Below are 72,089 nucleotides of genomic sequence, written 5' to 3'. Positions count from 1 at the left end.
GATTATTTGTTTTTTTCCCTGTCTTTTCTCTCTGGCTCGGAGAGTCTGCTCCGCTGTCTTCTGATGAAATGTCTGACATTGCTGACACCCACCAGGCTGATCAGGGTTATAATAAAACCACAATGGCTGAAAAACACCACACCGTCATTCTTATAAGGTGGCGGCATATTTAAATTAGATAAATAGATGATAGATAGAAATATAATAGTAGCTTTTGTAGCTTACGGATGAATGAAAACACATAGTGTGTGTGACCACTGGTTGTAAACACATGGCCGTACACAACACTCTTACACTTTATTGACAATTTTAATCACCAATCAAACACTGGATTGATCTAATATATCACCCCATTATTTCTTTAAAGAGGGCTCATGGACTCTTGTGGGCTCTAAAAAGTTACCTTTTAAACCATTTGTGAATGAATGAAATGAATGGGTAACAGTAACTGAATCAAATGATTACATTAATGTTTCATTATATGGCCATATATTACTTAACCTGCCACTACTTCAAAGTACCCCATTATCTGCCCCCTGCTACAAAAAGGAGAGGAAGATTACCCTCTTGGACGATCAGGTCATCTACAGTGCCTCTGCTCAATTTAAAGTCCTATCTGGACCCCATTAATGAGGCCCATGTGTAGTAGCTTAACTCAGGAGTCTGGCCTAGACTTCCAAAATATACACAAAAAATGTATCTCCTGTATACTCTCTTTAGTGAATAGACACCTTTTGGATTTAATTGAAGTAGCAATCCGCAAAGTAAACAGGGTTTGATTAGTGATCCCTAGGAAACGTGTGACTTGCCGCCACGTTAAAAATCTCCATGCACAGCCCAGCTAGACAGTGTGTGAGTCTATACAATGATAAAAAGGTTTTGTACAGTGTTAGCCGTTGAGAAAACAGGAGAAAAGTATAGTTAAAATGATAGCATTTATTGGCTAACTGAGAGTTTAATTGCGAGCTTTCGAGACCAAGTTGTTAGGTCCCTTCCTCAGGCATTAATGAAGCTAACACTAAGACTTTTCTAAATACAAAAGCACAATTCACACATTAACAAAGACTTTAGATAAACACAGAGGTATTGGGGAACTGTCTATACAATGGACAGGGCTGTCACTTCGCCCTCTGCTGGTGTTTCAATAACTCAACGAGTCAAATATCACGTTCTTCGGTGATGACAGAAAGGCGTCAGAACACACAGAGCATCGCGGTTTGTTGCGTATGGAGCTGCGCAGTCACAGACCAGTCAGGGTGCCCATGCTGACCTCTGCCGAAAGTGGCTACAGATACCACAGTAAACTTTCAGAAGTCTAGTGGAGTCCATGGGTCAACAGATCAATGTTTTCGCGGAAAAAGCGAGACCTACACAATATTAGGCAGGAAATCATGTTATGGCTGATCGGTGTATATATATATATATATTAATGTATATATTCTATTTATTATTTATTAACTGATTGCGATATACCTTATCGCCCAATTTTTTTTCTTTCCTTACATTCTGTAAAGTTACTAGCCCGTTCTACCACCACGGGTTAGTTACTTAGGGCAGATCATTCTAGTGTGGTTTGAAAAGCTGCCTTATAACCTTATAATGATCTAGTTAGAAGGAACATTCAAATGGTTGCTATGGCAATCAGGCTTTTAAAACTTTGCTTCTTTTTATCCATAAGCACCATTACGGATGGGATCTTTACTTGATATAGAAAACGCTTGTTTTGTTTTATTATAACTAGTTCTTTATGTTCAGTACAATCTGTTCAAAACAATCTGTGGATGGGATTTATATAAAAAATATATCTAATTTATTGATTTATATAGTGCTATCATATTATATTGTACGGTACGTATTGATGCCTAGCAAGGAAAATACATTAGCATTATCAGGCTACACTCTCTATTGCCTTTGGCTGTAGCACTTGATGATGCATGAGCATATGTATAACGATGTCATAGTATGAGATTCCACTTAAGTAAAAGGCTTCTTATAAACGCATATAAAATCTGATATAAAAAAAATATTAAAATGTTGGAAAATTGCTGAGGGGATCAGCAGGCCAGGGGACATCTTACCAGTGGCGTCTCCAGCTTTCATATTTAGGGGGTGCACATGGGGGGCCAGGGACCAAAGTAGGGGGGCAAATTAAAAAACGGTACATATACACTATGTATATATACACACACGTTAGACGTGCATTTTTAACTACATAATATGCACTTATCTCTTTGAAGTAAAGACCGTGATTGAAATATGATTTCAAAATAACAGCTAAACTGGCAGTTATTTCTCATTCTTTAATATTAGCCTGCTGACAATATATATAAATATTAGAACCTGCTGCCAATAAATATTAATATTAGCCCCTGCTGACAATATATATAAATATTAGAACCTGCTGCCGATATATAGAAATATTACACCCTGCTTCTGATATATATTAATATTAACCCCTGCTGCGGATATATATTGAGATTAGCCCCTGCTGCGGATATATACTTATATTATACCCTGCTGCCGATATACATAAAAATTATACCCTGCTGCCGATATATATTAATATTTGACCCTGCTACCATTATATATTAATATTAGCCCCTACTGCCAATATATATTATTAGTCCCTACATCCAATATATATAAAATTAGCCCCTGCAGCCAATATATATTAATATTAGCCCCTGCTGCCGATATATATATAAATACTAGACCCTGCTGCCAATATGAATATAAATACTAGACCCTGCTGCCAATAAATATTAATATTAGCCCCTGCTGCCAATATATGTTAATATTAGCTCCTGCTGCCAATATATATTAGCCCCTGCTGTCGATATATATTAATATTAGCCCCTGCTGCTGATATATATTAATATTGGACCCTGCTGCCGATATATATAGTATTAGTCCCTGCTTCCTATATATATATTAATATTAGCCCCTGCAGGCAATATATATTAATATTAGACCCTGTTGCCAGTATATAAAGAAATATTAGCCCCTGCTGCCAAAACATATAAATATTTACCCCTGCTGCCAATATATATATATAAATATTAGACCCTGCTGCCAATATATTTTATAGTGAAAAAATTGGACCCTACCCAAGCATTTCCTTGGGCCCCGCTCAACGCTTCCTTGCATGCAATCACTCCCTCCGCTACCATACAAAAAAAAAATATTTCCCACACTGACTGCAGATCAGGGGAAGACCGCGAGAGTCAGTCCTGCACCGTTACATTGAGAGGTCCTCGCCCCTGTAATCATCCCCAGAGTCCCTTTGTCCCCTCATTCACTAAACCATACCGCTCTTTTACTTACACCCTGTAGTTCAGGTATAGATCAAATAAACAACACATGGAAACAGCACATGCAACTGAATGAGATTAAAAAAACCTTGTATTTGCAGGTATACATAAATAATGTATGGAAACATAGCATTGCAGGTATAAACCAACAGAACACACAAACCCAGCATTGCAGGTATATATCAACTGGAAATCACATGTACACTCAGCACTGAAGGTTTAGATCAAATAATCAACACATGGAAACAGCACTGCAGGTATTGATCAACTGAATAAGACATGCAAATCCTATATTTGCAGGTAAACATAAATAATGTATGGAAACATAGCAGATACAGATCAACAGAATAACACAAAACCCAGCTTTGCAGGTATAAATCAATTGGAAATTACATATAAACTCTGCATTAAAGGTATAGATAAAACCCCCTAAATTACAGGAATAGATCACTGGTCACACACCCCAAAGACAACCCTGGTGTCCACACTGCACACATAGAACCTGACCAGCACCCAAATTACACATTGTGTCAACTTTGTCCCCAAACAGCTGAACGTACGCCATGTTTGTCCCATAAACACCTCTCCCTCCTAATCTATCCTATCTACCCCCTCTCCCTCCCAATCTATCCTATCTACCCCCTCTCCCTCCCAATCTATCCTATCTACCCCCTCTCCCTCCCAATCTATCCTATCTACCCCCTCTCCCTCCCAATCTATCCTATCTCCCTGCATATGTATGAATAAGTAAAGAACACAGAGTGTACGAGGGGTCTGACATGGGTAAAAAAAACACGGGTAAAAAAAACCACGGGTATGACAGGGGTAAAAAAACCACGGGTAAAAAAACCACGGGTAAAAAAAACCACGGGTATGACACGGGTAAAAAAAACCATGGGTAAAAAACCGGGTATGACACGGGTAAAAAAACCACGGGTAAAAAACCACGGGTAAAAAAACCACGGGTAAAAAAAAACATGGGTAAAAAAACCTCGGGTAAAAAAAACCACGGGTATGACATGGGTAAAAAAAAACCACGGGTAAAAAACCACGGGTAAAAAAACCACGGGTAAAAAAACTACGGGCAAAAAAACCACGGGTAAAAAAACCACGGGTAAAAAACCACGGGTAAAAAACCACGGGTAAAGAAACCACGGGTAAAAAAACCACGGGCAAAAAAACCACGGGCAAAAAAACCACGGGTATGACACGGGTAAAAAAACCACGGGTAAAAACCACGGGTAAAAAAACCACGGGTAAAAAAACCACGGGTATGACACGGGTAAAAAAACCACGGGTAAAAAAACCACAGGTAAAAACCACGGGTAAAAAAACCACGGGTAAAAAACCACGGGTAAAAAAAACCACGGGTAAAAAAACCACGGGTAAAAAAAACCACGGGTATGACACGGGTAAAAAAAAAACCACGGGTAAAAAAACCACGGGTAAAAAAACCACGGGTAAAAAAACCATGGGTAAAAAAAAACACGGGTAAAACCACGGGTAAAAAAAACCACGGGTAAAAAAAACACGGGTAAAAAACCACGGGTAAAAAACCACGTGTATGTCACGGGTAAAAATCCACGGGTAAAAAAACCACGGGTAAAAAAAACCACGGGTAAAACACACGGGTAAAAAAAACACGGGTAAAAAAAACCGGGTAAAAAAACCACGGGTAAAAAAAACCACGGGTAAAAAAAACCACGTGTATGACACGGGTAAAAAAACACGGGTAAAAAAAACCACGGGTAAAAAAAACCCGGGTAAAAAACCACGGGTATGACACGGGTAAAAAACCACGGGTAAAAAAAAACACGGGTTTGACACGGGTAAAAAAACACGGGTAAAAAACCATGGGTAAAAAAAACACGGGTAAAAAAAACACACGGGTAAAAAAATCACGGGTACAAAAAAACACGGGTTAAAAAACCACGGGTTAAAAAAGCCACAGGTAAAACAAACCACGGGTAAAACAAGACCAGGAGAATGTTTTTTAAATATGTTCTAAGGGTGACTTTAAACATCTTAAGGAATCCATGTAGTTAAAACTGCGGACTCCTTGCTGACATATATACATATATACCATCTGTGCAGTGGCGTCTCCAGCTTTCATATTTAGGGGGGCACATGGGGGGCCAGGGTCCAAAGTAGGGGGGCAAATTAAAAAACGGTACATATACACTATGTATATATACACACACGTTAGACGTGCATTTTTAACTACATAATATGCACTTATCTCTTTGAAGTAAAGACCGTGATTGAAATATGATTTCAAAATAACAGCTAAACTGGCAGTTATTTCTCATTCTTTAATATTAGCCCCTGCTGACAATATATATAAATATTAGAACCTGCTGCCGATATATAGAAATATTACACCCTGCTTCTGATATATATTAATATTAACCCCTGCTGCGGATATATATTGATATTAGCCCCTGCTGCGGATATATACTTATATCATACCCTGCTGCCGATATACATAAAAATTATACCCTGCTGCCGATATATATTAATATTTGACCCTGCTAACATTATATATTAATATTAGCCCCTACTGCCAATATATATTATTAGTCCCTGCATCCAATATATATAAAATTAGCCCCTGCAGCCAATATATATTAATATTAGCCCCTGCTGCCGATATATATATAAATACTAGACCCTGCTGCCAATATGAATATAAATACTAGACCCTGCTGCCAATAAATATTAATATTAGCCCCTGCTGCCAATATATGTTAATATTAGCTCCTGCTGCCAATATATATTAGCCCCTGCTGTCGATATATATTAATATTAGCCCCTGCTGCTGATATATATTAATATTGGACCCTGCTTCCTATATATATTAATATTAGCCCCTGCAGCCAATATATATTAATATTAGACCCTGTTGCCAGTATATAAATAAATATTAGCCCCTGCTGCCAAAACATATAAATATTTGCCCCTGCTGCCAATATATATATAAATATTAGACCCTGCTGCCAATATATATATAAATATTAGACCCTGCTGCCAATATATTTTATAGTGAAAAAATTGGACCCTACCCAAGCATTTCCTTGGGCCCCGCTCAACGCTTCCTTGCATGCAATCACTCCCTCCGCTACCATACAAAAAAAAAATATTTCCCACACTGACTGCAGATCAGGGGAAGACCGCGAGAGTCAGTCCTGCACCGTTACATTGAGAGGTCCTCGCCCCTGTAATCATCCCCAGAGTCCCTTTGTCCCCTCATTCACTAAACCATACCGCTCTTTTACTTACACCCTGTAGTTCAGGTATAGATCAAATAAACAACACATGGAAACAGCACATGCAACTGAATGAGATTAAAAAAACCTTGTATTTGCAGGTATACATAAATAATGTATGGAAACATAGCATTGCAGGTATAAACCAACTGGAAATCACATGTACACTCAGCACTGAAGGTTTAGATCAAATAATCAACACATGGAAACAGCACTGCAGGTATTGATCAACTGAATAAGACATGCAAATCCTATATTTGCAGGTAAACATAAATAATGTATGGAAACATAGCAGATACAGATCAACAGAATAACACAAAACCCAGCTTTGCAGGTATAAATCAATTGGAAATTACATATAAACTCTGCATTAAAGGTATAGATAAAACCCCCTAAATTACAGGAATAGATCACTGGTCACACACCCCAAAGACAACCCTGGTGTCCACACTGCACACATAGAACCTGACCAGCACCCAAATTACACATTGTGTCAACTTTGTCCCCAAACAGCTGAACGTACGCCATGTTTGTCCCATAAACACCTCTCCCTCCTAATCTATCCTATCTACCCCCTCTCCCTCCCAATCTATCCTATCTACCCCCTCTCCCTCCCAATCTATCCTATCTACCCCCCTAAAAAAACCACGGGCAAAAAAACCACGGGTAAAAAAACCACGGGTATGACACGGGTAAAAAAACCACGGGTAAAAAAACCACGGGCAAAAAAACCACGGGCAAAAAAACCACGGGTAAAAAACCACGGGTAAAAAAACCACGGGCAAAAAAACCACGGGCAAAAAAACCACGGGTAAAAAAACCACGGGTATGACACGGGTAAAAAAACCACGGGTAAAAAAACCACGGGTAAAAAAACCACGGGTATGACACGGGTAAAAAAACCACGGGTAAAAAAACCACGGGTAAAAAAACCACGGGTAAAAAAACCACGGGTAAAAAAAACCACGGGCAAAAAAACCACGGGTAAAAAACCACGGGTAAAAAAACCACGGGCAAAAAAACCACGGGTAAAAAAACCACGGGCAAAAAAACCACGGGTAAAAAACCACGGGTAAAAAAACCACGGGCAAAAAAACCACGGGCAAAAAAACCACGGGTAAAAAACCACGGGTAAAAAAACCACGGGCAAAAAAACCACGGGCAAAAAAACCACGGGTAAAAAAACCACGGGTATGACACGGGTAAAAAAACCACGGGTAAAAAAACCACGGGTAAAAAAACCACGGGTATGACACGGGTAAAAAAACCACGGGTAAAAAAACCACGGGCAAAAAAACCACGGGTAAAAAACCACGGGTAAAAAAACCACGGGCAAAAAAACCACGGGCAAAAAAACCACGGGTAAAAAACCACGGGTAAAAAAACCACGGGCAAAAAAACCACGGGCAAAAAAACCACGGGTAAAAAAACCACGGGCAAAAAAACCACGGGTAAAAAACCACGGGTAAAAAAACCACGGGTAAAAAAACCACGGGCAAAAAAACCACGGGCAAAAAACCACGGGTATGACACGGGTAAAAAAAACACGGGTAAAAAACCACGGGTAAAAAAACCACGGGTAAAAAAACCACGGGTAAAAAAACCACGGGTAAAAAAAAACACGGGTAAAAAAACCACGGGTAAAAAAACCACGGGTAAAAAAAAACACGGGTAAAAACACGGGCAAAAAAACCACGGGTAAAAAAAACCACGGGTAAAAAAAACACGGGTAAAAAACCACGGGTAAAAAAACCACGGGTAAAAAAAACCACGGGTAAAAAAACCACGTGTATGTCACGGGTAAAAATCCACGGGTAAAAAAACCACGGGTAAAAAAAACCACAGGTAAAACACACGGGTAAAAAAAACACGGGAAAAAAAAAACGGGTAAAAAACCACGGGTAAAAAAAACCACGGGTAAAAAAAACCACGTGTATGACACGGGTAAAAAAAACACGGGTAAAAAAAACCACGGGTAAAAAAACCCGGGTAAAAAACCACGGGTATGACACGGGTAAAAAACCACGGGTAAAAAAACCACGGGTAAAAAAAACCACGGGTTTGACACGGGTAAAAAAAACACGGGTAAAAAACCATGGGTAAAAAAAACACGGGTAAAAAAAACACACGGGTAAAAAAATCACGGGTACAAAAAAACACGGGTTAAAAAACCACGGGTTAAAAAAGCCACAGGTAAAACAAACCACGGGTAAAACAAGACCAGGAGAATGTTTTTTAAATATGTTCTAAGGGTGACTTTAAACATCTTAAGGAATCCATGTAGTTAAAACTGCGGACTCCTTGCTGACATATATACATATATACCATCTGTGCAGTGGCGTCTCCAGCTTTCATATTTAGGGGGGCACATGGGGGGCCAGGGTCCAAAGTAGGGGGGCAAATTAAAAAACGGTACATATACACTATGTATATATACACACACGTTAGACGTGCATTTTTAACTACATAATATGCACTTATCTCTTTGAAGTAAAGACCGTGATTGAAATATGATTTCAAAATAACAGCTAAACTGGCAGTTATTTCTCATTCTTTAATATTAGCCCCTGCTGACAATATATATAAATATTAGAACCTGCTGCCGATATATAGAAATATTACACCCTGCTTCTGATATATATTAATATTAACCCCTGCTGCGGATATATATTGATATTAGCCCCTGCTGCGGATATATACTTATATCATACCCTGCTGCCGATATACATAAAAATTATACCCTGCTGCCGATATATATTAATATTTGACCCTGCTAACATTATATATTAATATTAGCCCCTACTGCCAATATATATTATTAGTCCCTGCATCCAATATATATAAAATTAGCCCCTGCAGCCAATATATATTAATATTAGCCCCTGCTGCCGATATATATATAAATACTAGACCCTGCTGCCAATATGAATATAAATACTAGACCCTGCTGCCAATAAATATTAATATTAGCCCCTGCTGCCAATATATGTTAATATTAGCTCCTGCTGCCAATATATATTAGCCCCTGCTGTCGATATATATTAATATTAGCCCCTGCTGCTGATATATATTAATATTGGACCCTGCTTCCTATATATATTAATATTAGCCCCTGCAGCCAATATATATTAATATTAGACCCTGTTGCCAGTATATAAATAAATATTAGCCCCTGCTGCCAAAACATATAAATATTTGCCCCTGCTGCCAATATATATATAAATATTAGACCCTGCTGCCAATATATATATAAATATTAGACCCTGCTGCCAATATATTTTATAGTGAAAAAATTGGACCCTACCCAAGCATTTCCTTGGGCCCCGCTCAACGCTTCCTTGCATGCAATCACTCCCTCCGCTACCATACAAAAAAAAAATATTTCCCACACTGACTGCAGATCAGGGGAAGACCGCGAGAGTCAGTCCTGCACCGTTACATTGAGAGGTCCTCGCCCCTGTAATCATCCCCAGAGTCCCTTTGTCCCCTCATTCACTAAACCATACCGCTCTTTTACTTACACCCTGTAGTTCAGGTATAGATCAAATAAACAACACATGGAAACAGCACATGCAACTGAATGAGATTAAAAAAACCTTGTATTTGCAGGTATACATAAATAATGTATGGAAACATAGCATTGCAGGTATAAACCAACTGGAAATCACATGTACACTCAGCACTGAAGGTTTAGATCAAATAATCAACACATGGAAACAGCACTGCAGGTATTGATCAACTGAATAAGACATGCAAATCCTATATTTGCAGGTAAACATAAATAATGTATGGAAACATAGCAGATACAGATCAACAGAATAACACAAAACCCAGCTTTGCAGGTATAAATCAATTGGAAATTACATATAAACTCTGCATTAAAGGTATAGATAAAACCCCCTAAATTACAGGAATAGATCACTGGTCACACACCCCAAAGACAACCCTGGTGTCCACACTGCACACATAGAACCTGACCAGCACCCAAATTACACATTGTGTCAACTTTGTCCCCAAACAGCTGAACGTACGCCATGTTTGTCCCATAAACACCTCTCCCTCCTAATCTATCCTATCTACCCCCTCTCCCTCCCAATCTATCCTATCTACCCCCTCTCCCTCCCAATCTATCCTATCTACCCCCCTAAAAAAACCACGGGCAAAAAAACCACGGGTAAAAAAACCACGGGTATGACACGGGTAAAAAAACCACGGGTAAAAAAACCACGGGTAAAAAAACCACGGGTAAAAAAACCACGGGCAAAAAAACCACGGGTAAAAAACCACGGGCAAAAAAACCACGGGCAAAAAAACCACGGGCAAAAAAACCACGGGTAAAAAACCACGGGTAAAAAAACCACGGGCAAAAAAACCACGGGCAAAAAAACCACGGGTAAAAAAACCACGGGTATGACACGGGTAAAAAAACCACGGGTAAAAAAACCACGGGTAAAAAAACCACGGGTATGACACGGGTAAAAAAACCACGGGCAAAAAAACCACGGGTAAAAAAACCACGGGCAAAAAAACCACGGGTAAAAAACCACGGGTAAAAAAACCACGGGCAAAAAAACCACGGGCAAAAAAACCACGGGTAAAAAACCACGGGTAAAAAAACCACGGGCAAAAAAACCACGGGCAAAAAAACCACGGGTAAAAAAACCACGGGTATGACACGGGTAAAAAAAACCACGGGTAAAAAAACCACGGGTAAAAAAACCACGGGTATGACACGGGTAAAAAAACCACGGGTAAAAAAAACCACGGGTAAAAAAACCACGGGCAAAAAAACCACGGGTAAAAAACCACGGGTAAAAAAACCACGGGCAAAAAAACCACGGGCAAAAAAACCACGGGTAAAAAACCACGGGTAAAAAAACCACGGGCAAAAAAACCACGGGTAAAAAAACCACGGGCAAAAAAAACCACGGGTAAAAAACCACGGGTAAAAAAACCACGGGTAAAAAAACCACGGGCAAAAAAACCACGGGTAAAAAAACCACGGGCAAAAAAACCACGGGCAAAAAAACCACGGGTAAAAAACCACGGGTAAAAAAACCACGGGTAAAAAACCACGGGTATGACATGGGTAAAAAAAACACGGGTAAAAAACCACGGGTAAAAAAACCACGGGTAAAAAAACCACGGGTAAAAAAAAACACGGGTAAAAAAACCACGGGTAAAAAAACCACGGGTAAAAAAAAACACGGGTAAAAACACGGGCAAAAAAACCACGGGTAAAAAAAACCACGGGTAAAAAAAACACGGGTAAAAAACCACGGGTAAAAAACCACGGGTAAAAAAACCACGGGTAAAAAAACCACGTGTATGTCACGGGTAAAAATCCACGGGTAAAAAAACCACGGGTAAAAAAAACCACAGGTAAAACACACGGGTAAAAAAAACACGGGAAAAAAAAAACGGGTAAAAAACCACGGGTAAAAAAAACCACGGGTAAAAAAAACCACATGTATGACACGGGTAAAAAAAACACGGGTAAAAAAAACCACGGGTAAAAAAAACCCGGGTAAAAAACCACGGGTATGACACGGGTAAAAAACCACGGGTAAAAAAACCACGGGTAAAAAAAACCACGGGTTTGACACGGGTAAAAAAAACACGGGTAAAAAACCATGGGTAAAAAAAACACGGGTAAAAAAAACACACGGGTAAAAAAATCACGGGTACAAAAAAACACGGGTTAAAAAACCACGGGTTAAAAAAGCCACAGGTAAAACAAACCACGGGTAAAACAAGACCAGGAGAATGTTTTTTAAATATGTTCTAAGGGTGACTTTAAACATCTTAAGGAATCCATGTAGTTAAAACTGCGGACTCCTTGCTGACATATATACATATATACCATCTGTGCAGTGGCGTCTCCAGCTTTCATATTTAGGGGGGCACATGGGGGGCCAGGGTCCAAAGTAGGGGGGCAAATTAAAAAACGGTACATATACACTATGTATATATACACACACGTTAGACGTGCATTTTTAACTACATAATATGCACTTATCTCTTTGAAGTAAAGACCGTGATTGAAATATGATTTCAAAATAACAGCTAAACTGGCAGTTATTTCTCATTCTTTAATATTAGCCCCTGCTGACAATATATATAAATATTAGAACCTGCTGCCGATATATAGAAATATTACACCCTGCTTCTGATATATATTAATATTAACCCCTGCTGCGGATATATATTGATATTAGCCCCTGCTGCGGATATATACTTATATCATACCCTGCTGCCGATATACATAAAAATTATACCCTGCTGCCGATATATATTAATATTTGACCCTGCTAACATTATATATTAATATTAGCCCCTACTGCCAATATATATTATTAGTCCCTGCATCCAATATATATAAAATTAGCCCCTGCAGCCAATATATATTAATATTAGCCCCTGCTGCCGATATATATATAAATACTAGACCCTGCTGCCAATATGAATATAAATACTAGACCCTGCTGCCAATAAATATTAATATTAGCCCCTGCTGCCAATATATGTTAATATTAGCTCCTGCTGCCAATATATATTAGCCCCTGCTGTCGATATATATTAATATTAGCCCCTGCTGCTGATATATATTAATATTGGACCCTGCTTCCTATATATATTAATATTAGCCCCTGCAGCCAATATATATTAATATTAGACCCTGTTGCCAGTATATAAATAAATATTAGCCCCTGCTGCCAAAACATATAAATATTTGCCCCTGCTGCCAATATATATATAAATATTAGACCCTGCTGCCAATATATATATAAATATTAGACCCTGCTGCCAATATATTTTATAGTGAAAAAATTGGACCCTACCCAAGCATTTCCTTGGGCCCCGCTCAACGCTTCCTTGCATGCAATCACTCCCTCCGCTACCATACAAAAAAAAAATATTTCCCACACTGACTGCAGATCAGGGGAAGACCGCGAGAGTCAGTCCTGCACCGTTACATTGAGAGGTCCTCGCCCCTGTAATCATCCCCAGAGTCCCTTTGTCCCCTCATTCACTAAACCATACCGCTCTTTTACTTACACCCTGTAGTTCAGGTATAGATCAAATAAACAACACATGGAAACAGCACATGCAACTGAATGAGATTAAAAAAACCTTGTATTTGCAGGTATACATAAATAATGTATGGAAACATAGCATTGCAGGTATAAACCAACTGGAAATCACATGTACACTCAGCACTGAAGGTTTAGATCAAATAATCAACACATGGAAACAGCACTGCAGGTATTGATCAACTGAATAAGACATGCAAATCCTATATTTGCAGGTAAACATAAATAATGTATGGAAACATAGCAGATACAGATCAACAGAATAACACAAAACCCAGCTTTGCAGGTATAAATCAATTGGAAATTACATATAAACTCTGCATTAAAGGTATAGATAAAACCCCCTAAATTACAGGAATAGATCACTGGTCACACACCCCAAAGACAACCCAGGTGTCCACACTGCACACATAGAACCTGACCAGCACCCAAATTACACATTGTGTCAACTTTGTCCCCAAACAGCTGAACGTACGCCATGTTTGTCCCATAAACACCTCTCCCTCCTAATCTATCCTATCTACCCCCTCTCCCTCCCAATCTATCCTATCTACCCCCTCTCCCTCCCAATCTATCCTATCTACCCCCCTAAAAAAACCACGGGCAAAAAAACCACGGGTAAAAAAACCACGGGTATGACACGGGTAAAAAAACCACGGGTAAAAAAACCACGGGTAAAAAAACCACGGGCAAAAAAACCACGGGTAAAAAACCACGGGTAAAAAAAACACGGGTAAAAAAACCACGGGCAAAAAAACCACGGGTAAAAAACCACGGGTAAAAAAACCACGGGTAAAAAAACCACGGGTAAAAAAAACCACGGGCAAAAAACCACGGGTAAAAAAACCACGGGTAAAAAAACCACGGGTAAAAACCACGGGTAAAAAACCACGGGTAAAAAACCACGGGTATGACAGGGGTAAAAAAAACCACGGGTAAAAAAACCACGGGTAAAAAAAAACACGGGTATGACACGGGTAAAAAAACCACGGGTAAAAAACCACGGGCAAAAAAACCACGGGCAAAAAAACCACGGGCAAAAAAACCACGGGTATGACACGGGTAAAAAAAACCACAGGTATGACACGGGTAAAAAAAAACCACGGGTAAAAACCACGGGTAAAAAAACCACGGGTAAAAAACCACGGGTAAAAAAACCACGGGTAAAAAAACCACGGGCAAAAAAACCACGGGTATGACACGGGTAAAAAAACCACGGGTAAAAAAACCACGGGTAAAAACCACGGGAAAAAAAACCACGGGTAAAGAAAACCACGGGTATGACACGGGTAAAAAAAAACCACGGGTAAAAAACCACGGGTAAAAAAACCAAGGGTAAAAAAACCACGGGCAAAAAAACCACGGGTAAAAAAAACACGGGTAAAAAAACCACGGGTATGACACGGGTTAAAAAACCACGGGTAAAAAAAACACGGGTAAAAAAACCACGGGTAAAAATCCACGGGTAAAAAAACCACGGGTAAAAAAAACCACGGGTAAAACACACGGGTAAAAAAAAAAACGGGTAAAAAACCACGGGTAAAAAAACACGGGTAAAAAAACACGGGTAAAAAAAACACGTGTATGACACGGGTAAAAAAACCACGGGTAAAAAAAACGGGTAAAACACACGGGTAAAAAAAACCCGGGTAAAAAACCACGGGTATGACACGGGTAAAAAACCACGGGTAAAAAAAACACGGGTAAAAAAAACACGGGTTTGACACGGGTAAAAAAAACGGGTAAAAAACCATGGGTAAAAAAACCACGGGTAAAAAAAAACACGGGTAAAAAAATCACGTGTACAAAAAACCACGGGTTAAAAAACCACGGGTTAAAAAACCACGGGTTAAAAAAGCCACAGGTAAAACAAACCACGGGCAAAACAAGACCAGGAGAATGTTTTTTCAATATGTTCTTAGGGTGACTTTAAACATCTTAAGGAATCCATGTAGTTAAAACTGCGGACTCCTTGCTGACTATATACATATATACCATCTGTGCAGTGGTGTCTCCAGCTTTCATATTTAGGGGGGCACATGGGGGGCCAGGGACCAAAGTAGGGGGGCAAATTAAAAAACGGTACATATACACTATGTATATATACACACACGTTAGACGTGCATTTTTAACTACATAATATGCACTTATCTCTTTGAAGTAAAGACCGTGATTGAAATATGATTTCAAAATAACAGCTAAACTGGCAGTTATTTCTCATTCTTTAATATTAGCCCCTGCTGACAATATATATAAATATTAGAACCTGCTGCCGATATATAGAAATATTACACCCTGCTTCTGATATATATTAATATTAACCCCTGCTGCGGATATATATTGATATTAGCCCCTGCTGCGGATATATACTTATATTATACCCTGCTGCCGATATACATACAAATTATACCCTGCTGCCGATATATATTAATATTTGACCCTGCTACCATTATATATTAATATTAGCCCCTACTGCCAATATATATTATTAGTCCCTGCAGCCAATATATATAAAATTAGCCCCTGCAGCCAATATATATTAATATTAGCCCCTGCTGCCGATATATATATAAATACTAGACCCTGCTGCCAATATGAATATAAATACTAGACCCTGCTGCCAATAAATATTAATATTAGCCCCTGCTGCCAATATATGTTAATATTAGCTCCTGCTGCCAATATATATTAGCCCCTGCTGTCGATATATATTAATATTAGCCCCTGCTGCTGATATATATTAATATTGGACCCTGCTGCCGATATAAATAGTATTAGTCCCTGCTTCCTATATATATTAATATTAGCCCCTGCAGCCAATATATATTAATATTAGACCCTGTTGCCAGTATATAAATAAATATTAGCCCCTGTTGCCAAAACATATAAATATTTGCCCCTGCTGCCAATATATATATAAATATTAGACCCTGCTGCAAATATATTTTATAGTGAAAAAATTGGACCCTACCCAAGCATTTCCTTGGGCCCCGCTCAACGCTTCCTTGCATGCAATCACTCCCTCCGCTACCATACAAAAAAAAAATATTTCCCACACTGACTGCAGATCAGGGGAAGACCGCGAGAGTCAGTCCTGCACCGTTACATTGAGAGGTCCTCGCCCCTGTAATCATCCCCAGAGTCCCTTTGTCCCCTCATTCACTAAACCATACCGCTCTTTTACTTACACCCTGTAGTTCAGGTATAGATCAAATAAACAACACATGGAAACAGCACATGCAACTGAATGAGATTAAAAAAAACCTTGTATTTGCAGGTATACATAAATAATGTATGGAAACATAGCATTGCAGGTATAAACCAACAGAACACACAAACCCAGCATTGCAGGTATATATCAACTGGAAATCACATGTACACTCAGCACTGAAGGTTTAGATCAAATAATCAACACATGGAAACAGCACTGCAGGTATTGATCAACTGAATAAGACATGCAAATCCTATATTTGCAGGTAAACATAAATAATGTATGGAAACATAGCAGATACAGATCAACAGAATAACACAAAACCCAGCTTTGCAGGTATAAATCAATTGGAAATTACATATAAACTCTGCATTAAAGGTATGATAAAACCCCCTAAATTACAGGAATAGATCACTGGTCACACACCCCAAAGACAACCCTGGTGTCCACACTGCCCACATAGAACCTGACCAGCACCCAAATTACACATTGTGTCAACTCTGTCCCCAAACAGCTGAACGTACGCCATGTTTGTCCCATAAACACCTCTCCCTCCTAATCTATCCTATCTACCCCCTCTCCCTCCCAATCTATCCTATCTACCCCCTCTCCCTCCCAATCTATCCTATCTACCCCCCTCTCCCTCCCAATCTATCCTATCTACCCCCTCTCCCTCCCTATCTACCACATCTGCCTCCCTATCTACCACATCTGCCTCCCAATCTATCCTATGTACTTCCTCTCCCTCCCAATCTATCCTATGTACCCCCCTCTCCCTCCCAATCAATCCTATCTACCCCCTCTCCCTCCCAATCTATCCTATCTACCCCCTCTCCCTCCCAATCTATCCTATCTACCCCTTCTCCCTCCCAATCTATCCCCTCTCCCTCCCAATCTATCCCTATCTACCCCTTCTCACTTCCTATCTTCCTCTTCTGACTCTCTAACCCCCTCCTAACTTTCTACCCCCCCTCCCCTTTGAAGTTCACTTACCTTGGGCTTGTCCAGCAGTGAGATCGCGAGGTCTCTGTATCCCTGGTTCTGCCGGCTTCACTGCTGGGCGCCGGATATGACGACATATACCGGCGCTCGGCTTGAAATGCCGGCACTGCGAACAAGGCAGAGGCCTCGCGGTCGCGGAGAAGAGTGAGAGGCACCGAATGGTTGCTGAGAACGTATTCCTCAGCAATCGCTCGGCGCCTCTCACTCTCTCCTCCGGGTCTATTAAAAAATAAAAAAAAGACGGCGTTTCAATTGGGGGGGTACAGCATGATGTAGGGGGGGCCATGGCCCCCTCTGGCCCCCCCCCCTGCCGACGCCACTGGATCTTACCCATCAATCCTGGTGCTATCAAATACAATAGATGCCTTTTTATAAAAGCAGAACATACAGGGGTATAAATTATAACATTTTAGAGCTTCTTGATCCAAGGAGAAATCTAATTGCGTTTTAAAGTCAAGAAGGAATTTTCCCCCTAAATTTTAAAAAACCCATAGGTTAATTGGGATCCCCTTCTTTTGGAAGCAGGAAGGATCGGTAAAAGGGATGAACTGGATGGACTTAGATCTTTTTTCAACTTAATTACTATAATCACAAGCTATTTCTGTACAGACTTCCGGAAACAGTTTGTCACAAAGCTGGAAGCTTAGAAATGTCTAGGGTGTCATCATATATCGTGCATTTAGATGTCCTTTCATTGGAAGTAAAGGTTCTAGTCCATTATTCCTCCTCATCAAAAAACATTATATCTGCCATTATGTGGTTAAAGTGTTCTCCCCGTAGATTACTCTGTAAAGTGTCATTCATCGCTCCATAGAAAATGTTTCCACTGCTTCAGAGTCTGGTGGCGGTGAGCCTTATACTACTCCAGCTGATGCTTTGCGCGTGGCATTCTCAAACCTACACGCAGATGCTGATGAATGAAACCCCATCTTATGAAGCGCTGCGGATCGATTTACTGCCCAGGTGCTTCTATGGCTTTTGCGCAGCGGCGAACTTGACACCATCACCCGTCACCAAAGGGTGTACCTGAAATAGCCGCATGACAGGGAACTTCCCGGGGTGCCCTACCCAGAGCTCTCATTCCCGGGGGAAAGAGGCTTCATGAGGGCATAGGGCCAGCCTCAGACAGCCTTTAGTGAGAGGGAGCATGGCGGGCCCGCTTCCCATCCCACAGATAGCAGAAACTGACCCAGAGACTCTGGGTCACATGTGGAGAGTTCCCACATCCTTTGGGTCATATAATGTAACTGATGCTGTATGATCCCCGGTGAGCTGGGTCCGGGAATTACCGGTAATTTGATTAAAATTCCTCAGTTTATATTATGACACTTTGACAGCTCTGACAGCCCTGCAATCACTAAATCCGCCGCATGGCGGCGATCTCCTCCTCAGTGAGAAGATACGATTCAGTCCGCTGAGTAGATCCCTGCACATTGACTCAGCTGCGCTCGACTTGATCGACGTTCAACCCTCCCACCTGCGTCGCGTACCCAGCATCCCCTACGACCATAGCAAAGACAGAGTTGCTAGTCATCCCGCTGCCGGAACCGGAAATTGATCCTAGTAAGCACCGGGAACCGATCATGAAGGAGGCTACGGCTAAGCGGCGGGAGCCCGAAGATGTAGAAATGAAAGAAGAAGAGCCGGCGGCTGGAACCGGGGAGGGAGGGAAGAAGGAGCTGGACAGCGTCACTTTGGAGGGTATTCCTAAAGCAATTTATTCGGCAAATATACCCCGTATACAGCCCCCTCTTTAATTTATACATTCGCACAATAAATCGCACGGTTTTGTGTTGTTTTGGTTTATATGTTTTATATATTCTATTCCTATTTTAAATATTATATGGACAAAGGGCACCAGATAGAAAGCCTATTCATGTAAGTGCTAGAAGAGCCATTCCCTGTCTGTATCTAAGTGATTGATGTGAACTGGTTCCCGCGTCATCACAATACTGATCCCAAGTACTGTATAGATCTATAGATCTCCTTCGGTGTATAATAAGTAGTTTTACTGTTAGATTTATGTGATTGTTATTCGGTTGGCACAGGTTTTTTTTTACACATTCCCTTTGTCAGCAAAGTGCGTGTTGACAGCTAGGAATATATAAAATACGCATCGGAGCAGCAGGTATTGGGCAAGGAGGGGAGGATTAGGATGAAGTAATTAGGTCATTTAAATAATACTGGAATATAATTTTATATTTATATTGCGCCAACAGTTTACGTAGCACTTCATACACACGAGGGTCTCGCAAAACTAGATCTGACGGACTAGCCGATACGTTAGGTAAAGTGGTCCCCGATGTATTTTTCTTGATTTTTTTAATTGCGGTGTCCTGTGATTTCTGCAGATATTAAGGAACATGTTAAGCAGATTGAAAAAGCTGTTTCTGGGAAGGAGCCGCGCTTTGTCCTTCGCGCGCTTCGAGCTTTGCCATCCACCTCACGCCGTCTCAACCCAAATGTCCTGCACAAGGCTATCAACGGCTTCTTCACATCCAACCCTGCCACGCGTGACATGCTGCTTGGTTTCCTGGAGGAGGTGAGAAAACCCATCTACTACTTCATCATTCCGTGTATTGCTCTGCATAATAAATCGCTCATATATTCCTGGCAATACCCCTAATATCTTTATTCTAATGCCAGCTGATGGACACGGAAGGAGACCTGCAGTTCCGTCCTCGCACAGGGAAAGCTGCTTCAGCACCTCTGCTCCCTGAGGTAGAAGCTTATCTGCAACTGCTCCTGGTGATTTATCTGATGAACAGCAAGCGCTACACAGAGGTAAAGATGACTGAAGTCATTTGTATTGCACAAGAAGATAAAATAGGTGTTTTAAATGTTAAAAAAAAGTATCTGTCAAAGCAAAGTTTTGTTATAGAAAATATATACGTAGTTATTCCATATCTTCTTCCCGTCCTCAGGCCCAAAAGGTGTCAGATGACCTGATGCAAAAGATAAGTCCCCAGAATCGTCGCGCTCTGGACCTGGTGGTGGCAAAATGCTACTATTACCACTCCCGCATCTATGAGTTCCTCGACAAGTTGGATGTAGTCAGGAGGTGAGTGTAAAGCTCAACGTATAATCTTTGATTTATTCAGCAATTGAAATCTTAGATAACATAGTGAATAACCACCAAAAACTGAAAGTGTTGCGTTTTGTTAGCAAAAATGTCACATGTGCTTGTCTCTTGTGCATTTATATATAATATTTACCTATATTATACTTAAATACGGATAGAATGTTGACCTTCTGAGGACACTTGGCATTCAGAATCAGTTTACACTGATTTAAGCCATTTCTAATTATTATTATTTATTGTTTTATATAGCGCCATCAAATTCCATAGCGCTGTACAATGGGTTAAAATGTGTTTAACATTGACATGTAAGAAGAGGTATTTCTTTGATTGCCAAGTTCTTCATAATGTAGGAAACACAGAATTTTACAGGAGTTTGGGGCCAGGCTATATTGTATATCTCCATTTTCCATTCCCATAAAAATAATGTATATTTAAGTTAATTGTGATGACCTGCTTACATGCAAAATATATTATGTATAGTTCAGTGAATTTGAAATAACCGTTTGGTACTCTTTGTGTCTTTGTGCAGTTTCCTGCATGCAAGGCTGCGCACCGCCACACTCAGGCATGATGCAGATGGGCAGGCTACGCTGCTGAACTTGCTGCTTCGAAACTACTTGCACTACAACCTTTATGACCAAGCCGAAAAGCTGGTATCCAAGTCTGTATTTCCTGAGCAGGCGAACAACAATGAATGGGCTCGATACCTTTACTATACTGGTGAGGACTTGTACTGTAGACTATATAGGTATTTCAGAGTTACAGCGCAGAGAAGCATAATAATAAGCCTGTAATAAAATACTGTAATGCTTACAATATGATCCCTATTTTAGAGAGAGTTTGCAGAATAGGCCATTTGCTCTAAAGAATTGAAGGCAGATGTAGATAGACAAATCTTCTAAAGGGGAATCCTGGTGGTCTCTACTGTCAAAGGGCAGAATGGGTAGACGTAGGCTAAATGTGTAGCAGGCACAATATTGCACGCTTAATCTTGTCATTGTATGATATTGTTTTAGGTCGTATTAAAGCTATCCAGTTGGAGTATTCAGAAGCCAGGAGAACTTTAACCAACGCGTTGAGGAAGGCTCCCCAGCACACAGCTGTAGGCTTCAAGCAGACGGTGAGGGAACTGGAGACCTGTACTATTTTACCCAAATAGATTGTTCTACGTCTATGCAAGTGACTCAAACTGCAGCTGAACCTCTTTCTCATCTGCCTCCACAGGTCCACAAACTTTTAATTGTAGTGGAACTGTTACTTGGAGAGATCCCAGATCGTCTTCAGTTTAGACAGCACTCGCTCAAGAGATCACTAATGCCCTATTTCTTACTCACCCAAGGTAAGGCTTTCCTGATAATTACAAACAAATCCACCTAGTACCGTAACATGTGTGTTAATACGGCCTTTTACAAACAATCACCTCTTATATCCTTATAAATCTCTTTTCCAATAGGTCATTAGCTTCTAATGCTCTAACATTTTCTAACGTATGTAATCTGTCCTTACAACATTTTTTTCTTCTCTTGCTCTCAGCTGTTCGCACGGGTAATTTGGCCAAGTTCAACCAAGTCCTGGACCAGTTTTGTGATAAGTTCCAGGCAGATGGAACGTATACTCTTATCATCCGCCTAAGACACAATGTCATCAAGACAGGTATGGGCGAGTCTGACAAATATAGAATCTTTTTTTTTTCTGCCAGAATACACAAGTCCTCCGTTTCCTGATTGAGTGTAACTTATTAATACCCTTAAATCTTTGCATCATATTTTCACAGAAAACATGAAATGCAGTTAAAAAGTGCAAAAAATTATGCCACATTATAAAATTTGTTATTGGTTGTTTTACAGTTTTAAGTGCCGCTACTTGTCATTTTCAAATATTAAGTTGAAATTATTACTAGATGAAGGTTTGTGTGATATGCAATAGAACATATTACACAATGTTTCCGGTTGCTTTTGTTTCTTTCTGTACCATTCTCAAAGGCATCTGAATGCTGTTTATTTTCTAATGCATTATATGAGAGATGCAGAGATTTCTGGTTTGGAGTGTTTGTTCTTACCACTATCAGCAATGTCTCTGTCGTTCCTTTAGGTGTTCGCATGATCAGTCTCTCTTATTCAAGGATTTCATTGCCTGACATAGCCCAGAAGCTGCAGCTGGACAGCCCTGAGGATGCAGAGTTTATAGTGGCCAAGGTAAGCACAACAACAGAGAACATAATGGGAGATGAATTAGATTCACATAATAGGTGTGAGTTATAATAGCTACGCATTTGAATTATATAGAGCTTAACCGGTCTCAGCTTTTTAACGTATATAATAGCCCAACCTCGCATCCACGCCCCTGATCCTCCGATATAACCCTCTGGACACACAAAAGGCGCGCTTGTCTTATAATCGAGCAAATACGCCAATTCTTTTTCTGTTCCATTACGATGTTTGTGTGCCCTTTGATCCATAGAATATCGCTTTTGTTTTAGGCCATCCGTGATGGGGTGATTGAAGCCAGTATTAATCACGAGAAGGGCTACGTCCAGTCCAAGGAGATGATTGACATTTACTCCACACGGGAGCCCCAGCTGGCTTTCCACCAACGCATTTCTTTCTGCTTAGACATACACAACATGTCCGTAAAGGTAAGATGTGAAAAGAGTAGAGGGGGTGTTGCTCTCCTTTTCCACAGCAGGAGTGTATCTGTTTTATCTTTCCTCCATATAGAAGATGAGAAACGGAGCTACCTTTAAATTGTTTGTATAAATCGACAAGGCTAATATTAGTCATATTTGGTTATTCGACATTATGTCTTTTAATTATACGGGGCTCTCACTTACATTCACAAATTACAAATGTTAAGTACCGTCACTGTATAATGTGTGAATGTATCATCCCATGCCCACTTCAGTTGGCACAATTCAGTTCTGTTTCCAATAAAATCTGTATTATTCCATTAATACCGGTATTTGGTAGCAGACACTCATGCCATTTTTTGATCCATTTTGCTCTGTTAAGCATAGTTTGTGTAGATTTAACTGATTCCAATGTTTTCTCTCCCTTCAGGCTATGAGGTTCCCACCAAAATCCTACAACAAAGACCTGGAGTCTGCAGAGGTGAGGAGCATATTTTTTTTCCTTGAATGACGATGTACCAGCGCTCACAGCTTTTGCTGACTGGGGGGGTTCCATCCCGATGACCCATGTAGCTGCAGGGAGAAGTCCCTGCCACTGCAACAAAGTCATGACATACCAGATTTCAAGGGTGTGCTGATACATCCTGAGGGAACTGAAAGGGTTAAACCTGATGCCACATTGTCCTCTTACATAGTTTTGCTTTTGCCTTTACCAGGAACGCCGTGAGAGAGAGCAGCAAGACTTAGAGTTTGCTAAAGAAATGGCAGAAGATGACGACGACGGATTCCCTTGACCTCCAAACCGTTCGCGCCTCTGCAATGTTTATATCTTGGTTTTTCTTGGTGTGCCCTACCCCTCCTTTTAAGTATTTTCTTAAGTCACATCGGTGTCGCCGTTCAGTGCAGAATTGGGAGTTATCTTGGATAATAATGTAACACTGGGACTGAACGGACATCACCACATAAAATGGCAACTTGCGTTTGGGACCAGCCAGCCCTGGACATTACTGGTTGTGTCCCCTTTATAACCATTTCTACGTAGGAAACCCCACTTTCATATTTTTGTTCAATTCGCTTTGCGGTTCAAATACAATTAAGTCAAGAAAACTAAACTTGGTCCAGTTTGCAAAATGTGTTAATAATAGCAAGAAATCCGGGGCTTGCAGTCGCGGCACCACTGTTATTTTGGGAAGGCAGCGGGTGCCAGCAATGACCTCTCTGCATTCAGGAAATATTAATTTACCCTTAAAGTCAACAACTTACGCATATAATGGCATTTTTTGGCAGCGAGACTGAAAAGTACCGAATATAGTCTTGCTTTTTAGTTATTCATTAAATGCTGTTTGTAACCAGATTGGTTGAAAAAAAAATGAGCAATACCCGTGTTTGTGTTTTTGATTATTTTTCTTGTAACCGTATATGACTTGAACAGTTAGGTTTTCAAATCGGTATGTTCAGAAACAGGTAATCCCAGGTAAAGAAATTGAAACTGGAGTTTAATAACCAAGGCCCACATTTAAAAAAATACTTAAATATGGTTATATTTACTGAGACATTAAAAGCACAATCTCGTTCCTTCCTCGGCTCCTTCTTACGTTCAGTCTCTGGACTGTGTTATAAAAGTCATGTGGGGGCCTCTGGTTCTATCAAGACCGCTATATGGACAAAGACAATGTTAATTCTGCCTCATCAGCTGTAAAACCATTCGCAAAAACTGTCGCCTGTGAGATATTTCGAGGTTGCTTTGCAATATAAGAGGCGTTTAAAAGATGTGGTTAAAAAAAAAAAAAAAGTGCGTAAAATATCGCGTGAAGAGGGGTGAGCATTGGGTTAGCGGTGCCGGGGTGCAGTACTTCAGCTACCGACCCCCCCCCCCAAGGTGACGGAAACACATACATACCTTACGTGCTCTCCCTTGTTCTTAGACAAATTTATTGTTAAAGGGACCCCTTTATTGTTAATGATTGCCCAATCTTATAAACACCCTGACTCCTCATACTAGCTTGAGGTGAACACTAGAATGGCTCAGTCTTAAAGGCAACCCCCAGCCATCACATGCACTTAAATGTATATGATGACAGCTGAGAGGGACCTTTAAATTAACGTCGTGTCGCAGTTAGAAATGCAGGGGAGGGGGATTCTCCACCCCCCCCCCCATATGCATCTGTCCCTTTCCCCACCTTCCAGTTATTTTCCATGCAGGAGATGGCTTTCAAATCCTTAACCACCAGTCAGCTCCCACTTCAAATAATAAGAAGGAAAGACCGCTTCAGCTCACCGAGGTGTTTAAGCACGGAAAGTCACCCAGCGTAGCGCAACTACCTACAACGGCAGCTTCCAGGTCTGTAGATAAAAGAATATTATTGGAACAACGTCAGATAAGGTAACGTGTCTTACAAATACGAGTTTGTGAATGCCGTGTGTCAGAAAGAAAGTTTCCAGCACAGCCCTAAAGCTATCCTAGGGCACAAATAGACTGGTTAATCATCTTAAATTCAAATGTCTCTCTCTTGGGTATGTTGGAACTTTGATTTTGGGGTTCTGGATGGAGTAATTTTACTGTTTGAAATAATGATTTTTTTTTATTTTTTTTTTAATGTTTTTTTCCTATGTAAATTCATACTTTTTGTCTGGTTTCTCCTGTGTAACATCCAGTAAAGGAAGCCACTAGAAGCTTTCAGGTCGCTGTAACTCTCTCATTATCCTTCGGGGGGCACTGTTCCTCCACGGTTGCTGAATGTGGAATTATGTCGGTCTGCCTCGGTCTCCTGCGGCCGTTTAGTGCGCAGACTGCTTTTGATATCATTAACCTATCCGTAGCCGCTAAAGGCATAAGTAAAATAATTACGCGGGAGCCGTATTAATACCGTTTATTGAAAGCACTACAGACAGCGCGGAAGATCAGATCACATTAGGCTTGCAAGCAGGTTTTTTCATACCCTTTGAATGTATTTATTGTAAGAAGCTCTGCGTACGTTGTTGGCGCTATAAAAATAATTATAATAATTAACAAACCTGCCTAATTAGTTATTCCATGGTATCTACCGCCTTAAACACTGGGGGGGGACTACAACTGCAAACTAAAACCTTGAAGATCTGCATCAATTCCGTTGCATGATACAAAATATGACACCGTCGGGGACATTCCACTATTTCCATGGCGATTGCTCCATTGTCCCAAAATTGCTTTTTTTAAAGATCTGATCCATCATTCCCAATTTCTCCATCAGTGCTATTCTTAAATGTTTTTTTCCCAGCAGGAAACGTACAAATATTTCAAATACTAAAATGAGTCTTAAATGTAAGATTTGATCATTGGGATTAATTATAGCAGCCTTAATATGTCGCGCTGGAAATTCTTCCTATTTAAAATCTGGAAGGTCACGGCCCCCAATGCAAATCTCCGCCATTATTCTGCTAACATCAGACTTTCCATCCTTACAGAATATCTTCAGAATGACAGCCCCCCCCCCCATACATTCCGGTAATAACCATCAAAAGGAAAGGGCACATAAAAAAAGGAAAACACATTGTAACGGAAATCCCTCTTGGCACGACGATGCTAGTTCTTATGGGAAGGCTCATTTTCCAGGGCTGATGAATAGTTTTATATAGATGAGAAGGTAACGATCAGCGATGAGTTATAGATGGATGCAAAGGGACGGTCTATCGTAATCAATTCCAGGAATGCGGGCAACGGCCAGTCCCTGAATATCAATCAATCGATTCTACAGCAACATAACGCTTCCTAGATGAATATTACCTGAAACCAGATTTAAAGGATAACTCACCATTTTTGTTAGTGGTATTAGTTTGAACATTTTCAAAAATATTGCTTTTTTAAAGCTGTTCTATTTCTTATATATATAAATATATAAAAGCATAACATTATGTTTTTAGACGGACGGATATTAGCCATTTGTATGTGTTCTGGCTCTGTTATTCCAGGATAATATATTATAACAGACTCGTTATCATTCTGGCTGCGTACATAATAGAATGGCTCAGTCTTAATGAACCAGCCGCACGCTCTGACTAATGAAAGTCTATGAAGAATGGACTTCATTATCATTGCCATAAACAATTGGCTCAGTGTGGCAAACGCATCTCCCAGATGGATAGTTCCCTGATGTGTTTAGTATGATGGCTCATCTGATGAATTTCCAGAAAGGAGACTACAGAATATGACGGCACTATATAAAAATATATAATTAAATACATAATAATAATAATAACAATAATAACAATAATAACAATAAATAAATATAATAATAATAATACCTTTTTTTAAACTTGGATTTAAATAATGGATGAGATCCTATTAAGGAATATTATTATTCGTTATTAACTAATAATAATATTTAAAGTTGGATTTAAATAATGGATGAGATTCTATTAATAAAAATAATAGACTTCTTAGAAAAAAAATGTCATGTTTGTTGCGATACAGGTTTTGCTGACATTGTAACCTCTGTGTCACATATTAAGCAATTGCGTTTGTACTCGTTAGGGCAAAGGTCTCACGTCAAGTCTCTGATTCAGTTTTCCTTGACTCTCTTTTTTTACACCGCCAGACCGGTTAGAAGGAGACCTCTGTGACTTCCCATTGCTGGCGCGCTCGCTTCCTCGCTGTTCCGGAGAAGTGCTCCATCGTTCTCCAGGAATGTTAAGGAGAACTTTTAGAGATCTCCAAAAGTCATCAGGAGAGCGAATAATTTCCTCATCCAGAAGGAGTCAAGAATATTCTCAAGAAACATAGTATTCAAAATCCACGTTCAGTGGAACTGCATCTACAACGCATACTCTAAGTAGCGTATTAAACAAGCATTATGTATATGGGGATGCCGGGCATTATATGGGCTTCACCATACCCCCCAAGTGTCCCTCTTCAAAAAGGGCCAGCTCAGCTTTGCATGCCCAATTTTCGGGCTCTGTCCCACTGACCAGCCCTGTGGCCATGCTTTTCGCACAACGGGGGGGACCATGACCTGGTTAGAGTGATCCGGTCTTCTCAAGATTGTAAGCTTGCGAGCCGAGCCTCTCCACCGAATGTATCGGTTTGTCTTACTCTGTTATTTCTCGTCTCGTCAGACCCCTTGAATATATGTATTGTATGAAGCGCTGCGTAAACTGTTGGCATTATATAATAAAAGATAATAATAATAATAATAATAATAATGGTCCGATGATCTCCCCTGACTGCCAGCTCCCACGTGGCCGCCTCGCAATATGATGTCATATCTTCCGCTTGTATATCGCGAGGGGGCTGGACAGGGGAGGCTGTCGCACGCTGTAAATATCCGTCTCAATAAGGAATTCAGTGATGGTTTTATCTCAGATTCAGCTTTAAGAACTAAACCGGCTTTCCGGAGAGGAAAAACATAAAGAGGGCTTCGATCAGCTGCATTAATGTGCGATAATAACGCTGCTTACACAGTGAAAATCAGTCATTTAGAGAGCTTTATTTAATATTATCGCGCTACTTTTATTATTATTATTGTTTTTTGTAGCACCATCATATTCCGTAGCGATAGGATAAATATCAATAGATATGAATTCTAAATGTTTTTAGTTAAATAATATAGAGACAATGTTTATAAATATAACTGTGTAAATAATAAACATACTTTATATACTATCTATCTATCCATCCATCTATCATCTATCCATCTATCTATCTATCTATCTATCCATCCATCCATCTATCTATCTATCTATCTATCTATCTATCTATCTATCTATCTATCCATCCATCTATCTATCTATCTATCTATCCATCCATCCATCCATCCATCCATCTATCTATCTATCTATCTATCTATCTATCTATCTATCTATCTATCTATCTATCTATCTATCTATCTATCTATCTATCTATCTATCTATCTATCTATCTATCCATCTATCTATCTATCTATCTATCTATCTATCTATCTATCTATCTATCATCTATCTATCTATCTATATATCACTATCTATCTATCTATCTATCTATCTATCTATCACTATCTATCCATCTATCTATCCATCTATCTATCACTATCTATCCATCTATCTATCTATCTATCTATCTATCTATCTATCTATCTATCTATCTATCACTATCTATCCATCTATCTATCCATCTATCTATCTATCTATCTATCTATCTATCTATCTAATCTATCTATCTATCTATCTATCTATCTATCTATCTATCTATCTATCTATCTATCTATCTATCTATCTATCTATCTATCTGTCACAACAGAGCTTATAACATTTGGGTGAATCACCACTTTTAGTGGCACCGCTAACCACATCCCGTTTGGCCAGCTGTTGGTAGGTATGCCCCCTGTCCGATGTTCCTGCTTGCGGGGAATGACTGTATACAGAAGGAAAGAAACTCATATTCTAAATGCCTTACTTGATAACATCCATTGTTATGTAGATGAATGGAGCAGCCTCCCGGCAGAGGTGGTAGAGGCTAATACAATGAAGGGAATTTAAACAGATGAGACGAATTACTGATTAAGGTCTCAATCTTTATGACTAGACGGGCGGTAGGGTTCTTATCTGCCGTCTAATTCTAGGTATACAGTATAACGGCAGAACGTTCATTCCTTCTAGTTTAAGTTCTCTGTGTTATGAGCTCATAAATAAAAAAGGTCAAGTAATCATTGAAAGCTCTCCATATATTAAGAGTACATTTTGGAACACACTCGCTCTCTCTCGCTCTCTCTCGAATTATAATTCTATATATATATATGTTACATATATGTTTATATATGTTTAGAAATAGGGAATAAGATAAGTGGAACGGCCTCCCAGCAGAAGTGGTGCAGGCTAATACAGTGCCTGAAATTTCAACATGAATGGGACAGGGAAAAAAAGACATAAGAATGAAATAAGAGTTTATTCTTTTATATATAACCCCCCCCCCCCCGAGGGTACATGCTCAGCTGGTAATCATTGTGCCCCCGATGGTGCGGATACCAGTTATATATCTCTGGCTTTTCCGTAGGTTCAATGGCTAATATTTTTTTTTACTAACCATAAATATTTTGGGGTAAATCTGGTGTTTAATGTAAATATGGGGCTGGTATCAATTTACTTCAATAGCTGCTTTTTATTCTTCCCAGGTTGATTCCAATCAGTATAGTTCCGCTCAGAAGCCTAGGGGCCGGAAAAAAAATTAAAAATGAAAAACAATTAAATATTTGTTCAAATTTACGCTTTCCGGTTGATTTATGCTCAGATTATATTTATTTTTATGCTTCATTTATTTATTTATTCAAAATACCAACCCGGCAGACGTCCATCGAATTCATTCTGTATCAGCGGCTACCGTGCTAGAAATCTAGAAATGAAGAAATATCCGGGTTTTTCTAACTTTAATTTTTTTGACATGTTTGGCAATTAGGTGGACCGGTAGCTTTTCATAGGTTGATAGACGCATTCATAATATGCAATGAATCACGTATTTCACAGAGTTAACTGACTGAGAAGGAATTACGTCATAGCGGCAATTCCTGATATTGCTTATAAAAGAACAAGGGATGCCCCAGAATGGTTCATTCATACCCTAAAGGCTCCTACCATCAATACCCAGCAGGACCAGCCACAGGGTACAGGTTAAGGAAATGTCATCACTCAGAGGTGGGTATTATCATTCACACGCAGGCAGGGTTGCGGACGGAGAAGGAATGAATTGTCTGGCTTTGTTATTTTACCCGTGCATAACTTTGGGAATGGGGTAGATAATAAATCTGGATTAATAATAATGCCAAATATTCCAGTTTTTTCCCCCTAGAGCTACAGACGGCATGAACAACCTGTGAGATAAACTTCTACTCGTGTTCATTCCTCCACAGCTCCTAGGGATATGGGGTTAAGGAATGCCTGGTTTATTTCTCAGTAAGGAATGTCAGGTATGATAGCCCAAGGGAGCGATTCAGGAGAAAAGTAGAAGGAAGGGAGAGCAGCAGGGACATCCTTTAATGGGGCATGGAGAGCGGTAGAGTAAAATATGGAAAGGTAATGCCTGAGTCGTCATCATCATCACTTAACCGTGACCTCTGTCTCTCACCCAGATGTGCTGCTCCTGATTGCCCTCATTCTTGAGGTCCAGGCTGCTCCTCACTCGGGAATTTTATCAACAAATTTCGACTTCCTGCAAGATAATCTGGAGTTCAGCCGGAAAATCACCTTGGAAGCAGAAGAACTGAAAGACTACATGGTGAGTGTTGTCACTGGAGGAGTCCCTGCGTTATCTCCCAAACCCCTTTAACAAGAGCACTCTGGTGATGCGACGGTGACCCCCTCTTTGCATCGACCAAGGGGATGTCTCATAATTTCCTTCTGTGAATGAGACTCTCAGAAGATGAGTCTGCAGAACCGAGCTCTGCGTGTGAATGAAGGAAGTGGCAGAGAGAAGTGGGAGACTTTCACTTTTCTCCCCCACCTTGGCACTTTACGCTCTGTTCTTCAATTTACACCCTTGGTCTGCCGCGAAACAGAGCGCTTCCAAGTATTACAAAACAACTTAACTCTTTCAGGGGATATAGAATTCTAGGTTTCTGCCTGTCCTCCTGAGAGTCTCCTGCATGCCCGAGGGGAAGGCTTAACTCCTTCATGTGGAATTTAGAAGCCGAACTTCGTAAAAATCAGCTTGATTCTGTAACGGGGGGGGGGGTGCTCAGGGCGGTTTTGGCGTTTGCCGGTGATGTACAATTAACCCCTGCTGTTTTTCATTCTGCTCAGTGCGGCTTTCACAGCCTGTGCAATGAAGACGAGCTAAGAATAATCCAGAGGCAGTTGGGACTGCGATCAACTCCACTGGACCGGTGTCAAGGTGTTAACTTCGACCGGGTAGGTTCCAAGAACGATACTCTTACTCGTTTTATATCACGCACCCTGTAAGGACAGAACAGAGAATTTGACGGCAGATCGGCCCCATTCGGCCCTTTTAGTCTGGCCGTTTCTCCTGCTCTAAAGTCCTTCATCAGTCGTTGGTCTCGTCTTAGATTCAGGAGCCATATGCCAATCCCATGCAAGTTCCTGGATTTCAGGAGTTACAGAAATGTTTCTGATATTTAGTAAACTTCACCGTTCCGTGCAATGTTATCAGTAACCGTCTGACGATTCCGTGGGTTGTATAAGGATAGCGTGTGTCTGTGCGGTGATATGACGCACGCTGGCGCCGATTGTCTACCATTACAGTGAGAATGCAACCTATGATCTCCTTCCCCCGCAGGAGGAATGCTTCGGACAGCTTTCCAGAGGCCTGAAGGACTTTTTAATCCTGATTAGCTCAGCGAGACCCATCCTACACGAGAAACTAGACAGGTTAGATGTCGATGTCAGAGACCTTCTCACCAACGTCCAAGAAGAGGTGAGTTCAGGACCTCAGAAACTGTGAGATTTAAAAAAAAATGAATTTAAAATGTAAAACATTACTAAATACGGCGACTTTTACGCCATCAGACGGCGGCTGGTCTTAAAGTGCCGGAAATGATGAGGCGGCCCTGGCACTTTAAGGCCAGCTGCCTTGAGGTAAAATAATGATATATTCTGGTCATAATTTCCACAATGACTGTATAACGAGAGGATGCAAGTGACCAATAAAAAATTCTATTTCATTTTTTCCACACAGATGGATTCACAAGCGATTTCCGTGCCGTACTTACCTCAGGAGACGCCTCAGTACCAGACTCATTTCCAAAGGAAAGCCGGCGCGTTCCTGATCATTTCGGACATTACAGATTTCATGCTCATGGCCCAGAATGCGTTTCGGTATCCATTCGGCGGGTGACATGGACTCACCGGGGAGGAACTTCTGTTTAATATTTAAACAGCCGCCCTGTCCGATCACGAAACCCTTTTAATTGCAACGGTTGCAATAACGGAAGCAGATGTAGTGAATATTTCACATTTTTTGTACCACAGCCTTTGCTATTTATTTATACTATCTGACTGTTGAGTGTTAATTTAATATTAAATGTATTTATTTTATTTATGGTATATAATTATTAATATTTATTGTCGTGCTGTGTCTGCATTGTCTGATTTATTGAGAAAAGAAAATTAAAATAAAATTGAAATAAATTGATGTTTATCTTGTTTATTTTCAACACAAACGCATATTCTAAGGCCTAATAAGCAGGAGCAGGGGGGGTCCCGTTGGACCATCAGGTTACAAGAACAGCTCCGATCTCCCCAACTGACCCACTTACACTATAGAGAACAGACTCCACAGTATGCGGTAAGGGGCGGCGCAGAGCTCCAGGAAGTGATGTCATAACCAAGCGCTCAGTAGTGAGATTGGACGCCATGGAGGTTAGCAACAGGGCCAAGGATAGGGAAGCTTATTGTATGACTGTACGTAATACGGTAATCAGGGGCACTTAGAAGGTTCTATTCTTGTAGAAGACTTTGTCTAATAAGGATCACCGTATCATAGACAGATTGCCCTATGGGGGGTCAGTATACCCAGGAACGATCTGGATTTTGCCTGGTGATTCCGGGTGAGGTGCCCCTTCTCCAGGGTCACTAGGGGGAACCCCAGGTCGCGGGGGTGGCGTCGCATCGCACCCCACTCCCTGCCCTCTTCCCCATTAAAAATGGATGGGACCGCCCACCGACATCAGCGGGAGCTCCTACTCGCATCCCGCATGGGGGGGCTCCAGGCAGTCGGGGACAGAGAGTTCCCAGGTAGGGATGTTTCTTGGGGCAGGGATTATTATTATTATTATTTATTTATATATCATCGTCTAATGCCTTAGTGCTGGACAATGTTGCGTCTTTATTGGTAACTGAGTAACGAATGGAGAATAACCTGCTTTATTTACATCACTTCAATGTATCATCTTATTATATATACACAATATTGTGATTTTTAGGAAGGTATAACACCCTGATAAACATTGTGAATTCATTATTTTAGTTTACATCTTTTTTTAAGCTAATTTAGGAACATATTTAGTTATTTACTGCTATTTTAACTCGTATTGAAATAAAGAATGTGACGACGGATAAGAACCATTCCATCCGTCTCAATCCTCACGGGGTCCTTCGCCTTGCTGTATTCACGATATACGGGCCGTATGTACATTAATGTGATTTTTATTGCTTTTTGAAACTGTCTAAATTTATACATATCAAAGATTTTGAGGGAAGAACAGGGGGATTTGTGGCACGTGGCTGCCAGGGCCTTGGACGGCACACATGCAGAGGCCCAAGCTCGGTGGGGTTACGTGATCCGTCGGTAATTATGTGGCTGCTCACACGCAGTGTTGTCGAGTCGATGTGTCTGTGTAGGTGTGTGTATTTTTTGTGTATGTGTGTGTCTGCGTGAGTTTGAATGTATGTGTTAGCATGCATGTGTGTGTTAGTGTGATTGTGTAAGTGTGTGTGTATGTGTTATAGGTGTGTATAGTTCCTATGTTAGGTGCTGGAGGTGGCAGGGGACTTAGGGCCACTAGGCTGTACCTGCCTTAGGGCCAGAGGTAGCCAGCCCTCCCCTGCTAATGGATATTGTATATCAAGTCGGCAGAATTATCAGTTTAATGCCCTCATCGTCTCTCTTTTTTCTTTATCTACCATTACAAGGCTGCCAGATCCGATCACCTACAATCAGCAGCGTAACATCCCGCGGAAGTCAAGAAAGCTGTTATCGGCGTTTTATTACATATATTTTGAGGTAATATATTTTTTTTTGCACTAATATTTAGTTTGTACGGCGAGTCCAAAGCAATAAATATAAATACTAATAAGTATAATAAATAATATCAATCAATAAATAAATATATATTGATAAATCTATGATATAAATAATGTAAAAATAATAATTTGTAAGTATAGATCACACGGGTTTATTTTGTATTTTAGTTTCTGTGAACTCTTCTTAAAAAAAGGAAGATTGCTGGGTTCGGCCCCTCAATAAAATCAGCGAGTTAGAAAAGTTTTGATTAGCCAAAGCCTGGCTCCTGGATACAATCACGGCTACGCAAACAAATCCCATTGTGAGCCACAAAGAAAGCGCGTGTGTCATTTCCACCGGGGGCCGGGATTTTCCCCACTGGTTTACTCAACCCCTGTAATGACAAAGCCCGTAGGGGCTCAAAATGCATTGTTTTCAAAGGGTTTAGGGACCGCCCATTGTCCTTAAGGGGTTAAGTCATCCATAACACAACGAAGTGGAGCGCGTCATAAAGTAACAACCTGACAATCGCGGGCTCCGCTCCACCACCGGCTTTGTTCTTCGCCGTGTATTCGGCGGCAGTAATGTAATAACACTGATAACACACAACTTCCTCCAATCTCCCGACAGGAGTCTCGTAGTCCATCAGCGCTCTAATAAAGTTATTTGATCTTCGCATAAATGCTGCGTTTTATATTCCCCCCCCCCAGTTTTAACAGATATTTCCCAAAATAATATGGTTGCAAGTGATGAACGTTATTTATCCCCCTCCATAGGACATCGGGCAGAGCATCGCTCAATGCATGAGTGTGACCGTGTCATATGTGCAATAAAGTGATGTCATAGAACATCCTCTTCATTCTTTTAGAAAATACATTGGTCGTCCATGAATATTCCTGTTCACATAATTTATGGGTAGTAGATAAATGGAACTGTCTCCCATCAGACGTGCCAGAGGCTAATACAGTAAATTATATCCGCGCCTTTGGAATTCTGTGTAATAAGTCACATCCGCGGGGGATAAAGCCATTGCTGGGGGATAGTTACAGCTGAACGATATTTATCATTTATCTGCGGTTTTTGAGGATCCAAAACCCCTGCATTGCATCATCGGACTTCCTTCTCCTAAAAGAGATTAACGGGCAGGTAAGTGGAGAGCGACTGAGATTAAGCAATAAATAATTAACGGCATTTCCTTGCTGCAGACCGAGGTGATGTACAGCGAGAGCTATTCACTAAAACTGCCTCCAGCAAAGTAAGAGAATGCACAGAAAGCCTCGCATACTGTATATAACACAGCCCCCCCGTACTGTATATACCAGCCTCACGTACTGTATATAACAGCCTCACGTACTGTATATAACACAGCCCCCCGTACTGTATATAACACAGCCCCCCGTACTGTATATAACACAGCCCCGCGTACCGTATATAACACAGCCTGAGAATCTGCCCCTCAACCCTGAGAATCTGCCCCTTCACCCTGAGAATCTGCCCCTTCACCCTGAGAATCTGCCCCTTCACCCTAAGAATCTGCCCCTTCACCCTGAGACCCTGAGATGGAGGCGAAAGCCCCGAGACTCCCCGGTGCGGTCATTTGGTGAACACATTTCATGAGTCACGGCATAGAATCTGCATTTTAGCAGATACCCTGCAGCTGACCCTGTATTTTTTCTATTTCTTTTTCGTATTTATTTATTTTTTGTATTTGTTTTAATAAATGTATCTGTGTTTCTAAACCACTTCACACGGCTCTACTGATTGGATACTTTTAAACATTCTGTATCACCACAAACACCGGCTGTATTCTAACGCACCATTCCGGGACCTCGTTAGAGGACAGTAATAGTCTTTATGCTTTAGGTTTTACGGAGTACAGAACCTCATCTCAATACCGGCTCTCATTTGGTTCTACCCTCTATATCAGGGGTCCTCAAACTGCGGCCCTCCAGCTGCTGCAGGACTACATCTCCCATAATGCTCCTTCAGCTAAGGGGCTGGCTGAGGAGTATGGGAGATGTAGTCCTGCAGCAGCTGGAGGGCCGCAGTTTGAGGACCCCTGCTCTATATTGTCGAGCTCCCTATTCTGTTTACACATAGAATCTGCATGATGGACCATTAAAGGGTTAATATTTCAAGCGCCTGTGCCTCAGGTAGTGACCAGCAGGGGGAGCTCTAAAGACAATCAGCCCACAGATGCTCTCCTTCCCCTTCAGGACAACTCGGTGGTAGCATGGAGGAGATGGAGGGAGAAGCTGAGGGTAGGAGATGGAGCAGAGACGATTTGCGGAGTAAATCTCCCTAGGGAGCAGCTGCGGTTACAGGTATGGAGAAATCATTGCACAATGTGCCCCTAGTATGCACTCTTACTCACTTTCTACCCCCCAACCCCATGTTTATTGCCCCCCTGTCTGCCCTCATTGTATCCATTGTTTTTGACACTGGAGGTAAGAAATGGTTGGGGGAAAAGCTCCAGGAGGGCAGGGGCAATTGGAGCGAGAAGGTGGCGGGTTTGCATTAAACTCTGTTCAGAGTTAACCCCTTGACTGTCTAATGTGAAGAAGTTCACCCCACTGACACTTTGAGGGTTAAAGAGCAGCGCGTTGATTTCTGCGGTGGCATAGGGGTGCCGTGTGTGTGGATAATGGTGGTAACATATATATGGCGTCTAACGCCAAGGGGCAGTTTGTCGATGTTCTAGCGGAATGTATCCCACTGGGGGTTGCGGAACGAATTCAGAGTGGGGCGGATAGTAATCCACCTGCTATGACAAGACTTTGTACCGGGGTTATCGGCCCAAACACTAAGAACTGGACGATCTGTAAAGGAAAATGGCGGCCTGCCTGGTGCAGGAGGTACGGAGGAAATCCAGGACATTGGGTAATTTGTTTGGAAATAAAATACCCTTTTATGTTATAATATTCTTTACTCCGCTATGGCAGTGAGTATCGGGTCACAGAGTCCCATAACAAGTGTTGGTAAAGCTGCACCCCCAGCTACAGCTCCTAAAATAAGGTGACCACATCGGCCCACGTATCGTTTTTACATATTTCTGACCAGCTCCCAGATAAAATGCGGCCCTGCGGTATGTGTGATGTATAGACCTATGGAAGGGAACCCCTTAAGGACAATGGGCAGTCCCTAAACCTATTGAAAACAATGCTTGTATGGCAACAACCTACCAGTGACAGTTCAATGTTCCTGGCGAGATTATGAATGAGTACCGCATTTTTATGTTATTCAAGATTTATTTCTTGGAAAGGCTTTCATTGTTGCTAAGAATGATGTTTCTAACGCTACTTTTTAGTTATAAAAGCAGGTGGAACAGAAGCTTTAACCGAAGTAGATTTCTGGTGTAGCGTTATAGACTCTTCTGGGTGTTTGGTCAAAGCTATGGTTTATGTCCTGGAGTTCTTTTGATGCTTAAAAAAGAATGTTTAGGACTTTCTGTCGGTGGTTGTAAAAGAGAAAAAGGGTTGGCAGATCTGAGTGGACAACACAAGTGGGCCAATAACATTGGCACCAGGGACCTCCTGCGAGGAAGGCTACGGAGGAGATGGGCAGATGGTCCAGCACCATTCTCGGTGACAGGACCACTCATACTGGTTGAACTGGTTTCCCCCTTTATGCAGCTGGTTTTTGTTTCACGTTTAGCGCGTTTCTTCTCTTGGTGTTTAAGTTTAGTAAATGAACATTGAGAATTTTTGGTAGTAGCAGGAAACTTCTGCAATGATGTGGTTGACCAAAAAGAATCAAACATAGAACTATAGAATTTCACGGCAGATAAGTAGGGCTGCAACAACTAAAATGGATAATAATCGATAATGAAAATCGTTGTCAACAATTTTAATTATCGATTAGTTCGAATATAAGATGGTTTTTTTCAGAGAAAGTGCTCTGAAAATACCCCCTTCTTATAATCCGACCTCAAATAGAGGTCTGACTATAAGACTAAGATCCAGATCCAAGCCGCCGGGGCTTCTATGACGGAGCGCCGGCATGACGTGACCTTCCGGTCCTCAGTCATAGAAGCCCCGGCAGCAGAGGTTGTCTACATGCATCGCACAGACATCCACCGGCCCCTTCTAGACACCAGGGGGTCTGGGGGGCAGAGTAGCATATCTGGGGGGTATAAGGCATATCTGGGGGCAAATGTGCATAACTAGGGGGCAGGTTGGCAAATAAAAACAAGAAATGCATTTTTCTCAATTGTAGTTTTTATTAAATATGAAAAATAGTTTACATGTAAATTAATATTTACTACAAAACTTTTTTTCATGTAGGGTAGCCTTATATTCAGGATTTTTTCTGTAATATATAGCTTTTATTATTATGTCAGTAAAATAAGAAGGCGATTAGAGAAATGCCATTGTGATAGAGATAAGTGCTGTGTACAATGACAATGTTTATGTTTTAAGGTTTTTATTCTGCTGTTTGTTTTTAACACCCAGTTTGTTCATTAAATTATCTTAAAGAAACAAAAATTTGCTTATAATTTTTTATCCGATTAATCCAGAAAATAATCGTTAGTTGCAGCCCTACAGATAAGACCCATCTAGCCCGTCCGTTATATCTGCTGTAGTGATCTCGTCTTATATTCAGGGCAGCCATGTGCCCGTCCCATGCGTGTTCACATTCCCTCGCCGTATTACCCTCTACCACCTCTGCCTGGAGGTTGTTCGGCTTTTCTGCCACCCCCTCGGTGACGTCAAACTTCCTTACATTACGTCTTAGCCTCTGACCCCCCAGACTAGATGCGGTTTGGACGATGGCATCTTCTCCTAACGTTTCTCCTCCTGTGAAATAAACTCCCTTCCCATCCGATCCCTTTGTGTGTTTACAGAGAGAGATCATGCTTCATAGGAGCGTCATGTATGTCATCCGTGGTCATGTCCGTTGTTGCTGGATCTCAGGCTTCTCCAAAGTTTTGATGCGTCCCCGGCGTATGTGATCACAAGTCATAGAGGTAGAAATTAGGGTGTCTGGCTCAATGTGTTTATCAGCTAGCGGAGAATGACCGCTTGTGAGGTCTCGCCGTGCAAACCGTACAGAAGTTTCCCTTTGATTGTTCATCAGGAACCTCTGGATCCCTCTCGTTGCAGTGAAACTTGTTTGAGATAATATTCTGGGATACGTACATAACCCCTGGATGGACCTGCTGTTTGCGGGACGTTTAAAGTATCCACTAGATGATATATAATATATATATATATAATATGCTTGGAATACAGACTAGGTGATTTTCTGCTTGAATGTTAATATCCATACAGATGGTAAAGAGGATCGGATGCCTCATCCTTCCTCCCCGTAATGAATTCTAGTTTGTCTGAATGGTACGCGCAGACTTTACATCTGTGGTAGGAAATCTACCTTAACCCCATGTAAGCCGTTACTGTGTATGACTGCTGTGTGGTCCCTTTACTTTTGTGTTGTGTAGAATCAACCATATGCTTCTGTCCTGTTCGCCGTAGGGTGAAACACTTTTGTGTGATGGTAGCCGGGTGCTATCACAGGTTATTATGAAACCCGGTATGGGGCTGGTGTAGCTTAAACAAGCATTAAAAGTGATCCATAATAAAAAAAAAAAAAAAAAAAAAAAAAAAGGGTCTTCAGATATGCAAATACAAAACATTTATTTATAATACAAAACATTTTAAAGGAGTAATCACATCTCTATCTCGTCCATCGCTACTCGATCTCCAGAGGCTGATCTTCTGTTTGATTGTTTCCGGACATATGCTCAAAATATTTTCTTCACCGATTGGTTTTGACCCACAATGCAAGCGAGGATCCATAAGCAACGCTGCTGCCAATGATGATCCCCATAACAAAGATTTCCAGGAATCCAGGAGGGGAATCTCCGTGAGTTTCGGGCGGTGGTGGGATCTTCACATCCTCGCTCAAATTGGCAGAAAGCGGCATAAAACAAACCACGGCCAGGAACCTCAAGAGCAAAAACTGAAGAGCAGCCATCTCTTGCGGGTTCCAAATCAAATGCTCATCTGACAAACAAAGGTTCCCCCCATGACATCACTACATCATGATGCAACAATGAGTGAATTAAACCGAAGCTGGAAATGTTTAAAGCAGTAGTGATATCTGGTATTTTAAACTTTAGGAATCTGTGTGGATATGTATAAAAAAAAAAAAGTTATCGCCATATCAGCCGGTGGGACCAAGAGAAAAAGCATCCTCCCCCCAACATTGCTGTAAATGGGGACACCCCCAATTCTGTACATTTAGCTGGTGCTTTGCACACGTTCTTTTATTCATGAATGACATAAATATTTAACAGCATAAAAAAAAAAACAGTCCTTAAGAATTTTCAACAATGTTTACAGTAAAAGAAAACCAAAAAAAAACGCGTGAAGTCTTCTAAAGCCTGGAAGTACGAAAACCGCCAGTCCCTGCGATGGCCGTCAAAGAGCGGTCAGTGCTTTCGCGGCCACTCTACGGCCCAGGGGTAACGTGAGATCGGTGATGGCCAGCACGATTTTTGGACTGGATAACGTGGAAACTTTGACCAACTCAGACACCTGGAAGGAAAGTAAATCACCATTAGAGGTGTTGAATATAAAAAGTAATGAATGGAACATGCGCGAAGTGCTCTTTAAGTAGTTGTGAGGTTTAAATGCTAAACATACTTTTAACCGTTAATTTCAAAGATCGTGTCGTTTACTTTCCTATATCAGAAGAATTTAAGGCCCGTGTACCCCTCTCCTGTACAAAAACTAGAAGGTGGTTAAATGCTAAAGTGGGAGCTTGCGGGAAAACTCACCCGACAGATGCATTTTATATATTATACTTTAATGCATGATTAATTAATTGGGTTAAAATCGCATCTGTTTTCAATTTGCACTTTATAATTTGTTAGTTTATTCACTAAAGAGAAAAAGAAGCAGCCGATCAGCGAGTCTATGAACGTACAGGGGAAGAATTGTCATGCTATAATCCCATTCTTCTACTATAGTCGGCCGGGGAGAAAATAAAGTACCTCGATATTACACCTACTGCGTATCAATTACACTTTTGGTGATTCTATGGAAAAAAAACCCACACGTGAATAAGCCTTTTGTGAAAGAAGCACTTCCCCAAAGCAGCGGTTTGAGATGCTGTAGTACTTCCCAGAGTTTCCGATGTGGTTTCTACAATGATCTCTTCCTATGTATCGTGAGTCATACGTTTATCCCGTGTGGGACACGCAAGCGCTTACCATGCTGAAAGGCATGAACTGCAGGATGCCGCCTTTCCCTCCCTGCTCCAGGCTCTCCACGCACTCCTCCATGAACCACTGCACAAACTGAGTGTGAGCGCCTGCCGTCCGGGCCCCGAGTATAGAGGAGATCAAAAGGAAGAGATTTGCTGCAACACAAAAGGGAATCCTGTGAACACAGGGGGCAGATCTACAAATCTTTAAAAAAATCAGAAGTTTAGGTACAGAAACTAAGTCACCAGGGTACAGTTATATATATAAAAAAAATATGGCGTAACAGCTAAACTCCTTTGGTCTCCTATTGAATCTTAACTGACTGATCAAACGCAGAATTTGATGGCCGATAAGACTGCCAGTTTTTCCTGGTCTTTTATCAGATTCGGAAGCCGTATGGTATATTTAACCTCTGGTACATGAGCATGGAGGGATTCTGCCGTTTGCCACGCAGGAGCCGTGTTCAGCCGAGCAGCGGCGTTATCCCCTGCAGCCTCCCGGCTCAGTAAAGAGCTCCTAGCGGGTACAGCCTCCATGATGATTATGCGGACGACCCACAGCTTGTGAGTCTGAGATACGAAACATTTTGATGAATTGGTGATCATCGTGGCGTGCGCATGCATGACAGTGTATTCATTTACCAAGCACTCTGTTTAAGGGCTCTTTGGAACTGATGTTGTGGATCTGAGATGCAGACAGGGAGCTGTTCATCGGGCGATCGGCTGCAAACGGGAGAAACAAGGTTATTAAAATGACGCGATGATTACCGCTTGTGCTACCGCTGTCTCTCCCAGCCCTGCACACGAGAGGGTTTATTCACTACAGCGGGGGTTTGCCCCCTGCACAATGCATAGCTCAATCATGGATTTCAAAATGCTTTATACAGGACCGGGCCAGCCACTGACCCAGGGAGCTAAAGGGGGTTAGAACTTACACGAAACAGCAATTCTCCTGCCAACTCACTCTTTAGTTAATAGACCCACGAACACTAATATATATATATATATATATATATATATATATATATATATATATATATATATATATATATATATATAATTATACATACTGATTAGAGTTAACATGGTGCTTTTTATGATGAATTACATTAATGCAACAGGAAAGGAAATCTTTCCAACACACAAACCTTCACTCAAGGAACAAAACGTTTCCACCCCTCACAGAACACGTGAGTCAGTAAGAAAGAGGATTTGAGAATGTAATATGAGACGCGGCTCCCCGGAGCAATCTACGCAACCCTAAGATCAAAAAGGAAATTGCTTTTGTGACAAAACTCCGGAATTACTGCAATCGGATCCCTCTCCTCCACTGCCAAACTGGCACATGCCATCCGAGGAGAGGAAGTGATGTCATCCAGCGACTGCACAAAAACAGAGTACGAGCGAAAGGCAGTGATGTAAGAACTCTGTGGGTCCGGCAGGACCTGGAAGTGCCAAGTCATGGAATATTAATCATAAAAAAAGAGAAATGAGATTGTTCTAGGAGCCGTGTTCCTAAAAAGTGTCATCTGTGCCAAACAGTCAGTGAGTAACGGTGTATTTTTGGCTTTTCACGCAGTACGTACTACCCACTCATCACTACAGGGCTAATAAGTGACGCCGATCACCCGGCACGCGTGTTTTTAGACTATATAGTTTTAATTAAACACCGGAGTCTGCTTTCCCCCATATACAGCGGTTTCAATGGGAATGGGAATGGGAATGGGAATAAACCCCAATCCTAAACAGCCTGAGTAAAAACAAACAGTCTGGAAAACATTAGCTGTGTAATGGACATGCACGTCCTACCAAGGTGTCCATTACACAGCTCATGTTTTCCAGAAGGAACGTAACTAAGAAAAATATTACCAAGGTTATTTGCTCAGAGCAGGATCTGGAGAAAATGTAATGTAATTCCTGGAACGCAGTTTTAGGGTTAACTTTACAATCAGAAGTCAATGTTCTATGTAACTACTGACATATTTCCTAAGTATTCCTACATTGAACATTTAAATAATGACGTTACTACATGGCTTTACATGTTTTCCAGCCTATATTACATTGATGTGTCCCACCGCTGACCTGACGAACGTACATAGGCTGCGAGTTGACCCGTACGTCTTACACGTGACCCGTACGTCTTACACGTGACCCATCAGTCATCCCTACGAGGACAGGCAGGGACTATACACTATACTTACTGGGATTGGCTTGTACGGCGTGTTCCTCCTCGTTGGAACTAAGCAGACGCATCAGTTTGGATTGTTGAGTGTCATCCAGTGGAAAGAGGCTGCTGTAATCCTGAGGGTCAGAGGTCACACAACATATAACATGTAAACAGCACACAGTTCGTCCTTACACACTGCATGTAATTGAAAACATACGTGTTAGTTATGCCACATTAAATTGCTACTTTCGTACTGTGAATATATATGAAATTTGATTACGGTGCAATTACCCGGTGGCACAGCGAGAGATGGAGTTAGCAGGTAGGGATGAAACTTCCATTACTCCCAGCCATCAACTAAATTGGGGTTGTGTGCCTATTTCTAGGTACTCAGGTCTTCTTTTTAAATAATGCAATGATGCAAGTCATTAAAGACTGAAAAGAAGACCTGAGTGCTGGTAAATATATATATATATATATTTATATAATATGCACACGCACACGTGGTTTTTGATGCCTGCAGAGTTCATCTACATACCTCAATGTCCTCTCTGTGCCGCTTCCTCTGCCGGGGGGACGGCTGTCCTCTGTTGTGCGTGGAGAAAGAGGTCATCGCGCACCAAACAGATAATCTGAGAGAGCGAAAGGAGTGCTGTTTTAAGTACAAATGGCACAAATTGATCAATAGCATACGTTTCCATGTCATTTGCATTCTTACTTTGCCAGCGCTCTCCCTGGCGGGTCCATCAGCGTGTGCCACTTGGCAGAGTCTGTGAGAAGGGCCGGTAGCACGTGCCCTAGAAGAGTGAGAGTGAGTTGCGGCATGTCCAAGCAGAAGATGGCAAACAGAAGTTCCACCGCCCGCAAAGCAAATTCCATCCGCGTCTCCCTCAGCAACTCCTATGGTTAAGAAACAAATCCAAGTGTGAGAAGTAGTCATCGCTGTATACAATATGTCCCTCCTTCTTGGCAACCAGATTGCCAAGTAACTCGTTAGTTTGTGCACCTTTTGACACCGCGTGAGGAACACCTCTTACCTTCACCAAGTTATTGCAGAACCAGTACACGCCACCCATGTGAAGTAGCGTGTCAAAAACGTGCAGGGAACGGCTGTCTACCCATCCCTTCTCTAAGGTGGCACTGAAGGTGGCCCTGAGAACTTCTTTGATGGGCTTCTTGGGTGGCAGCCGATGGACATAAGGCACGGGCTCGCTGCCAGACACCGTAAACTTGATCTGTGTGGCCGTCTGCAGGAGAACCTCGGCACACATGTTCTCCAAGATGGAGCTCATGATGATAACTCTGTCGGGAGGTTAGAAGGAGAGACATTTATTATAGCAGTGCTCCAGAATTTGCTATTGTGCGCAAATAAATGCAATGAACTGGGAGACAAGTACTGGTATATACCCCATGTTTAGTTTTGGACTGGATTGAAAGGGCATTAAGACAGACAATAGAACAACAGGAGTGGTCTAGGAGGTACAGTGGAAAATAGGGAAGAATAAGAATGTGAATAAGGGGTGATTACTATTACCAATGAGAACATCCAGGAGTTGTAAAACATAAAAGAATGGAAGCTATTGAGATGAGGATGATGATGCAGGGGTTAAATATTCAGGGTAGGTTATAGCACTTATAGAACTACTGAAGCACAAAGTATATTCACAAAACATTAAGCGTAACTTCACCGAGAACCCAGCCCACCTCTCATTGTAGAACTGCAGTGTATTGTCCGCAAATAACGGTGACCCCAGCTGTCGGATCATCTGCAAAGACTTGTCCCGCTCATCCAGTCCCAGCATCCGGACGTGAGCCACGAGCCAAGCCACAGCGCACACGGCCAGACTGCACACCTTCCCTTTTATATTATCTGTTATTTTCTGTATAATACAAAGGCAGGAAAGGTTAAACAGGTACTTTGTGTTTACAGTGGCAGGCGGCGAGGGGTCTGTGTCCTGATGTCTGTGTATTAGGAGGGGTGAGGGGTCTGTGTCCTGATGTCTGTGTATTAGGAGGGGTCTGTGTCCTGGTGTCTGTGTATTAGGAGGGGCGAGAGCTCTGCATATCGCAAAGAGTTGATATGTATACTTAAATTCTAAAATACCTGAATTGCTTCGAAGGACAGCACTCCATTCTCCCAGGCATTATGAACCTCTAGGATTGCAGCGGGAATAATCAAACACATCTCGTGCCATTTTGTCTGACTGCACAGTAAAGACAACACATAAGTATTACACACACATTACTCCCCAGGAATCATATATGGGGTGCAATAAAAATCATTTTTTTACTGGTTTCTATAAAGGCAGTGTCACTGCTCTGGCAATTAATGTTTACAGACATAGTATCTAGACACTCCACTGCCCACACCTCGATACATAACAGAATACATACACTAGCCTCATCTCAGAGGAAGTATTGAGCTGGGCAACCAGGGCTTCCACCTTCGGAACATCGGGGTGGCGGAAGCAGGGATGCTCTGGATTCAGGACCTTCCCTTCGCCCGGCATGCAGGTCTGCATCCAGCTCTCAAAGAAAGGCATCTCCGAGCCGGGACAGCCCTCGGTCAGGATCATCTGCAAACACAAGACATAATGTATCTGTATTATACATGTATGATGTATGAATGACCATCTCCCTCAAGGACAAAAGTATTGGGACACCTGACCATTAGACCAACATGGACTTTTATGATATCATTTTCTTAATACATAGACATTAATATGTAGTTGGTCCTTCTTTGCAGCCATAACAACTTCAACTCTTCTGGGGGGTGTTTTTGTGGGAATTACTGCCCATTCATCCAGTAGAGCATTTGTGAGGTCAGGCATTGATGTTGAATGACAAGGCCTGGCTCGCAATCTCTTATTTAAGGTCTGATGAGAAGACGACCTTGATTATAAGACAATGGTTTTTTTATCAGAGCATTTGCTCTGAAAAAAACCTCCTCTTATAATCGAGCAAATACGGTATATATATTAGATATACACATACATACAGCCACAGCACCCTCTGCTGGACAGAAGCGTGTACTACAATATATATAAATTTGAAGTATTATTATTGAACATTTAACCTAAAAAGATCAAAGTTCAACAAGCTTGTTTCCTTTTCAATCAATTTTCAGATTTCATGTTGTTTTTTTTCATGTTTCTCCTCAACATAAACATGTAGTATGTGAAGCCCCCAAAATGGGTCCAAGTACTGTATGCATGGACTATCTGGAAATTAGTAGTGACAGGGGGTCGGTGGAAGTCATTGACAATATGTCTAATATAAATGTGTGCCTCCTTCAGGCTGCAGTACAGACACAAAAAAGCTTTTGGGCGCTTCAACAAAACAAATATCTGCAATTCTGAAGGGAGGGTCCCCTATTACAGATTTTTTATTTTATTTTTTTATTATAGATATTACCTCTGAACCGTACGTTTGGGCCACATGACAGAGCATCAGGAAGGAAATGTCGAACAGCAGAGCACGGACATTCGCTGCCTTTGCTGCGGAGAGAAAAGCAGAGCCCGGTTAGTGACCGTACCTTATGCTGGCGTTTCTGCCTGTATATAAGAGTAAGGCTGATTGATACAAGAGTCCATGTGCTGGTTACAGAGAAAGTGGAATAGGAAGCTCATGCAATGTAACAAGTAGATTTCATGCAAATATTGGGAAAGATTAAATAAACTTACAGCTCTCTACTACAATATGGCGAGTGAATTCGTTTAGCCTAAAAAACAAAACAAATACAAATAATGATTATCGATGCAGAAAAAGTTCTGTGTCAGATAAGAAACTATCTGCAGATGTAACCATACTTTTCCAACCATGTATCTCTAATGGGTTTTTATTAAAATGCGAGGTGCAGACTTAATGAAGGGTTAATTCTAGAGAGAAAAAAAAGCAATATATATATATATATAAATATAATTTATTATTATATATAGCACCTAATCCTCTTTTTCACTACATTTTATAGACAATATACATTATTACCCTTTGTTTCAGGCCAGACTAGCCGAGCACAGATCACACACACACACACAGTTTACTCACTGGATGAATTTGCGGGCAAAGGATTTTAACTTTCCGGTTGCAGCTGCTGCGGCAAGTAGCAGATCCAGACTCTTCCCAGTCAGCATGTGGCCCAGGACTCCTAAGAGCCCCTCTGGAGACTTGGAGTGGTCAGCGTCCATAGTCTAGGGAATAATGAAAATCTCAGAGACAAGAAACTGACCACGCAGCAAAGATTTTTATTGGTTCTGAACGTAACAGTAGGGAATATAAAAAAAGGATCTCATCTGTGCACAGCTTTTATCATCATTTAATTATTAAATCTACCTGTAGGCTGTGTTGTGTTTTTTGTAATCAGCGGAACGGTTTATTTGGGGACTGCTTTCCCTTTATTAGTTAAACTGTAATGAAAAGTGAAGTATTCTGGAAAGCTCTAGCTCTACTAGTTTTTCACAAGTTATAGATAGAAATGTATAAATCCGGCCTCACCTTTAAGATATTGGTGACAGTGGGTTCTGCGCGGAGAATCAGTCCAGGGTTGGGCTGAATCGTGGAGTTTTCAGATGACTTCAATCGCGGCGCCTGCTCCCTGTCTGCAGCCCTGGAGGGTATGAAGGAAAGCTCATACGTTTGCCTGGAAAGCCTGAGCAAGCAGGTCACAGATGTGAGGAAGACGTGTTACCGTTTGGCAGCGAGGTTCTCCATGTTAGGCTCCGACAGCAATCCCAGCTTGTTGCATTCTTGTAGTAATAGATTGACGCAGTCACAGCTGGCAAGACAAGAACAACAATTATTAAGTGCATGGACTTCCAAAGCTTACGGTGCAATGTATGCAGGACCTGCCTGTGGTTCACAAATCATAAACACAGAATTGGTTGCCAATGCAGAGTCATATTGAACTCTAAAGAAGGACTAATATGGGGTGGTGATGTTACACCGTATACCATAAAGACCACGGAGATACCTACTTGCACCTCTGATCAGCTTTGTCGAGGAGCGGAGTGAGTTTCAGAAGGTACTCAAACGCACAGTTCATGTCTTCGTTGAAATCCTGCAGAGGACATTACAATCACGGCACTGGAAGGAGCAGCAACGCGTCATAAACTCAGAGCAGAAAAGCACAACTCACCTGATCTGCCGGCCAGAACTTCTTTAATTTTGTCAATACTTGTGGAATCTGACACAAAAAGACATAAAACAGGAGACAGTTAATGCACAGTGGGCTACCGGCTCAAAATCAGCCATGTCAAGATTTTATGCTGAGACACCTCTAGAGTTCAGCTCGTGTGCTTAAAGTTGTGTCTAACAGCAGATGTCTGCAAATCAGGGAGCCCATGGGTCAAAAAAAATGGTCAAAAAGTGTGCATGTCTTACACGTAGACATGTCCATTTAGACATAAGTATGTATATTTAAAAATACCCCCCGAAGTGTGTGTGTGTGTGTATATATATATTTATATTTATTTTCCCACTCTGGGATGTACCTTTAAAAAGGTAAACGCAGTCCATTTTAACTCATCAGTGCCTTCAGGGGACTCTATTAATCCCACAACGCAAGCCTTCCAGATCTCCAAGAGAAAGAGGTGCGGGGGAATCCTCTGTGTGAAGGGGAGAAACAAAAAAAACAAAACACACAAAATGTGAGAAGTGAGCCAGTGTTCTGGAGGAAGAGTCAAAGACTACCTGGTTAGGATTTGGAGAATGATGGGTATTCCCTCACCTGCATCCTCTTCACGGTGCTCAGTTGGTCCACCAGCGGCTGTGCCTCTCCTGTTAGATTCATGGTTCCCTCCAGCATCACTACAGCATGGACTGTGGGGAAGCCGGTCTTGTGCAGTTGATCAGAATGAGCGGACAGCATCGACGGGATACTGTTGGAGCGGAGAGGAAAGCGATGAAGTAAAATCAGATTGTGTACACAAACACATATAGAATGCGCACACAGTGACTCTCCCGGTACTCCACGTTAAATACCCTACCTCCTGATTAGTGAGACACAGCTCTCCGCTTGGCTCCTCAGCTGCCCATTTGGAAGGAGGCTGAGACCCTCCACCAGTCTGATCAGAGACTGTTCAACGGATACCCAGGAGACTGCAGACAACACAAAACACAATCGTTATAACACCAAGATATCCTCCGGTCAGAATATCGTCCACCACTAAACCCACAAATACTAATGGGGGCCATTACACCAAGTGCAGGAGGGAACCATATGCCAAGACACCATTCTCTAAAGCAGGTTTACATAAAAGGTGAAGAACATTGATGTACAGCTAGAGTAGGGAAACCGTGATTCCCGTAATCCCAACCCTGTCCGCCGGAGCTCAACGGAAGCACCGACCGACCAGATTACCACCAGCGGATGGGTCTGATGGACGAATTTTATACAGAGCTCTCCAGCCTGACAAATCATCAGAAGCCAACCTGATGTGTCTAGAATGTAGGAAGGTACTCTTAAACTTAATTATTCAAACTTTGTGCCAGTAGTAACGTTTAGTAGCTGTATTTATATGCTAGACCCGGCATCAAAGACTCTTACACAGAGAGCAAAGTAAATATGGTTAACTAAAATGTAGGAAAAAATTACTAAAAAATGGTGCAAGGCAGACATTATGCTCTTGAGTTAAAACTTGTTATGTTGCGATGAGAGAGCAGCGAGCGATCAGACGGAGATTATATGTAAAGAAAAGGAGGGTTTAGACCTGGAGGCAGCCATCTGCTTTATATTCCAGCTACTCTGTAACTTGTTTGCATAAGTGAGCGATGACCAAACGGCCTCATTCGACTGCCTGCATACCCATGGAAAGAACTATTTAAAAAGTAGATTATACTGATGTTATACAAAAAGAACTTTGCATAATCTGACCAGAAATACAGAACAAATAATTGAATCTGATTTACGAAGAGGAAAATTAAAATCACTGTCTAGGAGAACACTTCTCTTGTACTTCAATGTTCCATTGGACGCGGTAGGACAGAATAGAGAGGTGGTAGCTGTACCCCCATTTCAGCATTACCGATTGACACACACTCACTCTCACACACACACTCACACACACTTACTTGGTTCCTCCAGCTTGGCAATATGAACTAGCGCACGGTTCTTGGTACTGCCGACGATGGACTCGAGCCGATGCAGGCACATGGACAAATGCGATTCTCCTGCTACCGGATCTAGAACTTCCTTCAGTTTTTCGGCATAGTACGAGGCACAACGCAGAAGCCAGTTGAGGCTGCTCATGAGGGCCTTGCAGAGACTGATGCACTCCTCTGCCTTGCCGTGGCAGCTGTACGGGGATGCAAGAGGCGAGAACGAAGACGTGAGAGAAAGAAGCGGAGGGGAGGCAGAGCGAGGGAGAAGGCACAACGCCATTACCTGAGGTTATCACAGAACATGTCCATGACTTCCAGCAAGGCCTGGATGCAAAGATCTCTAGAGAAGTCATCAAACTGAAGAGAGAGAGAAATTTAGAAGATGAAAAAACAACTATAAAGTAAGTATCCTCCTCCACAACTCATCTCAGCGACCGCTTTGTGTTCCTAGGCTAGTGCGGGGTACAACGTGCCCTCTACCTCCTCGCCAGCTGCCTGATTAATCTACCCCTGCTGTTCCATTTGCACCATGCCACTTCCCACATTGCCCCATATAACCCCGCTTTCCGTGCTATTTACAGCACTGAGCAGCCGCCCCTGCGTACATTACAGGGTTAATGACATTTACTGGTATATACATCATCCTTTTCCTCTCTGCCGACCATATTTCTTTCCGTAATGTAAATATTTGAGTTTCCCAACTCAAATGCTAGGATTTCTTTTTTTTTCCGTTCAGGGGGCGATGTGGCCGAGTGTGATATTATATACACACGCATGGATATACACACACACGCATACTTAAATGTAAACACACGCAAGCCTTCGCACATCCAGCCTCCCCCACCCACCTAGAGTCCTCAGTTTGCCTCTGAGCCAGAGTTCCTATGTAAAATGGAAAATATTCAACTTTCTCTCATTTCCTTCCATGAACAGCAAGCTGAATATTTCATTTTAAAGGACCAGCACCAGAAAGTACTTTCCTTGTCTAATACATATATTACATACATGTAATATTGCATTTACGTATGGGGTCACCAGGATGTATGTATGGGGTCACCAGGATGTATGTATGGGGTCACCTGGATGTATGTATGGGGTCACAAGAAAAGAACCCAGTTCAGCATTCCCACCTATGAGTCACAACTATTCACTGTTTAGACAAAGATGACCATCTTGTGTGTCGGGTGTCTACGGTAGTTAAATGTCGTGGTCATCTGGACACAAACTGAGAAATGACGTATTATTACGTCGATAGCCCAAAGCAGCCACAGAAACCAAAAGGATACTTAAAACGGAATCAATAATGCCAAAACAACATAATAAGGGGAAGTTTTAATGATAATGCTATGTTTTTCACAATTACCTTGTTTTGTTTTATAGCCACGTTTGAAAGAAAAATAAGCGGCTGAGGGTATCCGGCAGCTTGTACCCCAGCTTCTGCCAGCTTATTTTGCATGATTAGTTGATAACTTTTACTCTAGAGCTTTAAGAGCGCCGTGACCGAGAACCACTTGGTTCGCAAGACATTTGTCTACTCGTTAAGACCCTTGTTGTCCGATCCACTGCGGGAATAACAAGCCAAAATGGACTAATGCTGCGTAGCCACTGAATTACATGCCGTTAGACGTGACTGTCCGAGGGCGTTCATAATTTCCTCACAGATCGTCGGAATTAGCAGCAAACTGCTCCATTCATATAGCTGGTTGTAAATAATTTATGACCGAGAACCAACGTTTGTGTCTTGCTGGCAGTACAGCGGGGACTTTCTAATTGTATTTTCAGTCGTTTTTGGTGTTAATCACAAAATCAGGAAGCAGAAGAATGGAGATTTTGTTCAGACGTGCCGCTTTAAAGGAGATAATGTATTCAAGGGCATGAGCATCTAGAGAACACATTGGGATTCTGGCTCGTCTCAGAGACTCAAGACGGAAGGCGAAAATACACTTTAATCATGCTACCATTTGAACCATTTTTGTGCTCTGGACAATATAAATATTAGGGCCTATTTGCCTTTTAAGAGATTATTAATTCTGCATTAGAATAACAACCGGTTTTACAGTCCTAAAAATTACCTGGGGTCACATTCTGGGCTCAAAGAGGGGGGGTTACAGCTACAGAAACTCAAGTGTGACTTTATATATTATATACATATACATATACAGTGGCAAGAAAAAGAAGGTGAACAAACACAATGTGTTTTAACTAATAACACACAAATTATTGTATTGTTCTTGCCCATATTTAATACATCATTCAAACATTCGCAGTGTGGGTTGGAAAAGTATGTAAACACCTAGGTTAATCACTTCAACAAAAGCTAATTGGAGTCGGGAGTTAGCAAACCTGGCGTTCAATCCATGAAATGTAAGGAACAACGAATAATTCCTCCTGAGCGTGGTTCTGGTCTGATCCGAAGTTATTGCTGCCAAAAGCGGCTTGACTAGTTATTAAAACCAAGGGTTCACTTACTTTTTCCACCAGCACTCAATGTTTAATGAGTGTGTTCAATAAAGACATGAAAGATTATCATTGTTTGTGTGCTATTAGCATAAGCACGTTGTGTCTGTCTTTACTTGGGACTTGTAGATGTAGATCACATTTTGTGAACAATTAATGCAGAAAACCAGTTAATCCCAAAGGGTTTATTCACTTTTTCTTGTCACCGTATATACACACACACGCAGTATACATTTCATACTAAATGGTGAACCCTACCTTGCTGATTGCAGTCAGGACTGTGGAGTAAGACACCATCTGTAGACAGAACAAAGAAGACGAGCAGCTTTTACGGTATACGTCTCAACAGAACGTATCAAGGCGAACAGAGGAGAAGAGACATACCTGAGAATTAATCGCATATTTCAGGTAGGAAAGGATGAGAGGGTTGGGGGCAGGACCAATCATGGCCTGATCCAGAAGTGCTTCTGTGTAGAAAATATATATAATAATAAATATACACAATGTCAAATACACACACACACACACACAAAGGACAAATTACTCTATACGCTAGCTCTTTGGCCTGAATTATGGCATATTCCGCAAGCTATATTGTATGTTCTATGGACAGCTGGTGACATTCGCAGTCATACCTCAACTCAACAGACAGCGCTATGAAACTGCCTCTTTTATCCAGCTGCAGTCCTCGAATGTATCTCTCTTCACTTCCTATCTTACACCCACATGCCTCGGGTATTAAATTTCACTCCCAAAAAATGGCCGTTAACGCTCTATCATTGCCCAAATATTCATTGTTTTAGTACAATAAGTCTAGCTGGTCGGTGGTATTCTTATTTGTCTCTAGACGATTGAAATGAGCACAATATGGAACCGATTTATTGCCTACTAGTATGTGAGGAGATACTTTACCCGCAAGATTCAGGATGTCCCACGTGACTCCTTTAGGGAAAAACCTCTTCATGTTAATAGCCCACTGGTAGTCGCTCCATCTCTCCTTCCAGGCCTGCAAGATGGCCTGCTTCAGATTAACCAGCTTCATCGTGTAACCCTGCGGGAGGAGAGCAAGATGCAAAGTTACGTCCCTGACCCACAAAGCAACGACAATAAAAAGTCAGCGTAACAATTTCATCGGCGCGGTCATTCAAATATCTGGGCCACTGAAACTGAAATATAGGTTGAGGAGAATTCTGGAAGGTCTTCTTCACGTGGTCATGATGTAAAGCAGACGACCAGTAAGAACGACACGTATCACCATGACTTGTAATAAAGATGCTGCTATCCAGAGGCCACGCGGCTGCCATTTAAGAAGGTACTTTGGATCCCCAATAGTCTAACGGCCTCCAAGATAGGTAAGGGGTAATGGGGTATTTTATTCCTGCACATACCCTTCACCTACAATGCCTCACGAGTATTCCATTTAAATTCAAGGCTTTTCCGTTCATCAATAGTGACCTAAAAATCAGGCAACTGCTATATCTCATCGGAATAAAACATGTAAACGGAGCAGCCGGCCCTGAAGCAATCACCGGGGTGTGCATGACGTGAAGTGTCAGGGTGTAGGTCCCGAAGACGTTGGCTGTGTTTGTCTGGGCACTATGCGAGCGCGGCCGATTAATGACCTCATCCGCAATCCCCACGGCATACATCACGGGCTTTGAATGTATACCTCGGGGGTCCGCTGGTCATTAAAACACTAAAACTTGTTCCAGCTGCTGAAACGGATCCAGCGCATACGCTTCACAGCTGGACCAGAACCACGTAGGCTTATAGTTTCAAAGATTTTTGAAGGGAACAAACGGTTCACCCTACACGAGGAGGGGAGCCCTGCCACAGCATGCCACAAACCAGACCCCATGTCCAGCTCTCCCAGCAACAACATAATCACGATGGAAAATAAAATGCTCAAAGCTCTGTTTGGGCATATAATAGAGGTGAAAAATAACTTAAAGGACAGAAATAGTTATGTTTGGTGGTCGTCCAAGAGTTATGTAATGTCCTGACGATGGACAACCATAACAATCTGTCTTTGGCAGATGCTGCTCCGTACGTTAAAAGAGTCACCATTTACTAGAACGGGCAGGTGTCCCAAACCAGGGTGCGAGTGTCAAACATTTCAGGGGTTAATATACAATACAGATTATTGGTTCGGTTATTCAACAGAGCCAGAGCCATCATAAAGAAGACGGGCTAAAATCTTCTAAAAACAACACAAAAAAATGGCAGATGTTCTCCAGAACACGCATACACAATGGGTTAAAGTAGTGCCATCGGCCCAGATCCACGGGGGGTAATATTGTCAATGTTCAGACTTGCTGAAATTGGGGTAACGGTGGACTAAGCAATGTATGGCCACACAATGAGTCTGAATGCCCGGTATTTATAAATCAGGCAGGTAGAATAGAAGAATAGAAAGGATTTTCTGACATGCGATGAGCACTCGGTTCGATCATCACTGCCTTAGACATATAAAACAGAAACCTGTTTAAAATAAACACAAAGGAAACGCCAGCGTAACAAAAGCTGAACGCCTGTCTACATGTGAAGCGCACAGCCACAGCCTAATGAAAATCTTCCAAGATGGGAAAAAGCTTAACTACTGTTGGGCTTAGAAGGAGGACAAATATATATCAGAGGCCAATCTGATTTAAAGAGTTTTGGTAAAAGGTACTTTTAGTTGCAATTCCACATGTGACCACACGGAGGCAATGGAGGAGGCAGGGATGGCCTTTGGACAGTTCTCGTAAAGGACTCATCTGTAGCCTGCTGTCCACGGTGGGCATCTGTGTGTATGGGACAGGACTGGCTAGTGAGGACCGAGCTTGTTGGCATAAACCACTTTATTACTGGGTTATGTGGCCGTTTTACTCTGGGCTGTAGGTTGCCCATGCGCTCCCTGTTTACAGTCTAACTAAGTGTATTCCCTATAAACGAGTACGCATGTGAGCTGTGCATTTGAACTCTCTGATTAGCATTACGATGGCCGCTGGCACGTCCAATCCCAAGGAAAACACCTTGTTCAGTAGCCGATGGATACGGGCACAGGCCAGACCGTAGCGTGGGTCTTTAATATGTCTGAAAAGTAATACTCTGTTTTACAAATTATCCAACATTTCTTCCCAAATGGAATTATGATAAATCTTTCAGTTCCATAACTGAGGATGAAATGGAATAAATCATCATTTACCATGAAAACCAAAGAGGAGGAACCACTGACTTAACACCTCTACTTAATAAGGGATTCATGTTTTTTTCACAAATGGCCTTATTATGATTATAAAGTATTTCATACTCTTGTAGCAGTACTTGGATATTTTGTATCTTCTTCACATAGCATTTTAATCCATTAATGACAGCTAGAAGTTTGCCAGGAGTCTTCATCTCTATAGAGATGAACTGGCACCCTCAATAAAGTATTATGCATCTCTATGACACCTTTCACTTGTTAAAGAAAGGATTTTGTATCTTTTCTGGAGTTCTATTTAGTTTTTTTTTTGTTTGTTTGTTTTTTTTTTATAAGAAACACACCACACAGGGCTTTAATCTCACCCTTTCCTTAAATTATTTTGCCCAGGCCACTGAACAGGCTGTCATGGATTTTAATGGCGTGATAGATGGCAACTTGTTTCGTTCCCAAAACACAACTAAATGCATGATGAGTATAAATAAGAGCCCCTTCCATTCCAACGCTACTTAAGCAGACTGCTTCTTTTGGTATTTAAATATCATAGAGAACGACATATTTTACTTAGATAAAAAAAAAGAAAGAATATTTTACATAACTGCCATAGAACACCGTTTACTAAATAGCATCAATCCTTATTTTGCTGTATTTTTACTTTTTAAAACCTCCTTTTGAGTTGTATTTCTCATACGAGAGGGATTCTGAAGAGGTGCACCGTAGCCAGATATTTCTATGGCCGCCTGAAAGGTAGACAGGTTGGCCGACTGCCACATATTTCCCGCTGCCTTCTTCCAGAGACGTCACACATACCAGCGGCTTCTGAGCCGCAGTAAGCAGGAATTAGGCTAATTTTTATTAATAGTTTCAGTGTGGGCAGGCTGGATGCTAACGCAAACATCACAGCGACAGTTGGCGAGTTATTGCTGATCACATCCAGGGTTGGCCTATACTTAACCCCTTAAGGACAATAGGGGTTTTTACTCGTAGTATATTGCGGGACAATGGCTCTTTTAACGTTTTTCAGTGTTACTGTTTAGCTGTGATTTTCTTCTTTCTCATTTCATGCTCCCACACATATTATATATTGTTTTTTTCAGGACAAACAGGGCTTTCTTTAGATACCATTCATTTTATCATATCATCTAATTTACTATAAAAAAAATGATAAAATATGGGGATTTTTTGTTAAAAAATTACTTTTTCTCACTTTTTAAACAGAAAACTTTTACTCATCTGCAAAAACTAATGAAAAAACCTACTAAATAGATTCTACTATTTGTCCTGAGTTTAGAAATACCCAATGTTTTTATGTTTTTTTGCTTTTTTCTGCACGTTATGGGGCAATAAGTACAGGTAGCGTTTTGCCATTTCAAAAACTTTTTTTCCTAATCTGGTAATTCTTCCCCCCATGTGCCATTTCGGGTATCTTTGAAGCCGGCCAATGCAATTTACCCCATCAAATCATATATTTTTAAAAAACTAGACACCCCAAGGTATTTGAAATGCTGGTATTTTAACCCTTTCAATGCACTAATTTTACCACCAGCCTTTGTGAAACTTTATGGTAGTAATTCTTTTTGTATTTTTTTCACACATGTTGTACTTCAGGTATAAATTTATCGCTCCTGGTGTATGTCCGTGTCACACAACACCCCAATATGTGTTCAGTAACATCTCCTGAGCGCAGCGATACCCCCCATGCATGGGTTTGTTGGGTTATTTGGGAGGTAAAAGGCCGCCTTTGTGAGGTGTGTATTTTTTTGCCATTTAGACATCTGCCCCATGTCCCATATTTGGGACATCTTTGAACCCGGCCAATTCAATTTACCCCATCAAATCATATATTTTTTAATACTAGACACCCTATGGGCATTTGTAATGCCAATATTTTAACTCTTTCCATAATGGAATTTTTGTAAAGATAAAAAATTTTAGGACTTGCTTATTAAAAACTTTTTTTTTTTTTTTTTGGTGACAATGGGTATTTTTACATGTTACCATATTTTTGACATTTTTTTAATTTTTTTTTTTAATTTTTTTTTAATTTTTTATTTTTTTTTTTTTACTAGTCACTCTCGTTAGTGAGCTGGGCTCCATTGACCTTGCATGGTTGGATGCAGTACCTGCATTCAACCTGCAGGAGGAGCTCGAGAGTTCTCAAGAGGGTCTGGATTGACCCTCTGTGAACTCATATCTATTGTTAATGCCATCCTGTGAATGACGGCAACGTCATTCACAGGATGGCACTTGTGGTTGCTCCTCGGAGCAATCACAAGGCGATCGGGGGTCGGGGGGTTGTGTTGCTGACATGCCTCGATATCGAGGCATGTCAGTAACACAGTTTATGCTTAGGAAGCGATTCCGATCGCTTCCTAAGCAGCTTTAGCCGGGCGCCGCCGCGATCATTGATGATCGGTGCGGCGGCGGCCATTTTTCTTCCGGGGAGGGCTGCCGAGGGCTGCCCTCCCCGGATCCACGGTCAGCCTCACTTGTGAGGCTTCCGTGGATGCTGCAAAGCCGCCGATCGCGGCGAAAACGCCGCGATCGCGGCGATGCAGCTATTTAACGGCAGCCCGTACATGTACGGGCATTGTCGTTAACCCGTTGCACGGCAACCCCGTACATGTACGGGGATTGTCGTTAAGGGGTTAAAAGGGACACTCCAACCATCATATGCACTTTAATGCATATGAGATATAAGTGTTGAGCCCTACTGAGAGTCCTTTGAAAACCAAGAACACACAACGGACCTGTTCACCTGATGATATAAAGGTATTCAGTAACTCCACCCGAGAGACAGGCAATGTCTGACCCCTAGTAGGTCCTTCTTTAATCTGTCCGAGAGGCTTAATAAAGACCTAATAAATTCAAAGCACTGTTCATACAGGTTAGATTAAATCTATGAGCCAAGAGAAACTAATTAAAAGTAGTACTTCACTGGCAGGGAGATGGAAATGTCTTCCAGCTGAAGTGGGACATTGCAAATATAAGACAAAGCGGAGAATCTAATGTCTTGCAGAAAAAATGAACATCTGTTCCTTCACCAAAGAGCCTTAGGCCAAACTCATCGTGTCAGATGATGCAGATGAACAGATGTTCCCTCATACTTTTTATTCCTGCATCAGGCCTGATGGCACCACGATCCGTGATTCTTCTGCTGTCACAGAACTATACGGGATATTCCCTTGTGGTCATCAAAAAGGTCCTATAGGGCTACAGAACAGGCGTATGGCATTTCATTAGGTCACACCGGCCACAATTGTGAACGTCCAGTGACATTAATGTCCATCTGAAGATCTAGCTCTGGAAAACCACTTGGCACACACCAACCTTTCATTGAATCCTGATTGTGAAGCAGGAAAATGCTTTAAAACGTATTTTCTTTTGGGGAGGAACAGTTGGCCCTCCTTCTACCAGGCATCGAACCTTATTTCCTTCTTGTCTCAAAGTCAGGATTCCTCTCTACCATTTCCGCTGAGAGACTTTCCCACGCTGACCTCCCAGTCGCAGAAGTAATACTTTCACACATCCCTAACGTCTTTCTCTGTTCTCCGGGTCCATGAATGTAACCAAACTTGTACATCCAATGTTCTAAACTTACTTGGTCTTTATCGCGCTCCCTTCTCCCGTCTTAATTTGAGGTTAAGGTTGAGGTTGTTGTCATTGTCACCGATAGTGCTACTGAATCTGCTGGCGGCCTATGAATGGAACGTAATCATATGGCGCCCAGAGGCTTTACATAAACAGTTATGGATACACAAAGGTAACGCAGAAGACTATTTCCGGAATAAAACCTATAGTACCTTATATGTGTTCCAGGATCAGAGTCCTGCCACCCTGTGTTGCATCCCCATTGCCCCCACGTCCCTAGATAAAAACGCCAATATACGGCACACGTGACTCTGCCTACGGACTGGCTGGCACAGCATGTCAGCTAAATGGTGCAAACTGGCCCCAAGGGGCCATATGTAAACTGCTGTTAATGTTAGGAGGTATGCTGACGTGCCACATCTCCGAACGCCTGGGTCATCTCACCCTTAATTATTATCTTTTAATTTATATCCATGGAGCTACTTACATTAGGTAAAGAGGGCCCTGATCTCAGCCTAGAAGAGGGACTCATCATTTAGATGTTGGTGTCATTTATTCTTAGATTTTGTCTTCCCAGATCATATTGTCCCTTTAACAATAAATAAAGTAACACAACTAAAGCAAACATGCTGTGAAGAGCCATTGTTATTTTTTTCTGGCAGTCTCTCAGATTATCCTGTCTGTCTACCCCAAAAACTGATGGAATTACCTTTTATCTTGTAAATGACTCTGGCGAGAGCCTTAAATATTTTACTTTCTCCAAATAAGCCCACTTTACAAATGAACTAATAATAACAGGACAAGCCTATCCCGCTAATGAATGAGCAGACTTTCCAGGAGAGGATGAGCCCTAATTCATTCATCGTGTCTGCATATAAAAGGCTGCCGTCTCACTGACTAAACCGAATAACCCTCCATAGAGCACCACAAACCCAAACGCCGCCCTATCGCCCGGTCCCACTAACTCTTCTTACCTCTTCCTCTCACACAGCAATCGGTCCCCAAACACAACAATCCGCCATGACAGTCTTCCGGACGCCTCGCATCCCATTGGCTGAGGCGCCGATCCTACGCATGCGTGTCGCGTATAGCGGAGGATTCTGGGAGACGTAGTTTTCTGGTATGCGTTACGCTTAAACAACGCGGGAAATTCAAGTCATTAGTTTTGTGAAGCATTCACGTGGAAGGCTCTACTTTTTCTTTCTTGCTGTGGCGCATTCTACAAAACTGCCTGAAATACAATTTTTAGATTCCGGGGGTTAAATTAAAAGTTCAAAGCAACTTGTCCTTACATATATGCCATATATACAGAAATCTTCAGGATTAAATCTCTCCTTCGAGGTCTCCTGGGATTTTGTGCAGGTATGTGTACTCCAAAGTTTGGGGTCACTCAGAAATGTTCTTGTCTTTTCTTTTTCAATGAAAAGCACATTTTGTACATTAAAATAACATGAAATGGATTAGAAATCCAGCGCAGATGGTGTTAATGTTGTAAATGACTATTGTAGCTGTAAATTGCTGATTTTTAAAGGAATATCTTCATTGGCGAACAGAGGCCCTTTATCACTCTCATCACTCCTGTGTTCCAATGGCCCTTTATCACTCCCATCACTCCTGTGTTCCATTGGCCCTTTATCACTCCCATCACTCCTGTGTTCCATTGGCCCCTATCACTCCCATCACTCCTGGGTTCCAATGGCTCTTTATCACTCCCATCACTCCTGTGTTCCAATGGCCCTTTATCACTCCCATCACTCCTGTGTTCCATTGGCCCTTTATCACTCCCATCACTCCTGTGTTCCATTGGCCCTTTATCACTCCTGTGTTCCATTGGCCCTTTATCACTCCCATCACTCCTGTGCTCCAATGGCCTTTTATCACTCCCACCACGCCTGTGCTCCAATGGCCCTTTTATCACTCCTGTGTTCCAATGGCCCTTTATCACTCCCATCACTCCTGTGTTCCATTGGCCCCTATCACTCCCATCACTCCTGGGTTCCAATGGCTCTTTATCACTCCCATCACTCCTGTGTTCCAATGGCCCTTTATCACTCCCATCACTCCTGTGTTCCATTGGCCCTTTATCACTCCCATCACTCCTGTGTTCCATTGGCCCTTTATCACTCCTGTGTTCCATTGGCCCTTTATCACTCCCACCACTCCTGTGCTCCAATGGCCCTTTTATCACTCCTGTGTTCCAATGGCCCTTTATCACTCCCATCACTCCTGTGTTCCAATGGCCCTTTTATCACCCCCATCACTCCTGTGTTCCAATGGCACAGTGTCTGCACCAGACCACAGTGCAGACATCCACTGAACAACGCTATGCTTCCAACTTTGTGGGAACAGTTTGGGGAAAACCCTTTCCTATTCCAGCATGACTGTGTCCCAGCGCACAAAGCAACGTCCATAAAGACATAGTTGGATGAGTTTGGTTTGGTAGAACTTGACCAAAAGTTCCTGTTGGTGTAATGGTGAGGCGTCCCAATACTTTTGTCCATATAGTATATATAGTATTGGCATTAAAAGGGTTACTACTGTGCCTTTTACATAGGAAATGAGCAATCGGTTCTTATCTGTCGTCACTCGCTATGTTTCTAATGCTTAAGCAGCTGTGGATACTGTATTCTAGCAGAGTAAAATATGGCAGATGTTTGACTGGCTTTTTCCGCAGCAAATCTTCCTTCATCGGGAGCTTGAACTGTGTGGAAAATCAGATATTGTTTCATTCTTGCATCTCCCCAGCGGTATTAACAATGAATGGGGTCCTCACAAGCTGTTTCCGGGTGACTGTCGTCGTAATGCTATAAAGTATGATTTAGCTGTAATAAGGTTAGCAGATAGGTGAAAAAAAAATCATTTATATTCTAAGTATTCAGTATTATAAAAAAAAAAACACTTTGATCCATGCAGAATGATAATAATCCTAAAATGGTAAAAATAATCATCATTTTAAATTGTGTCTCTATTGTTTTAGAAAATCCCTTACAGATTCGTTACCATAGCAACCACAGATGCCTAGCTTGCATGTAAACTCACCCTTTCTTGTACGTCACCCCTTCTTCCGTGTCATCATCCCCTCCCCTCGTGATTCACATGGTCATCTATTTTTTTTTATATATAACGTATTTAATTAAAACCTATGTAATATGTAGCATGAACAAGAACCCAGACGAAAAAGGACATTCTTGCGGACTGCGGAAAATGTTATAAAAACACCGGCATTGCATGAGATATGCTCGTGAAAAAGGATAGAGATACTCTGGAAATGCTCCAACAGGATATAAAACATTCATATACACAAAAAAAACAAGAGAAATATTTTAAAGGGTGAAATACTAAGTTAAGAGGTCATCGTCTAAATCTAAAGAGTTAGATAAAATACATATAATATAAGAAAATATGACTTCACCAAGAGGATTGTGGTGAAACAGAAAAGCTTTAGAGAAGAATTCTTAGAGATTCATACAGTGGGGGTATTAAAACACCCTTGGGATAGGCATATGGTTATAATGGACAGAAGACATGGCCCAGGAGTGATAATGGTTAATTTTTTTTACAGCAGTTAGAAAAAAATGAACAGACTTCATGGGCCAAATGTTCTTATCTACAATCAGATTCTCTCGTATCATATATCCGAAATCTCGTATATCAAGAATTGCAACTGTGTTACCGGAAAACAATGTAAAACATATTTTCTTAGAGCAACTAGAATCTACTCGCACGTTTTGCCCTGCGTGTGGCATTTTTGTATCTGCCAAGGTATGTTAAGCAGGTTTTTGTTACATGAAGACAAAGAGCAGGGAAACATAAAGTTTTGCATGGGTGTCCTCTAGTTCCGTATTTTCCGAGTGTAATTTACATGCAGTGCATTCAGTGCCACCTTTCCTAGCCAGACTTTGGATTTTAGACCAAGGAGCGTTACTAGCCCGAGCCGACATCAGAAGCACTGTATTTCAAGCCAGGGTATTGTTGCAAATACAGATATATTTTGCCATGTTTGCAAAATATTTACGTGTCTGTGTTGCGACATAATCGGTGCCATGTTACTATCTCCATTAGGCTTCCAGGTCACTAGCACACCTGGGAAAAGCGCTTCCAGGCTGTGGGACTGGGGTCCTGATACGCCCCACTGCCCGCCCATTTCCCCCTTAAATGTGGTTGTGTCCTGGGACATCAGCAGGAACGCCCGCTGGCATCAGTGGGAACGCCCACAATGTCAGCGGGATAACAGTGGACTGGTTACGTGATTTTAATGAAATTGATTTTTAAATGTTTTAATTAATTAAATCAAAACTTTAGAGATTCTTAGACAACGTGAGAAATGGCAGACTGAGGCTCACCAAGTCTCACACAGAAGAATCTCACTCTGTAAAATGCTCAGATGCAGCGCAGCAGCGTCACCTAAAGCAGTCACAGTGAAATGAACGGATCCCCTGCCCGCTCTGCTCTTATATAGGCTTCCTCCATTACTATGGTGGGAGTTTCTCTTTAACTAGGACTCTCTTTAATCCGTTTAAACTACAGATGTCTGTTCTCGCTGCTGATCAGTATTTGAATATTAGACACTAGGAAAAATTCCGCTGGTCACACCCAGTAATTTGGGATCTGTGGAAGTCGTTGGAAGATAGATGGTAGAGGGAGCAATTATGATGGGAGGGACACAACCACCCATTGCTGGGTATGTCTGATCTAAGTGTCTGAAAAGTGACATTTTACGTTACATTTTATCTTTAGAGTGCAGCTAATTCCATAAACCCTTTCCAAAAACCCTGTTCATGCAAAAAATAGACTGCATGACATGCCCAGAAATCTCAGTGCTTAGGTTTGCTTGGGTCATCTCATGTCCAGCATGGTGAGCTTCACCTGGAAAGAGGTGCAACTGCGTCCGTTAGGTTTCTCCTGTGTCATTTCACCTATTAAACTGGGCGTTGTGCAGGACCAAGTCAAAACATTTGAACTCACAGTTTAGTGAATAAACCCCCACGTTTGGTTGAGCTCGAAAGAGCATGTCAAGGCTGGAAATGATCCCGACAGGACATAGATGTTATTTAGGCAGAAATCGGTTAATGATGTAATCCATTTCTCGGTCTGGGGTCACCGCAGTCAACATCAGCTGTCTACAGCCTTTCATATCCAAATCTTAGCACAAAGCAAAATGGGTGCTCTGTTCGGCTAATTTTCCTAATATCTATCAGAAAATTGCAACCACATATATTGTGAGGAACGGTGCCAGAGGATGCTGCCTGTTTTATAAAGTCAATTAAGTCCCATTTCCGGGTATAATTGCTGTGGTCTGTGCCGGTATTAATGAACATCTTAACCCATTCGTTGCACTAGGCTATTGAGGAAAGTCATTTTTTTTCCAACCCTGGCAATGAAGTTGTTAATTGACATTGCCTCCCTTAAGCTGTGTATGATAATTTGTTTATGGGTTTCTATGGACAACTTGTTCTGAGTCAAATCCCCTGGCTTCTTCCCCTCCCAACCAGCCATTCATAGGTTTCTAGTTCCTCGCTGATGCTGTTCGTTACAGAAAAAAGAGAGCCTGTGAGTCCTACCTTAATGGCAAATCCTTTTCCGAGAAAATTTTTGTTTACTTAAAATTGTATAAAGATATATATAAACTCATACTGCCGAGATATTATTGTTCTGTTGCTCCTTTGCATGCCCCAAACATACTGTATACTGCTTTTTCATCAAGTAACCCCCCCATACCTCGTTAAAGGGGAGATCTGGTCACACATTTCGCCAATTGTTTCTGTCAATGTTTCTTTCAAAGGGGCACTCCTTCCTATGGGCTTTAATGCATATGATAGCTGCATGGTCCATTTCAGGTGGCTCTTTTTGCAAATACATGGGGGCGTTGATAAAGTCATACAGAAAACAATTACTTCAGGTTATTGTTGCTAAAGGTGGTTCTACAAGCTATTGAATCATAAAGTATAGTTCGTTTTTTCACACATGGCTTCTTCATTTTGGCTTTATTTTTGTTGAATACATCATAAACATGTCATGCCGTATTGTTCATCTGAGATTGTATTTACCTGGTTTTTTTAGACCTGCTAAGGGTCAGATGATTGATATTATGTCCTGATATGTAAAACCATAGAATTCAAAGTGGGCGTACCTTCTTTTTCACACAACTGTATACATATACTATATATATATATATATCTATCGCTCTGTATATAATTTTTCCTGTAAGTCATATTACTTTTCGTTTCTGGGTTACAGATTCCTTCAGGGTAGACATGAGGCTGCCCAAGACATGTGAAGGAAATGGAGCATAACAAGAGGCAGGCAGCCTGGCACACTCTGGGTATCATATCTCTGTGCTGGGCTGATATCTATGTGCTGCGCTACACAGAGGAAAAATACCCGCAAGGCTTAATACAAAGAATCCCTTATTTATTTATAATCTTGGTGATGCTCCTCGAACAACAGCTGTTCATTTTAACCTCGCTATATTAGAGGAAGAGACTCTATGGATTTTTTTTTTTCACTAACATTTGCCCTTTATAATTTCAGAGCAAGCACCGGAACTGATGGTCTGATAAATAAAATATAACTGCACAATAATCCAGTAAGTGACCCTTACTTTCTCTTCTATACCTCCAAAGTCACCCTTTTTAGTATAATAGTGCCTGTTTTCAACTCAAATCCCTCTTTTTGTCCTCGCTTTTCTAGAAGCTCAGAATGTTTGGTGGAAATGAGTATATAACAGGGTTTATATATAATAGAAAATGTGTTGATATATAGGTTATATCACATCTTGCCATGACTGAGGGTAAATGGGCACTTTGGATAAGCTTAAATTTTATAACCTCAATGTCAAGCTTCTATTACGTTTATACAACTGAAGTTTATAAAGACAAAAAGTACACTGTTTGTGTGTTTTGCTCTATTAAGATGTTTAGTTTTGTTTACATTTTCGCTTGGAACAGAAATGACATTATCGATGATGTATTCTATTTGTGTTTAGATTTTCTCACCACTTTTAAAGAGAGGTTTCAATGTTTAAGCCCCATGAGCATTCAGATGAGTTTCCATTTATTTATATCGCTCTTTTTCAGAAATGCCCCAAGTCATACTTCATCGTTGTTTTTTTTTTAGAGTTTTTTAGGAGTTATCATCTGTCTTTTTATCTATTCACGTGGCATCGATTCAGTTAGAGCAGATTATTCTATACGGTACCCCTGGAGGACCTGGCTATCCAAACATTTCTGGATGACAGCTCTATTTTAAACCAGTTGTGTTAGGACCTTTCACAAAGTGGATGCAGAATACTTCATCTTCTCTAAACTCTTAAGTCTCATTTTTAGAGTTTATTGGAAGCAAAACAAATTCTATCTGTCTCCTCCGTCTCCTTCACTATCAAGGTTCTCAGTCAACCTTTCCTGCGTTTCTTCTGCTCCTCACCCCATAAATAACTCTATTAATCTCCAGTCTCATGTCCATATGTTCCTTCTCAGATATATACCATCTCAATCTTAACCCTTTTGTGGTTCAGCCGTGTTCTCTCCAAGGGAACCACTATGATTGGGCATAACTGGGAACATTCTAAATGAGCTGACGCTTTAATAGGCTATATGAAGATTCTATGGAGCAACCCGCCAAATGTGTTAAGCAAATGGCTCTTATACTGGTCCTTATTAGATTTAGGGGGGCAATGACTTTTTACATAGTTGATATTGGTTTTGAGTAACGCTTTGCCTTCAGTAAATTAAATGATCGTTTAAAAGCTGCATTTTGTGTTTACTTATGTTGGATGATCAGAATGTGAGGAATAAAAAATAGAAGAAATCCAGTAGATTTAAAAGGCATACTTCAAACGTAAAAACAAAAAAAAAAAACGTGACAGCTTCCATCATGGAAAGCAATGGAAAAACTGATCCGCAATAGATGAACAGGTCCCAGTTCTTCATCTTCTGCTTCCCTTCCTCAAAAAGAAGTTCAATGCAATGAAAAAGGGGGACGTCAAGGAGGAAAGATGGCTTCTCTAATGAAATTCCTACACAAATACCACTAATTGACATCACGTGTAGTCTTACGATGGCAGCCGTTCATACGCATACCTGCCCGTGGAGGTGCATGCCCAGGAAAAGAGGTCCCTTTCTTCCAATCGCTGTAGTCACCAGGCAACAAAGTTCTGTCCGCGGCGTTTATTTCACATATTGTGGTGGTGCACGCTTTATCATTTATTCATGGAAGGGTTTAGTGCTCAGCCCAAAACTTTTTATCTTGGTCACGTGACCTCATACGTCAATAACTTCTTATTTTTAACTTTTCTAACTCCATAGACAATAGATTCGAGTCTTTCATTGTTAGTAACAATTGCCGGCGTCGTTGATAGCATTGTACAAAACGCAAAAGCTAGGGTAATGTAGGATACAATGACTAATGCTGGTGTACAATATGGGGACTTGACTGCTACCTTTAAATCAAATTATAGGGAACGAGGCTTTGTCTGCGATCTGAGCAAAGAGAAGCTCGATGGTCAGGCTGTCAACAAATGGCATCTGCGACGGCAACCAAACTAATAAACCGGGCTCCGTTTACGAGAACTGTGAGCCAGACCAACAAATCTTACTTCTGCTTCATTACCCTGTCCAGAAAGTCGGCATTAGAATGCCGATGAATGATCGACCCGACGAGGAGGAGGCAGGTAACGTGCTTTGGACACCTCGCCGCTCCTTAAGGGTGAATGGAGTTTGTTTGTGTGCTGTGAGCCACTGACGGCAGCATTCGCATCCTCCCACGCAGTATCGTTCAGCGGGAAGAGTTACCGTGACAACCGACGGCAAGGACCACAGCATCACACGTTTGGGGAAATAAAAACGGCGCTTCTCCTTGGCAGAGAAGGCATTCACCGGTTTAGTGACCGCTTGCAATTGTATTCCATTCTTCCCGATTTTAAGTGGAAATGCGACATTCTACAAAGAAAAGCGAATAATCGGAGACAATATAGTCTCTCTTCGTTGTAGCTTTTTATTATCCCGCCCACAGTAACATCACAGACGTTTTACTTTTGTTGGCACACTTTGCTTTTTAATCATTCCTTGCGCCATCGTCTTTCCTACTCGCGCATGGAGTCCATCTACAGCAGTGAATTTTACCGTCTCCGCTATATACACCATCCACCTCCAAACTGTGCAACGGGACACAACTTGGGCCGCGTCCAAATCAAATGATCTTCAAAGTCCTGATGATCTGCAACAGATACATCGCAGGGCAGGATGGGTGGCCTAGATCTGCATTCCATTTTTCTTTTTACGCGAAGGACATATGGAGTATATTGTGTCTTAATGCGGGAGAAGACCCTTTATCGGCATGCAAAGTGTAGCTCGTCGTGTTATAAGCATCGACTGAACATACGCTGAGAGTAGATTTAGAGAAAGACATACAAGTCCACCAAAAAAGTTGCATACATATTTCTTGCACGCTGCACCCCCACCACTTCACACAACCCGTCGTGTCAGTCTTCATTCCCCACGAGCCCTGATTAGCATGTTGGAACGCAGAGCAACTGGCGTCTGATTCTGCTCTCCCAGCCAAAAATTGATTAGACGCTTTCTGGAAATATGTGTAGCTAAACCGCTATGCTAATTGAGGGAAATGGAGTTGTGTTTTTGCATGCTTCTCCAGTGATATCACTCCTCCTGTACTGCTTTATGTTACAGCATGTAACCGCTTCAATGCCTGCTCCAGAATCGGGACGAGACGGGGTTAATCCAACCAAACAATGTGAGATATCCACAATTCCACCTACACCGGTTCCTAACGCTCTATGTCCAGAAGGTCATCCTATTAAGAGACCGCGATATTGTCTGAGCCAGTCCTGATAACCTGCAGCCAGGGGGGGGGGCACTATATTAAATACAGCATAGTCTGAGCCAGTCCTGATTATCTGCTGTGACATTATGTTGTATGCGGTGCACAGCGCTTGTTACATTTAGGAGGGTGACTGTGTAAAAATACACTTGGTGTACATGTTTAATACTGTATGTTGCGGAAACACGTGTAAGTGATCATGCTAACGCACACGGCATAGAACATGCACTTTGCACACACAGACGCAGACCCCAGAGGACCCCGCCAAATAGAATATTTTTCATCTCCTGTCTCCGACAGGGTACTGAGGGGGATGGAAATTTATGGAGACGGGATTTCAGGAGCTGGAGCTCTTTTGACCCATGGAGGCCTCAGGAGGTCGGCGTGACAGTGAGAGAATGGTGGGGAGGACTCATTGTTTACAGCCTGGAGAGGGTATAACGTTATTGGTAAAGAATTATAGATGTTTGCTTAACCCCTTGACACACTCTGCTGATCCCAAACCGACCCTTAACCTACAGCTGTTACTGCACTTTTATCCTGCGCTGCAAGCAGTACTAATACTTCACGTCCATTGAAACCATTGTTCTGCCCATGAGCCCGCTTGCCGGCCCTATTCTTAGCCCAGATGAGGCTGCGCCGAGGCGTCTTCTGCTTTTCCTTTGCTGACCCCCCAGACAAATCTCCATGTCGCCGCTTCGAGTGCAGTCCCTACACTGTTCCAACACATTAATGTATCACGTATATGTTGAAGGCTTCCGTGCGAACCCAAAGCTCTACTGGTGGGTTAAACGAAGCAAGAAGGGGCTCATAAGAAGGACATCAACCTATATGAGATAGTGAAGGAGAGAGCTATATGGATCAGTTGGTAAAAGGGTTAAAAATCTTGGTTGATGGTTTTAACACCTGATTTGTACGCACATCATAATGATGTAATGTTATCTGGAGTGTGTTATCCCGATGTATGGTGAGCTTGTCTATGGGGATTTATTGTGTAGCAACTTCCCCGGCCTTCAACTTTCTACTGCACACTTGGCGTTTCGGAGTCGCCCCTCCATACTTACAGTGATTGAGAGACGAGACAGGAAAGAGAGACGAACTGGAGAAAGAGAGGGGCCGCGCTGCAATTACCGCTGATTAATGGATTTGGCTCAATGCAGGCAGCCTGCCAAGGAGATGGAGAATCAGGGGTGGTGGGGCCAAGAGACGGCGTGAACATTAAAGGAAGGGAGAGAGCGTGAATACAAAAATGGAGGTAGTGTTAAAAGTTAAGAAAGGGC

General features: G+C 41.6%; 3 protein-coding genes across 4 annotated transcripts; 2 read left to right on the top strand and 1 right to left on the bottom strand.

Moving 5' to 3' along the window:
* The first annotated feature begins 19,354 nt into the window (after positions 1 to 19,354).
* PSMD3 (proteasome 26S subunit, non-ATPase 3) lies at positions 19,355 to 25,168 on the top strand. The gene is made up of 12 exons (XM_053453231.1): positions 19,355 to 19,585; positions 20,236 to 20,426; positions 20,531 to 20,668; positions 20,809 to 20,945; positions 21,496 to 21,686; positions 21,983 to 22,086; positions 22,191 to 22,305; positions 22,500 to 22,619; positions 23,058 to 23,161; positions 23,446 to 23,601; positions 24,023 to 24,073; positions 24,309 to 25,168. Exons 1-12 carry the CDS (start codon positions 19,468 to 19,470, stop codon positions 24,384 to 24,386), a joined length of 1,503 nt encoding a protein of 500 aa, XP_053309206.1. The 5' UTR covers positions 19,355 to 19,467; the 3' UTR covers positions 24,387 to 25,168.
* A 6,330-nt stretch (positions 25,169 to 31,498) lies between these two features.
* LOC128472046 (myelomonocytic growth factor-like) lies at positions 31,499 to 33,624 on the top strand. Its single transcript, XM_053454091.1, has 4 exons — positions 31,499 to 31,810; positions 32,335 to 32,442; positions 32,828 to 32,965; positions 33,227 to 33,624. Exons 1-4 carry the CDS (start codon positions 31,808 to 31,810, stop codon positions 33,383 to 33,385), a joined length of 408 nt encoding a protein of 135 aa, XP_053310066.1. The 5' UTR covers positions 31,499 to 31,807; the 3' UTR covers positions 33,386 to 33,624.
* A 7,877-nt stretch (positions 33,625 to 41,501) lies between these two features.
* MED24 (mediator complex subunit 24) lies at positions 41,502 to 62,014 on the bottom strand. Of its 2 annotated transcripts, none has more exons than XM_053453469.1 (26): positions 61,950 to 62,014; positions 55,113 to 55,251; positions 54,585 to 54,667; positions 54,459 to 54,497; positions 52,027 to 52,100; positions 51,714 to 51,937; positions 50,630 to 50,741; positions 50,371 to 50,521; positions 50,135 to 50,248; positions 49,780 to 49,827; positions 49,619 to 49,701; positions 49,333 to 49,419; positions 49,140 to 49,251; positions 48,693 to 48,835; positions 48,329 to 48,366; positions 48,060 to 48,142; positions 47,040 to 47,221; positions 46,750 to 46,849; positions 46,350 to 46,525; positions 45,683 to 45,947; positions 45,364 to 45,545; positions 45,184 to 45,277; positions 44,680 to 44,779; positions 43,121 to 43,201; positions 42,486 to 42,634; positions 41,502 to 41,808 (listed from the first exon to the last, which is right to left on the bottom strand). In XM_053453469.1, exons 2-26 carry the CDS (start codon positions 55,240 to 55,242, stop codon positions 41,692 to 41,694), a joined length of 2,967 nt encoding a protein of 988 aa, XP_053309444.1. In that variant the 5' UTR covers positions 55,243 to 55,251; positions 61,950 to 62,014; the 3' UTR covers positions 41,502 to 41,691. The 2 variants fall into 2 exon arrangements, with proteins under 2 accessions (XP_053309444.1, XP_053309445.1); XM_053453470.1 differs by having other exon boundaries at positions 46,750 to 46,845; positions 47,042 to 47,221.
* Positions 62,015 to 72,089: the final 10,075 nt, after the last annotated feature.

This window comes from Spea bombifrons, chromosome 13 (assembly GCF_027358695.1).
Source record: "Spea bombifrons isolate aSpeBom1 chromosome 13, aSpeBom1.2.pri, whole genome shotgun sequence".
Lineage (NCBI taxonomy): Eukaryota > Metazoa > Chordata > Amphibia > Anura > Pelobatidae > Spea > Spea bombifrons.
This window is presented reverse-complemented; position numbering and strand designations above follow the sequence as displayed.

Excerpts from the sequence above, each read along its gene's own strand:
- PSMD3 (XM_053453231.1), top strand. The coding sequence starts at position 19,468 with ATGAAGGAGGCTACGGCTAAGCGGCGGGAGCCCGAAGATGTAGAAATG. Across the intron at positions 21,687-21,982 it reads TCGATACCTTTACTATACTG|GTCGTATTAAAGCTATCCAG; the intron begins GTGAGGACTTGT and ends ATATTGTTTTAG. Across the intron at positions 22,620-23,057 it reads ACACAATGTCATCAAGACAG|GTGTTCGCATGATCAGTCTC; the intron begins GTATGGGCGAGT and ends TCGTTCCTTTAG.
- LOC128472046 (XM_053454091.1), top strand. Across the intron at positions 32,443-32,827 it reads AAGGTGTTAACTTCGACCGG|GAGGAATGCTTCGGACAGCT; the intron begins GTAGGTTCCAAG and ends CTTCCCCCGCAG. Across the intron at positions 32,966-33,226 it reads TCACCAACGTCCAAGAAGAG|ATGGATTCACAAGCGATTTC; the intron begins GTGAGTTCAGGA and ends TTTTCCACACAG.
- MED24 (XM_053453469.1), bottom strand. The coding sequence starts at position 55,242 with ATGAAGCTGGTTAATCTGAAGCAGGCCATCTTGCAGGCCTGGAAGGAG. Across the intron at positions 51,938-52,026 it reads ATGTTCTGTGATAACCTCAG|CTGCCACGGCAAGGCAGAGG; the intron begins GTAATGGCGTTG and ends ATCCCCGTACAG. Across the intron at positions 50,522-50,629 it reads TGTGTCTCACTAATCAGGAG|TATCCCGTCGATGCTGTCCG; the intron begins GTAGGGTATTTA and ends CCGCTCCAACAG.